The sequence below is a fragment of the Lepisma saccharinum genome, chromosome 1 (assembly GCF_977018435.1).
Source record: "Lepisma saccharinum chromosome 1, izLepSacc3.1, whole genome shotgun sequence".
Taxonomy (NCBI): Eukaryota; Metazoa; Arthropoda; class Insecta; order Zygentoma; family Lepismatidae; genus Lepisma; species Lepisma saccharinum.
The window spans coordinates 41,526,749-41,598,837 of NC_139229.1; the positions used below are offsets into that span (position 1 = coordinate 41,526,749).

A 72,089-nucleotide genomic window follows, 5' to 3' on the forward strand; every position below is an offset into this window, starting at 1 on the left:
GGAAACAACTCTCAAGTCTCAACAATTATAAATTTATGCTTAAATTTCCTATCATTTAAGAGTTTAATTTTCTTGAAAATGAACGTGACGTTGGAAGAAATTAATCTTCTTAAGTATTAGAAACAACGAAAGTCACTTAGTAAAGTGCAATTCTCCTGTAGGAGAATTCTGCTCAATATCAAGGACAGCCATATGAGGCAGTTTGCATCCAGCATCTTGTTTCGAGCAAGCCCTTTCAAAGATTTTAAGGACGAAAAGGTTCTTTCACATTCACACGCTGCATTGGAAACTTGAATTGTTACAGAGAATACAACTAGAGTGTGAACCTTGTGAAATGCCAATTTATATTTTCCTAGGATTTCAAAGAAATCCATTAAGCGGAGTACTTTTGTGCCATCTTCGTAACGCAGAAGAGTTTTGGGCGAAATTTGTGTTTCACATTTCAGGGAAATGTTATCACAGGATAAAAAATCTGAAAAAGAAATATTCTGACCCTGGCATTACTTACTCTTTCTCTACCACTCCAACGTATGTCTGTGCTACACAATTGCAGGCACCTATGGAGTTCGTGGGAAGAAGTTCTTCGACTTTGATATGTACGAGAAAGAGCGAACCTGCCCGCGATGTGTTTTGAATCGAATTTTAAGTGTAATTTGCATTTTAAGGTTCAAGCTCAATAGATTTCCGAATAATATCCCCTCATTTTGAAATTAACTTCAAGAGTATCGAAGAAATTCCCTTTGTTAAGGTTTGCCTCAGGCTCATCATCTCGAAATTCAAGTTCCTGAATAGTAAGAAACCGCGATGAATCCACAACAACTGACATGTAGTGTCGGTTTTTCTGCGATCACCTTTGGTCCCGGGTTCGATACCCAGTGGAGGCACTTTAAACTGTAGGTCCAGTCCCAATTAGCCATACTGTGCATAAAGTGGACTTAAAACACCAAATCAACCAACCCGTCAAATCTTGAATCAACTTTGAATGTATTTTACTAATTAGCTTTGTCACTAACGACCCACGATTAGAATAATCTGCCCGTACTACAGATGATGTTTTGTGGTCCTCAAAATATCCGTGATGTTTTAAAACCATCCACATTCAACGCTTTCTCCCAGTTCTTAAAACTGGTTAAAACTTAGGTTAATCGCGACGATTACAGGAAGTAAATGAATGAGAAATCACCTATGCCCAGATCAGCGCTGGAATCTTGAACGAAAGTCGCACACACACATTCGAATATATACTAAGACAAATTTAGTCAAGTTGGTATTATAAACAGGAAAGTGATATCATGCAGAATACACCACTTTGAAAAGGTGAAAATCGTCATACTCTTATCCTATCTTAATATTCGATATTTAATTATCTTCAGTTGGGGGGCACGGGGGTGGGGGGCGAAGTGTCTGACTTGGGGCGCCCCCTGCCCCCCCCCCCCTTTGGCGTCGTTACTGCTTCCAACCCTCTAATAACTTCACTGCTGATAGCCTCAGTTTCGAAATGGAAGCTTGCGTGTCGGCGAATAATACAAAGGACTTGTTTATCTTACAAGGAGTTCACTGTCCTTCTTTCATTCAGAGTCTGCCGTTTTCCATTTCTCTCAGCTTTTTCTAGCAGCTGAAAAGAATCCTAATTGTCCCTCGTATTATTGTTCCTGCAAAACTTCCTGTCGACAAGCAAAGGAAATTACAGAATTTTTATTGCCCCTCCCTTGCGTCAACCTTCATTCCTAGGTCTGGATTTATGGCACTTACCCGCTACTGCAGGTCAACCTCGCCCCTGAAGCAACGGTGTCCATTGTTCAAAGCGAAACCTCTGTCAGTGGTGAGCGGCGAAAAATAGTCTCGGAATACACCCTGGCCGTAACCAGGCAGGGGGTGCGCTGAGCTCCCGCCCCCCCCCTTTCCTGGCATTGCTGTCAGCTTCCCTCTGAAGTTTGATAAAAAACTACTTTGTGAAATTTGTTTGGAAACGAGTGAAAATGTAGACAGTAGATACTACATGTATTTTGCTTAAAAACTTGGCTAAATTCACAGAATAAAAAGAACAGCTACAACATTCGTTCATCTGATTTACAGAAAGGCTAATCTTGACTGGACCTACAGTTTAAAGTGGGATCCAAATCACTATGTGCCTTCACCGGGTATCATACCCGGGACCCCTTCATTACAAGGCGACGACGCTATCACTGTACCATCGGGGAGTCCCCTCATAGAATAAAGTTTCCTCTTACGACAATTATACAGAACTTAGTTACCTTCCTTCACTTGAAATCTATTCTATTGTATTTCAGCCTCAGTATTTCGATATTACAATCCAAGGAATAGTATTCTCCTTAAATAAAAATAAAAGCATTGGAAATAATATTTAACCGGACGTAAAATAATCGAATCCAACCACCTGTGGAATGACTGAGGGAAACAAAAAGAATTTTCTCAACAAAGACATTTCCGAAATTTCCATAACATTCTAATAATTTCGTAACCCGTGCAAATAATCATGTGTTAAAATCTTGTCATGGTTCCCTGTAAACACTAAAATCACCAAATTAGTTCTTTCCAAATTTGCCGTATTTTCTCCTCCTCATTAGCTCTCAGCTGCTCGGAGTGGGATAATGCAAGATTATTTGTCCCTAATTATCTCCTTCTCTTAGTCTTGCCAATATCTTGGACTCCCTAATAACTTTCCCAACAACTCCTCATCAATTTGTACTGCCATGTTTGCTACAATACTCGAAGGTAGAATTCTGTGTACGGTGTCAAGTGGATACCGTGACAGAGAAACGAAAATCGGAAGCGGAGGTAAAGCAAGGATGTGTTATGTTACCCCTGCTCTTCACTCTCTATATATATTATATAGTGGCGTAAATAGAGAGTGAACAAGCAGACACCCCCAAGGTGGGGACCACAAGGGTACCGGTGCTCCTGTTCGCAGATGATATGGTTCTGATCTCAGAGACAAATGCCGGCCTATAAAGGGTTCTGGACGGGTTGGAAAAATACGTACAGCAGAGAATCCAAACTGCAAGTAAATCTCACAAAAACAAAAAATTATGGTGTTCAAAAACGGATATGTATATGGAAAAGACGAAAGGTGGACTTTCAGAGGGCAAGAATTAGAAAGGGTAAAAAGAATAAAATACTTGGGATTAGTTCTCACTATGGCAGGGACATGGACAAGACATATGCAAACGGTACAAGGAAAGACTTGGGCAATAACAAACGAAATAATGTGGACAGTATGGAGAAATTGGAGAAATACGATATACATTTTGTGGAAAAACTGTATCGTACATTATTAATAGGGTCAATAGGGTACGGGAGGGAGATATGGGGAGCAAAGGGGGGCGATGCACTAAACAGAATCCAATGCACATTTTACAAGAGGGCTTTGCATATCAGCATGTGCACTGCAAACTGCGACGTACTACGGTAACTTGGACTGATCAAGAGCATACGTGGGATATGTTGAGAAGGGTTAAATACTGGGCGACATTAATATCGAGAAAGGAGAACTCTGTAAATGGCAAGCGCTGATGCAACGGGTACAAGGGGAGGAAATGGGAAGATGGGCGAAAGAGATCAGAGGTAAACTATACGAAATTGGACTGGGATGGATCTGGGAGGGGGGACACGTCGACCAGGGGACATTGCAATTAGTGAAACAAAGATTAGAGGATATATATAGGCAGGAAATAATAGCGGAATGTGAAACTAAGAGATCGATCGAACTCCAAAGAAGGGGAGTTCCGGGAATGGCGACAAGTAGCGTACATCAAGAAGGTGAGCATGGTGGCAAGAAAGTGGTTGACATGGATGAGGCTGGGGGGATGGAGACACAAGACAGTAAAAAACGAGGAAGGGAGATATAAATGCGTATTACGCAATGGTAATGATAGGCCAGAACACGCGCGTTCTGCAGGAGGAGAAGCTACATAACATAAGCTTGGAGAGAGTGTTCGAATCAATTGTAGTGCAAAGGAGCATGGAACTATTGGAAAAAGTGGGGGTGTATTTACAAACATTTAGGGGGAAAAGAAGTGCTGTAAAAAGACGGGATAAGGAAGAGGAATAAGTTTTAATTTACCAGAACTGCTATGTTAACATCTATACGGAATGTAACGGCTAGTGTAGTCTGTAGGGAATCATAGTTATGTAATAAGAATAGATGTAGTGCGCACAGCCTATGGCTCGCACACGAGAGGAGCAATAAATACTTATACAATGTTTTTCCTACTTCCTAATAGCATTCACTTCTGTACACCCTTCGATGTAAAAATTAAATAATAATAATAATAAACCCTATCCGTCGGTCCGTTTATCTTTCCAACCTAAAGAGCTGAGACTATTTTTACAAGATAAATCTCGGACTCAGATACTCCACGATGTCTTGGCCCCTCCTTCCATATTCTCTACCTACCCTTTTACTTGATGTTATTCAGAATTGTTTTAGTATCTGGAGTGCCATCGTAACATAATAAAATTATTAATATGGAATAAATTTTTAAAAAAATGGGTAGTATTGCTGTTTCGAAAGAGTATTGAAAATAAGTTTAGGTGTTCAATTCATTCATTCCTCTCTCTAGAATAGTTTTCTTTTGACTTAATACACGCTTATCAACGTTTCTAATTGAAATACTTTATTCCAAGCAAACAAGTATTTGCAACTGATTAAATATTTTGCTTTTATTTTTTCGGGACATTCGAGACGAGACGAGACTTTTCAAAAGCCGTCCCGTCTCGTCTCGTGTCTCGTCTCGTGTCTCGTCTCGAAAACGAGACGAGACAGGCATTCCGTCTCGTCCCGTCTCGAATTTCAAAAGCTTTGTCCCGTCTCGTGTCTCGTCTCGTTTTCGAGACGAGACAAGAGACGAGACGGGACATGTCCCGTCCCGTGAGCAACACTATTTGATACGTTCTAAGCACAATTACTTCACGCGTCGTATTATGTTACTATTAATATTAACTTAATAATACTCAGCGGTGAACGATGAGACTCGGTGAAGTACACAGACTCCTCTCAGGTACAGGGATAGTGTTAGGCAAAGACAATATTCACAGCACAGAGAAATAAAACCACATTACTGCAGTATATATAAACTGAAAGGTTTTATTCTTTATTTATTGCAATTATAATGCAAATAACTTCAGACGAAGGCGAGGATTTCGCTTTGTCGATGAATTGACTCAATTAAAACGCATAAACTCAATGCGTGGCTATCGGCAAGCCTATGATCACATAGACCTAGCTTGCTCCCCGAACTACCACACCAAGAGATATGCAATAATAACTGAGCCAATATTTGCTCTTTAGCCTTTTATTTCCAAATTAATCCTTAGGCTAACTTTATTATTTAAGTAGAATGGCTGCAGTATTGTGCATATCATCAATGCATGGCTATCGGCGTACCTATGATCACATAGGCCTAGCTTGCGCCCCGAACTACCATACCAAGATGTATGCACAACACCGAGGAGTTCTTTTTAAGTTTAAAAGCTTCGTCGATCTTTCGAAACAATCATTGTCACGATGATGTATCTACAGGTTTTTAAAATTACAACTCCCCTCACATTATCTACAAACGAGGAACTTTGATTTCGTTCAAGCTGGGCAACATGTTTCCACTGCAACAATATATTTGAAGGCTTCAATTCTCGAAAATCAACAAGTTTGTTGCTATCATGTCAAAAAACATTGATGGATAAGGGAGGAAAGTGCCTGAATTTAAGGGTTTATTAATTGATGCTGTATATCCCCCCCCCCCCAAAGCAATAACATTTTAAAGCATTGGATCAACTGTATTTTTTGCGGAACTGTATTCAACTGCGTTCCGAATGTACTTGTTCAAAGCATAGAAAGTTATATTCGGACTTGGAATGCTTCTATCCAAGAAGATTTGAAGATGTAAGGAACAGTTTAGCTCCTTATGCTTTGAACAAAATTTGTGAACTGCTCCCAAACACAGACAAGAAAAGACTGAAAAATGAACTTAGTCATTCGCTAGTCTATGACCTCGAATGCGGAGAAAGTCAGTGAACAAGATTACCAGTATGACAGCTAGTGAACATGGAATGGAAATTTCAAAAAACGGATCAGGTAGAAGTTATGACTTAAGGTAAAACGAACTGTGCAAGTAAAAGATCCAACAGCTGAATCGAGTGCGCCTACAGTGTTAATCACGAGTACAATGTGTATACCTTGCAGTGTACTGAATTGTACAAAGTTTGAAACAATCTCCTTACAATTCCGTTTACTCAATGAAGCTGCAAAAGGGCTTTTTTCCAAATTAAAGATAAAACAAGACTACGTAATAGTCTATCCAGTGATAATCTTGAAGCACTCTTCCTCATACAGTTAGAACGAGATATTTTCATTCTTATCGATAATTATGAACAAAATATGTGTTAAAGCACTTCTTTTACTGTATAAAATATCATTACACTTCTGGTTCCTTTTAATAGCAAATTGCTTTCAAAGAAACGGTTTACGTACCTAACAGTAGTGTAACTGAATTTTAGGGTGATACTAGTTTTAAGTAATGGTGCACGTTGCGAATTTTTCAGTACAGTACATTCATGCATCGCGATATATTGTATATATGAATGGCTTATTGCAGAAAGGGACCTGAGTCACATTTTTGAGGAATCTGAGTTAATGGTATTTTTTATTTTCCTAGTTACAGAGGCGCATCTTTTAGTGCAGAAAGGACGTCAGTCACACGAGGCTATAGCCAAGAAAATGCACAGTGAAAAGTGTACTTTAATGCAGAAAGGTACCTGAGTCACTGACTCGGCTCCTTTTCTGCAATAAACTTAGCTACTCTGTAGCGACGGACACTGGTCCCTTTCCACAGAGAAAGAGAAATAACTGTGTGGAAAATAAAATTGGCAACTCTGAAACAAGTTACGAGCGATTTCCGTAAGAATGGTGCGTCTGTAACCGTGGTCTGTAGAGGGTGATGTGTGTTAGTGCAGAGCGGTGGCAACTGTTGTGAGATGTTATGTTGCTTGTATTACAGATATGCAGGACGAGAGTAGTGTTAGCGACGTGAGCGTTGACAGTCCAAGAAAACGTAGGAAAGGAATTCGACATCTGGAAAAAAAAAAGTGCCCAAAAAAATGTTATGAGCAATTCAACGAAGACGAACAACGTGCAATTTTTGACATATTGTATAGAATGCAAAGTAAAGATGATCAGGATATACATTTGCAGAGAATGATCCATGTTGAAAATGTTAAGACACATCGTCCACGCAAAGAAGATGCTGCGTTACACGAAAAGTCGTTAAAGTACCACGTACTACTGGCAAGTAGCAAAATACAAGTTTGTTGTGAGGCGTTTTGCAGACTTAATGATGTGTCAAGAGAAAAGAATAAGGCGTTTGCGGAAGTTACTGTTAGAGGGCAAAATACCTCATGATATGCGCGGACAGAGCAAAAGTGGGAATATGATTAAGGCTGAGGATATACAGGCAGTGCATGGACATATCGCGTCTTTTCCAACTAAACGTGGAGATTATGCAGACATCAAATACCTACATGAAAACCTGTCAATTCAAAAGACGTATGAACATAAACAAAAATACCCTACGTCCAGAATAAAATACAGTTTCGACTACAAGTATTTTAAGGAAAATTTTGCGTTTCGTTTCGTGAGGCCACAGGTAGACACGTGTGGTGTCTGAAGAACAGACTAACAAAATGAAGAGGATATTTCTCGTCTTATTTCTCAAAGTTTCCACTTTTATTGCAGAAAGGTACCGGAGTCACAACTTTTTCATCTCCACTGTCTCTAGTAGCATACTGCAGGCGGGTGCATTGAGAGTTGCAAAATTAACTATTCATTATGCTGAATATTTGAGCCAACAACGGTACATTTCTTTCTTACACTATCAATATTATACGATTTTTCTTGTTTTTCTCGGAATTGTGCAAAAGTGACTCAGGTCCCTTTCTGCAATAAGCCATTCATATATAAATTGAGGCATAAAAAATTTTGCTGAATTTTAACTTTATTTTAATCATAATTTTAAGATTTATTGATTGATTCATTTGCTCTATATTATTTCGCTTTTGTGTCACTTTTGGCTAATTTGCAAAAATGGAGATGAGCGATGATATGATAAAGCTGATGAATGGGCACTCACAAACACCATGCCCAGGCAGCGACTCGAACCCGGAACCCCTGTCGTCGAAGCACGAAGTTCATAATTTTAGGTATTTTGCATTTTATTAGGTGAAACGGCGTTGTCTGTGTTTTAACAAACAATCTCTTGAATTTCTTATGTCTACTTCTAATATACCCTATATAAAAAGGGGTGTGTGTTAATTCAGCCTTTACTGTAATGATAAGCCATTTCAATCAACGATTTCTCGCGGGCGTTCTCGTAAGGAAAATTGCTACCTCCCTCTTGACAGTCCCAGTCCGGCCCTGAGAAGTGTTCAGGGTCTAAAACATATGCTAATTGTTCTAATAAGTTAGTAAAACATTAAAATGCTGACCAAGGCAAACTTTTATAGTATAAAATATATACATAAAAACGTAACGTTTACACCTTCTAAGAGAGTCTTCTTCAGACGAATATTCACAATAAATTGATGAATCATCTTATATATACAACAGCACAAAAGAACACGAAGGCACCAGTCCTTATCTTCGGACATTTCCTGTCAGGAATTCCTGAGTGTGGAATCTCCTGAAAGGTAATTGACACTACCTGACAGGTGATTGACAGGTATCTGGGGAGACTCTGTGCCTTATCAATTCCTCCACTTTTGGACCTAGACAGATTCCTTATCTCCTGGACACCTTCCCTCCTCTCTTCTTTCTTCGCTATTCTTCCTTCTTCTTTCCTCCTTCCTTTCTCTCATCCTTTCCACTCTTTCTAACACTTCTTTCAATTCTTTGTTGATTTTCAGCCCCCCATTCCAGTTCATTGTTTCTTCTTCTCCTTTTTCTCTATTTCCTTGGCCTCTTTCCACTTTCTCACTATTCGTCTCTTCTCCCTCCCTATCCTCCTAGCCTTCTCCCATTCTATGTCGTGTCCTGTTTCTTTTGTGTGCTTGAATATAGCATTTTACTCCCTCTTTAGTCTTACGTCGTACTTATTTTGCTTCAACCTGTCAGAGACTGAAAGGCAGGAAATGTATTTGTGTTTCATCAAAATATTATAAATGTGTAATAGAAATCGGATGCATAACATGTCGGACAACAACGCAGGTGACCAATGTTTGATTCCCGATGCAGGTTATTGAAGTAATATACAAATATTCCCAACTATGACCTTGCTCGCAGTGGTTCTGGGCCTCACCCAACCCATGGCAATGTCGCAGGAGAAGCAAACACCAAAGTGACCTTATTCTGGCCCTTTCCAAACAACAGTAAATTGAAAATAATTAAGACAAAGTACTATTTATCAATACCATACATATTTTATATCTCGTAATAGAGCTATAATTATTTATACCTTTGTAATCACTTGATCAAATTTTTCCTCCCGCCCCACGGTTTGGAATCCACTCGTCGCCAGTGATCTGAAATAAATTCAAAAGTTGTTGAAATGAAGGTTACATAATCAACCTGAATGCCATGTCTAATTAGATGCTACAAATCGTAAGCACATTGGTAGTATTTTTAGAATATTTGGAAATGTTCGTATGACAAAATTTGGAAGGCCTCAGAAAAGCTAAAAAATATGGGAATTCCTTACTTACTATCGGATTAAAAGTTACAGATACTCGAGTTTGGACTCCAATTAATAATTAAATAGTACACCTACAAAAAAGCGAGTTACATGAAAATTTAGCTCATTCAATTCTGCGGTAATGTACAGTCAGAGAAAGTAGTTTGTGGGACACGTGAACTACGAGATCGTAACATCTTAAAGCTTATTGTCTATGCAATCCAAATAACAAAATTGTCGCTTAGGTTTGCATGGTGAACCTGGCTTCTCGGGAACGATTGAGTATTGACAGCAGTGTAAGTCATACCCCCAGGCCTAGCCATAACAAACAACAGCTGGGTGCCATGAAACCTCCAGAAAAAAAATCATAAATTGGTTTCTTAACAACAACTACGCATAAGGAAATGCTCTCTTTACTGATATTAGAGTCATGTCCTGTCATCCATTTCATAACTTCATTAATCATCCTCTTCGCCCTAGTTGACGCAAGTGCTAGAAAAGCAATATAAAATTAGCAAAATTAATAAATTAATAAATGATATTTTCAGCGATTTCACGCAGCGACTCAGTTGCATGTAGAAAGAGTTTCTTTATTTGGTAATCAAGGGCCCCCTCGTTCTGCTTCATTGCCATTTTCCCTCCACTTTCCCTGTCGCGATTAACCTGATGTTGATTAATGCAACATTAATTAAAACAACAAACGAACGAAACAATCCACAAAGTGCACCAAAGCGGCGCACATTATGAATAGGTAAACTATGTGATATTACGCTAATTTAGAATTTAGTAAAAAAATGGGAATTTTTGGGGGGGCAGTTAAGTGACTCCATGATTCATGCATATCTATTATGTAATCGCGATATCATCAAATTGTATGAAGCGTGTCTACACCTACGTAAAGTGCCAGTCCCCGTGATGGAATATGTAGCGCAAAGCAGGGATTTAAGATCAAATTTGAATTGTTATTGTTTTTATTAGTAATTGCCTCAGTTTTCTTCCTCTGTAGTTAAATTATTCATGACGACGATTTATGATTACATTAAACACATGAATGAACATACACAATGCATATATTTTGGTCTGGACTCGAATTCGGAACCTTATTCGGCAAGAAATGCGAATTCTCCATATATAATATACAATTATAAATCACAACTACCTAAAAATAAATATTATATTGCATTTTCCATGCATATGTTTTTGACGGTTAATGTGTGAAATGCCACCTGTTTATTTAGATTGTTCTTTGTGTTTAGGAAAAAATCTTGTGGAATGATTAGGGCTATAACAATTCCCACCGTGACGGACTGGTCAGCACAGTGCCCTACGGTGTCTGCTGTCTTGGGTTCGAATCCCTCCGTGGGTAGGGATGTTCTTTGTAAGTGCACCTTTATCAATTTCAACATATCACTCATCCTCTTCGTCGCGATTAGCAAAGGGTGACGGAAAAATGACGCTAAAGATTCTCTAGATCCGGAAAAGTCTGGATATATGTATAAAAATGCTTACTTTGAGAAGTTTTATCGATACTATAAATGTCGGTAATTTGTTCGAAGTAATACGTTTCATTTCAGAAATTATATAAAGAGCCCTTCTTGGAGAAATAAAACACAAATTCTGTTTTTTCCCCAGTGTATAGCAATATTTTACATTTCAATAACCAAGAACTTCCCGACTTTGTTTACTAAATTGTGAACATTTTCCGTTTCAACTGCATGTATTGTTTTTCATCCTAACCCCGTCTCGATGAAAAACGTTCCGTATTGCATACACAAGTTAAAATCGCATACAGCCGTGCTATTAATTAGCAGTTGGGGAATTTTGAACTCAACAGTTCACTTGAACATTAATTTTTGAGCTGAAGATGTGTCATGTCCTAATAATTTACTGCAAATGCGTTCATGTCCAACATTTTGAGACAATATGTCCTACTTTTCGCTGAAGAGTGATGTGATAGCCCTATGTATAATGAAAACTGTTTTTACTAAATTTCTAGTATAATTTATTCCAACATTTCCTTCAACTTCTATTTCCTTGTTATTACCTCCAATGCTTACGCGACTTTACCTTGGTGCTCGACCTTTGGGTTCAGAAATGTTTACAACACCCCCAACTCCCGCGTGTAAATAGCAGGCAATAACACACTGGAGAAAGACCATAATGTATACAACTTTTTTATTACATCTTTTACGAAAATATAAGAATGTTAGCTTGATATAACTCTGAATTGGAACAATACATACAGCAAACGAAAAAAAATACCTGTTTTATATGCACACTGGAACAAGCGCAGGCCTGCTGTGAGTCACTCTTGCCAGTGAAGGTCACTGAACGAAAGGGTGAATCACGTGGGTGCTTGCTACAAACACGCGTCTTATCTCTGCTCATATCAAGGAACCACGGAAATCTTTGTTACTTTTCTTTCGCCAGACTAATGGTGAAAATTTACAGTAACGTAAGGAGTATTATCGTATTCTATTGAAATTAGATTTCGTGACATTTAAAAGATATGATAACAATATGTAAATCTCTTTTGTGACTTACACTGAACTTATGTTGAGGTTTCATTGATTGATTGACATGTGAAAGCAAAAGTTTAGAGCTCCTTCTTCCTTATGATTTCTAAACAACCGAAGAGTGTGGTGATCGTGAAACTACTTATTGTTTGCAACAACAGTACAGTCATTACAGATACACATAGCAGAAGACGTATTTATCAGATATAGAAATGGTCTCTAATCAAAGAACCTATTACATCACATGAAGTGATTCTTAAGACAATTCTACCACGTATCCAACGTAACCAATATTCAGATTGATTCCAAGCTTGTGTTTGGGTTATTTTGCCTTGCAATTTTTACCTCTTGTGATAATCGCGACGATGAAAATGATGGGTAATGATAGGAATTCAATGCTACATCTAAGCCTCAACAGGATTCGAACCTCGATCCTCTGGCTTTGTAGAGAGTTAAGGTGATTTTTTTTATTTTCATTTGGTGGGTTTAAGTCCACTTTATGCACAGTAAGGCTAATCGGGACTACATCTACAGTTTAAAGTGGGATCCGAACCACAATGTGCCTCTACCGTGTAACGAACCCGGGAATCTTTGATTACAAAGCGACGCCGCTACTACTTCGCCGTCGGAAAGGCTAAGAGAGCCGTTGTTCTTATAACGAAATATAACATGTATGAATTGTGTCAATATAAATTGGAGCTAAATTGGAGCCTATTCACATCCCTATGGAACTTGGAAGAAAGTCCACGTAGAGATTGGAAAGTTCTGTTCCGACAAAATCGAGATGTATAGTAAATTAAAAAGCAAGTTGCTACCTTGTGCTTTGCACCAAGGCATGAATGCATGTGGGGTGTGTGGAGTTAGGGCCTCACACTTTCTTGATCACGGCCGAAGGTGGGGATGACGTAATCAGCACCACGCCCCTGGCCACCTTCACGCCCCCGAGTTTCCTCCAGGTACCCACTTTATACGACGCTGGGTGGGCGCCGAAGTTGCTTGAACAGGTGGACAAAATTCCTATTCTCCCCCGTCGGTGATCGAACCCAGATCTCTCGCCAGATCAAACGCCATAACAACCGAGCTACCGCGGCACATATAGTATAGTAGCCTATGTAATTAAGGCAAGCATTATTTTAGCGTTTCGTTCAACGTTTTTAGGCGAATCATTTTCGGACATGTAACGTGTAGCTCTTGTCGGTTCTTCGACCTGGCTTGAGAAAAGGCGATTTTCTGACAAACAACATTGCACCTGACAAGTCACGTGACGTTCCTAAATTTCCTGTGTATGTTGGCTATTGCATGAAAGACGAGTTGCTCTTGAGACCGAATAGAAACACCCGGTCACCTAAACGTGCAATGTGTGTTGCCTACTCTTCCGGCATTATTTACTTTCACTAAGTCTTATGGGGGGGAAGAACTCTTTTCCACCACTGTACGCTAAGCAAATTTTTCTTCGAGTATGCCTTCAATTTTTTATCTTCGTGAGAACACAAAGGGGTGGGATTTTTGGAGTTTTTCAAACGAAATTCTCTTTGAAATATTATAAATAAAAAACGGGATTTCCGATTGTGATGTTAGGTTTTAAACACAATTCGTAATTTTTAGATTTTTAAAATCTGTCAAAGAGCCGTTCCGATCGATTGTGCGAAACAACTTTCTAAAAGTATTGGGTAGTCCTACAAATACTTTACTGGACTTGTTTTGAAGCATCTGTTTATAAAATCCATTATCATTGTCAATTCATGTTGTAGAACTGCTTTTTTATGGATTTTTATTCAGCGGAGTAAAGATGTACATGGAAAATGACAACACTGCAAGCACTGAATAGCAGTAACAGCCCGCAGTTTCCACGGTTCAACGGACATCGCTATGTGCGGTTTTGCCACGTTCCAGGTACAGCTCAGTTGCATAAAAACTGTATAAAATCGGTTTCGAAGTGTGAATTGACAATGACAATGGATTTTTAAAACAGATGCAAAGAGCTTCAAAACAATACCAATATTGTATGTGTAGGACTACCCAAACATAAGAAAGAGATGTTTCGCAAAATTGATCAGAATGTGTTCTTTGAAAATTTTAAAAATCAGAAAATTTGGAATTATGTTTAAAACCTTGAATAAGCTGAAATTTGATGTAACTCGTTTTTTTGTAGGTCTAATGGTTAATTTTTAATTGGAGTCCAAATTCGGTGTTCCTTTAATTTTTAATCCGACAGTAGACAGCAAATGCATATTTCGCCACCACACGGCATCATGTGACTTGTGGATATATTAACGGAATGAAACAATAATTATCGAATTTCTTAAACATAAAGTTCACTGGACGATTGACTGATTTGTGTTTTAAGTCCACTTTATGCACAGTAAGGCTAACCGGGACTGGACCTACAGTTAAGTGGAATCCGAACTACTATGTGGCTCCAAATTCTCTGAATGAGAACCATTTCCTCATTTTAACGAACCTCACTACTGTCCATTAAATCATACCTACAAGTTATAATTGCAACGAAGTATGTGTTCAAAATTTAGATTTTCGTAATGATTTTAATCAATTCATAGGAATCGAATCTATGAAACATTAGTTTCCTCATGCCGATAAAATTGGATAATAATTATTTTATACTGGATTCAACAAATAAAAATTTCAGAATACTTGTAGTATTTACAAGATAATGTTACTCACGAGTATATTTAAATATCATGAAATGGGGTTTGCAACACTGAACGGCAGGAGCAGATTGCGAGGTGAGAAGGTGATCATTTATTCAAATTGCCTTCAGCCAAGAGTCCAATTCCTCCCAATCAGAACCCCAAATACTTTCTCGCCTTCCTTCCGCCGTCATTTTGAAAGTCAAGCGTCAGCAGAGTCATCTCTGGGCCGATTCCTCAGGCAGAAAACGGAAACCCCTTAATCACCAAGGGCCTTTTTCTGACCTCTTTGCGCATTAACGCGTAACGTGTGAGAGGACGCATGTAGCGCATTCACTTTGAAAGAGATTTTTAAAGCAAACACTTGCAGTATGCCTATGTACAGGATGGTCACAAACTTTCTGTGCACTTTTTATCACAAACACCCCCCCCCCCCCAAACACACACATATATATATACAGGGAGTACATAAAGTTCGGTAACATGGTTACCAACGAGAAATGGAACTCCAAGGAAAACCTGCAACATACGAATTTACTCGTTCAATTAATGTACCGTGTCACTTTGTAATGTTAATAGCTTCTTTACAATACATTTTTGAAAGTGTTACAGGACTTTATGCACGCCCTGTGTGTGTGTGTGTGTGTGTGTGTGTGTGTGTGTGTGTGTGTGTATGTAGGGTGTTTCAGAGCGACCCAGACACTACCTTTTTTCTCGAGAATGGGAGATCGTATCAAGTTGAAACAAAAAAATGCACCACTAAGTTGGGTCCAAAGAATCCGTAGAAAGTATTTGCAACAGCCCGAAAGCCACCCTTTGTGGTTTTAGTTGGGGGCACATGCCCCGTTCGTGCGATTTTAAAATGGGAAGGGTATGTTTGGAATGCAGATTCGGAAAGGCGGGAAAAAATACGATTGTCATATGATTTGTCTGTACCACCTACAATTTTCCGTGTAGAAAATTTGTTTTGCAAGAAAAGGAAGGTGAGCCAAATCGAGTATACCGAGCTTAATAATTAAGATAAGTGCAGCACCATAACAGTTTCGGAAAGTGCAGGACACAAGCTTTCCAACGATATGCCACATGATGACTGCGGGACTAAAAAAGGATGAAATTGCGTGACTCAAAAAAGGGGGTCTAAAGTTGGGGAAGAACAAGAAAATTTCAAATGGCAAGAGGGGGGGGGGGGGGTTGAGTAATATCTCGTTTTAAAGGTCACAGAAAACGTGAAAAGGATGCGAACATGATTTTGTAATCCACTGACAGGTTTCAAAATGGCGACGAAAACAATTCCGACACCTGAAGCTGGATTACGTACGTAAATAGCAAAACACAAACACTGAACAGAGTACATGAGATCCTGTACAAAGAATGCCAGCGGAACAGCTGTTTATTCTTGGCAAGGTTTCTTTAGTGCATGCCTCTGTGAGTGTACAACATGCAGTGAGAAGAACTTCAGGTCCATTGTGCACGAGTAGGAATAAGCATAAACCCACGTGTTGGGTAGGCTGCAGTACACAACACAGCATGCTCGCCCAGTCGACAAATTACGCCAATTGCCGGTGCGTCCAGTTCCATTTGACTGCACGTACGCTGTTCCCACTGCCCGGTTCAACAAAGGCAATCGGAAAGTATCACGGGTCGAGGTGTGACGAGGTCTCCTGCATAGGAGTCGGTTCCAGCGTGCTTCCACTGATAACGCGAATACGCCCCTCCAATCTTAGTCTCATTTACCGTTGTCTGTTACAAGTGGTCGCATCGTCGAAGGCATTGTGTGGTTGGTACCTCAGGACGTTCTACAGTGCATTCCTCGCGGGTAGTGTGCATTCCTGTACTTAATTCGCAGTGGCAAATTGTTGAATGTGAACTAATAATGCCTTTCACAAACGAAGAAGCATTTGGTATGCTCACGGTGTTGGGTGAGTGCGATGAGAAACAAGCAGCTTGTAGAGCGAGGTGCGCGCAGAACCTCCTCCCGTTGCGTCGTAACTCTCAACGCCACCGCTGTTGTCTTGTTGGTCTGCGGCGTATTCCCAGCTCCACACTTCCCTTGCCAGCATGTAAGCCGTTCGCCGTAAGAACAGACAAGACCTTCTTCAATCCCTTTCCCAAACTTCAACTGCTTAGCTTTACCGAATTTTTATTTCTTATGAATTATTAAACTGATAAAATTTATTAGTCTAGAAATTTTCCCTTTCTATGGAAATAATAATTAAATTCCTTTTAAAATGTACACACAAATTTTATTTTATTATTTTTAATATATATTAGAGTGGATTCACACTCTAAGCACATGTAAATGAATACTTTAGAGCCCAAAACGTTCATCGCTTAACCCTAGCTTGCCTGTGCCTTACGAGAAACTTACTTACCTGAGGGGGTGGGGAGCTCATAGGCCCACATTTTTTTATCACTAAAATTCAAGAAATCATTTTGTTACTGAAGTATTGCTTACGTTGTTCATTGTATATCTGTAGTTATTTATTAATAATAATAATTACAAAAATTACCATCATTAATAAAGAAAAATAACCAATAATTGCATGATTGTTGCGCAGAGATCTTACCATTCACTAAAACTCACGAGAGATATAATATTTTTTATTAATGCTCTTTTTTATAGAGTAGCAGTTGTTTATTAATTACCGCCATTACCAGCCAATTGTACACTGTCAATGGAATGAGTGTGTTGAATGACACGCATTTAAAGATAGCAACTGACAGGCCCATCAAGTGCGTTTTGCCTCCTATTTAAATTACATTTTATGTTCTTATGAACAAATAGCATACAGAAATATTGGGAACACCTTAGGGGAAAAAGTAATTTATCTTCAATTTTGTATGAACATTTTCACACTTGAAAAATTGGAAAAATAGACGTATTTGGCATAATAGCTCCCCTCCCCCCTTGGGTAAGCTAGGGCTTATAGGATTGAAGGACTGAAGTAAAATAGGAATGATTCATGGAGCATGAGGCATGATATGGATAAATTAAACGTGCAAGTATTACCATACCTAATGATTTTTTCTTATTGAAGCATTTTCTGTTCCATTGCAAAACAGGAAGACGCATACTAAAGGTGTGCGTCACTTAATTTTCCTTAATAAAAAATAAATATATGTTTTTGTTTTCAAGGCAGGAAGTAAATTTAAGGATTGCACTTATCATAGAATTGAATGTTTATAGACAGTTTCTGAAAATTATTGAATTAAGGTATTTGAATTTATCGGAATGTTTTTAGTGAAATATTTTTTTGGAATAAATTAAGGAAAATAGCTTTTTTTTACACAGACTTAAAAGAAAGTTCTACACCAGGTACGTAATTTACTAGTAAATTAGGCGTAATTTACGTTAAATACCTGATTGACGTGAGAAATGCTTAGATACATAGAAATTAACCAGTTGTTTGTTGTATGCCTTTGGTCCGACACATTATTGAAATTTTCATGGTCGTGCAATCGCGGATAATTGATTTCTTTTAAGAAAAAAAATGTCAAACAGCAAACATTTGTGCGTACCATAGTTAACTAACAGACATCAAGGAACACACGCGGAACCTTTTTGGTTTGGTGTGAGTTTTATCACATTTTGCATCTACAGAGCATTCCCTGACATTCGCTATGAGACTCGGCGGCAATCGGCCCGGCATCAGCGCTTGTCTTTCCCGGTGAACGGGGTCCGCGACAGTCGCTAGGGCCGGCTATTAAAATTACAGTTTTCATATTGTGTACTAACCTTGACTACAGAAGGTGTTGAAAATGATGTCCCTCTGCTACAACACATTCCTGGAATCTCCGAAGGAAATTGGCATTTACACGTGCAATTTCGTCTACTGTAATTCTCCAGATTTCTCGTAATTTAAGGATTTTAGCGGCTCTAAATGCTGTGGTTTTTGAAACACCCGTTTCTTGTGAGAGGCGGCGGATAGATTTCCGAGGAGACTGTTCTAATCTTTGTCCTATCTCATCGAGTTTTTCGTCAGTAAGTACACGTGGGTTTTTCTTTTCACTTTTATTCAGAACTGACGCTGTTACTCTAAACTTTTTTACGAGGTTTAATATAGTGGTCCTATGTGGTACGGGAACACCAGGAAATTTCGTTGCAAAACGTCGTCGCACTTCTCCACAATTCTTCTTTCCGAAGTAACACTCGACAAGATAAATCCTTTGTTGTAATGTAAACTTTTGTGGTGCCATATTAAGCCACCATCTTCAATCTTCAACACACGGACACGACACAACAACTTCCGAGGGAGGATTATACTGGCGTCAGTCTGCAACGTTAACAGAAAGGGAAAGAGAGCGAAGGCAGGGAGAGCGAAAGAAACAGACTGTAGTGTGTGTCTGTTCACCGTTCACCGGGAAAGACAAACGCTGATGCCGGACCGCTTGCCGCCGAGTCTCGTAGCGAATGTCAGGGAATGCTCTGTAGAAAGCGAAACACATGGTAAAAGTCGAACATTGTGCAAGAGTCATTTCGTTAACATACTGGCGGGAGAGAGAAAGAGAGAGAGATATATTGAGAACGAGGGATGGGAGAGAGAATGGAGATACATTAACTTCTTTATAATTGATTAATGAAAGTATGTTTAGAATTCGCAAGAGTTGCTTATGGCGTGATTCATATTCGCCTTCATCTAAAGAGTATGATGATAATAAATACGTAGCAATAACGCAGGGAAAACCGTTGGCGCTTCGTTTAGATTTGGAGTACACCGTGAACAAGATAAGAGTACCCCCGGCAAACTCTCTAACTAAAGTGCACAGTCGTTTGTTTTCATCTCTCGCTTTTCCTTCTTCACATCGATACAAGGGCATTCTTGTTTTGGTCAAGCTGTTCTTATTCCATTTCTTTCGCATGAGGAAAACCAAGTTGTTATCATGGAAATTCAAGAAGGTTATCTAATCTGTTGATAATGCATTGTGAAATTAGCAAACAAATAATGCACTGGCGATTGAGTTCTCTTTCGAAGCAAAATGGGCGATGTGGGTGGTAGCTCATGTGGGAAGTGCAACACAATTGACTCGCATCGTAAGTAGTCCTGTATATTTACATTGAATATATAGATAACGATGTTGTTAATGCAGTAGGACTAATATCTAAATGATATGTATGAAGTATATAGTACATTATATTGATTTATTTGGGGATGCGGCTATCCTGTACGCGAAATTGAAGGTTCAAATCCCCGTTTAATGTTCAATGATAATCAGTATCAGCATTTTCGAAAGGAAAATACACACAAATTAATATCCAAAACAAGCAGAGTTTGAGTTATATATTTTAGGACAAATCATCCTTTGAAAATAACGTTTTCAAACAGTTTCGAAAGTGTTTTTGAAAATAATGTATTGTAGGAACGAAATCTACATGTTCAAAATTCAGAGTACCCTTATGTAGTGTGCGACCATGTCCCTCGCTATCCCATAAATTACCAGAGCTATAGGGGCGACATGTGTAAAGATCGAGCTACCAAAAGTACTTCAATATTTACATCGTCTAGTGTGGGTGAATATTGGATATTTTCTCTCAAAGTAAAAACTTGAATATTTATAGAGGAAATTGTAGGGAGAAAAATTTAATGTAATTTTTCTTAATTTATGTCAATTTCCTCCCATCTGTAGGATAATCATGACGATGGGGATGAATGATGACGAAATGAAACTTCAACCATTGATATACTGCATGTAGAAGGTAAAAAAAAAGGTAAAGTGCTCCCCTGTGCATAGCACCACGCCATGAAGGCGTATAGGGGGTGTGGGGGTAACGCCTCACGGGACATTGATTTCATTTAATTTTTGCTCTTTAGCGTCGTTTATCTGCTACTTTTGGTTTATCGCGATGATGAGAATATGATAAAAATGATGGAGGCACACTATGCCAACGTCGGAATTCGAACGCGCGACACCTGACGTCGTAGATCGCTGTGATAACTACTCCGTCATGGAGCTCGCCTGTATGGAGAAGGGACGAGGAAGCCTCAAGCGCGAAGATTAAATGTCGCATAATGAGCTTAAAAAAACATTGGAAAACCCAATGTCTGGTCCCCCGTGCTCTACAGGTGCTATCCACCGAAAGGAAGTATTTTCGCACAGAGGCCATAGTTTTAGTAGGACAACTTCCGGTTCGTATGCTCACAAAATGTTGCTAAACGGAGTGTGGCTGTAGGGTGTAAAATGCCATCGGGACTAAATAATCTTTCACAGATATCCCTTCATTAATTTCCTCGAGTTGTAGGGCGCTGAAATTATTGTGTTCAAGCTGCCAGGCATGAAAATTGGAAGCCGACAAACAGCAGTAGAGTCTCCAGTAATCGCTGCTGGTGAGTGGAATCTCGAAAAGTCGGTACTGGTACAGGTAAAAGATTGTCATCCCGATCAAATGATTTCCTATTTCGGGAACCCGAACAATTGAGAAATTTCGAACTGTTCAGAACTGGTTATTCTCCATGTTTTCTGCGCTATAAGTTTCTGAAAATTGGGGATTTGTATTCCAGTAATGCAAATAAACAATCACTTTTTTTGGGGGGAGTTAGTGTTTAGAATTCAGGATTTATAGTGTGTCAGAAATGTTTGATATTTCCCGTACCGAACATTTCCAGATTTAGTAGAAAAATGACTAATTTCTATGTCTCGAACGTCTTGATTTTAAAAATTTTCAGTCCTGATCTGAACCATTATTGTAGACATCCAAAGATTTATATGCCGTAAACGGGCCTCTCCGATGGCGTAGTGATAACGTCGTAGCCTTGTAATCAAGGTGTCCCGGGTTCAATACCCGGTGGAGGCACATAGTGGTTCGGATTCCACTATAAACCGTAGGTCCAGTCCAGATTAGCCTTACTGTGAATAAAGTGGACTTAAAACACCAACTCAATCAATCAATCAATTATATGCCGTAAACGCCTGTCTTGTGTACTTTCTATTAAATGTGTAGAAATATGACAGCGCGCAGTAAATCGCAGCGCGATGTCATTCTGGAATAATCCCGCATTTCTTTTTGGTTGCTTATCGAATGGATCTGGAAAAAAAACTACTTTGTCAAGACAACTCTTCCTTTCGTCTTTGTTAAGTTTCATGTGATACATTTTATGTGACAAACAAAATGAGAAAAGCAAAATAAGTATGCACTTGATTTGCCCACCTATGGTAACATGTAGACCGAACCGAAAGTTGCTGTGTTAAAGTCCCACAATCGATTGTGCCATTCGATTTGCTCTTGTTTACTCGTGTAGCCCCTATGCAATTAACATCATTGTCAGTTTGCAAAGAATTCAGTTCAAAAAATATTACTTTTTCGCTTCGTTCTCAAAACTGTCCATTTGGTACGGAGTCACATCCAAGCGTATTGTATACTTAAGGTCCATTGAATAACAAACCCTTGTTGTGCACGATTTGTTCATGATGCAGTGACCACAAGTGTAGAGTAATAACTAATATTATGTACGGGGGCGTTTTGGAAACCAGAAATAGTAAAGATCGAATAGGTGTTTGGTTTTTTGTTGAAGTGATTGTGAGGGTACACAGTTTGTTTCTAAAGTGTGAAACCACAATTTCTAAAAAATACAGAACATGAATAGAACCGTATGCAGTATCTAAAGGACGAAGTACTGCATCAACGACACACGTTACGTGCCCTGTCCGCTGTCTTAGATCCGCCATCTTGGAGTCATCATACTTTTTACAGTGGGAATAGGAGCAAGTGTCACATCAGAATCATGTGAATTTTCTGAAAAAATGTAATAGTGAAATCCATTTTCAGATACCTTGAATCTTTTTCAAGTTATTGCATGTTAGGTATAGAGAACGCCGTTGTTAATTGCATGGCATTCATCAAAGTTCGTCCCTTGTAATGCAGTGCAACGAGATGACTTTGTCCAATGACGCTCTCTTGGATTGTGTTGGACGAAGTACAAAGGAAATTCCAGATGACCTCAACCGCAGACACCCTGAGACACCAATTACTCATACTGCAGTGTTGAAATTCAGGGTGTGAAATTACTGAAGTCTGGCGAGGGAGGGGAAAGGAATTAATTCACACACGAACTATTTACATATATACGTACATATATGTATATGTACATGTATATGTGTGAATTATTTATTATACATTATTATTATTATTATTATATTGTATGATGTACATATATATTGTTATGCCATATACAATATATTACTAAATATTATGAAAATATGTACTATTAAACATATGTAAGGAAATGCATTTGTTACATATATACATACATATATAGGCTATACTGGTATTTATAAAGTAACAAAGTAATTCCTACCAACGGGTAAAAAATGTCAATAGCCCAAAATTACAAAAATAGTTGAAATTGTATTATTATATGTACGTTTTTGTTATTTTTTATTTATATTAATATAACTCAACTAGAGTTCATAATTATATATATCTGTATTATTGTATTACTTTTATTGTTCATATATTTTTATTGCTGTGGATCTGTTATGGTCTTTTGAAAGAGAAGAAGATTGAGAGTTAGATAGAGATAGAGGGGTCTGAAGTAGTGGGGGAGAGAGAGACAAGGAAAGCCTCAAGGCAGAATTTATTTTATTTTAAAACATAAAATATGATTTTATGTGTATATATATCTTCCTGTTTTGTACCTTATTTCATTTGTATTTGGTACAGAGTCTGAGGAAGACCTTGCTAGAAGGTTGAAATGTAACGCTTAGTTTATGTTTTAAAATAAAATAAATTCTGCCTTCGTCAGCAATTTGAGTTTTTCATATCATGGAAACAAATGATGTTATAAAAGGTGTAACCGGATACAGGCACAAACACATGCGATATTCAATCAAACCTTACCGGATTTGTTTTACCTCGGAACAGCGAGTAGGAGGTAAAATGGCGAAAGTACAACTCACACGTAGACAGGCAAAATACTATTCAAGTCACAAGAAACAACAGTTAGTTTTATAGAATAATGATGTATTAATGTACTAAACATATATATAAATAACAGCCAACTTACACAGAAGATCGCACATTCCAGATAACTATTTATCATGAAAGTCCGCGACACTAAAAACTTCACGCAACAGTTTCTGATCCGTCTTCCATTGGCACAGCTAGTGTTGCCAGATCCTAATCCAAGTTCTTTTCTCTCTTTACAACTACGATATTACTAAAACAAAAAGTAGTATAACCTATCTGGTTATATAACCCCCCTTTTTAAAGAAAGAATTCGTTTTATCCATAAAGAAATTCTTACATGATACACTTGAACGAGAATAAATTTTCACAAATATTTCCCATATACTAACATTGATATTGATACATTGATAAACAGAGCTTTACGTTAAATGCACCTTAACACACAATAGATTTGATACACCCATTACAGATCCAAGTTATACCTTCTTAATACATCACGAGGAATAGATGCTAAATGTTCTCTCTTTCTGGAATCATCACTATTCCATTGTTTAATATTTGATACATTTTGACTTGCATAATTTTACATGTTCGTATTTATAATACCATTAGCCTGTGCGTATACTAACGCTTCTAGTTTCCACTTCAGTTCTTCACCAAACTCTAAGAACAAAGATAGGAACTTCACTAGACTGAATGGATTGTTTGCCAACAAGTGCATATCTCTAAACTTATAGGTAGTTTCCAGTGCATGCAAAAAATCTAATTCTAAGGTTACAGGTACGTTGAGATCTCACAACTAAAACTAAATGTGTGTATCACTCCCCATGTTTTCTGTTTTCTTTTACCTGCGCAATCAGCTACTTTTATTTTTAGAACAGGTGATAAACGAGACTTAAATGCACCCTTTGAAATAAACTTCAATACTTCGTGGCAAATAATACAATTTTCTGAGCCATTACCCAAGAGACACTTTATAGGGTTTCGAGGCAAATCCCTTCCATGTAACCTAAATTTTGCAAGTGTTCCAAGAAAACAATCATACCTTGATCGTTCCAATGAATTTTGTCGGTTCTTTTAAAACGACCATAACCCATTTCCTCCTCAAAAAGAGATGCATCTATTTACCTACGACTCACTAAGAAGAGCTTATCAATATGAACAAGTTGAATCAAATCACCATTATCTAACGAAGATATGAACAAATTAAATTGTTCCCATTTTTCCCATAGTGCATCATTTCCATTTTCCAATAGCCTTGGGATAGGTGGAAGTGTGCACAACAATATGCGTTCAACCTGACTTTCAAGAAGGTCTACTATTCTTTTATAACCTTCTTTCATGTGAGATAAGTCTTTTCCTTGCAACATATCATTGACCCCCAATGAATACTAATATATGGGATGGTAACTTTGTATTTCCCTTTACTTTTTGGAGTAAGTGATTTATTTGCTGACCCCCTTGACATAAACCAATGGATGTAGAACGCGAAAATGTGTTGTCGCGCGAATATCGCATTTTATTTTGTGCTAACCTGACAAAAAATGAATCACCAAGCAATTGATATTTTTCAAGCATCGGGCGCCCCTTTTGTAAGCTATCGTTCTTCGATGTGGGAAAACCACGGTCGTTCCCCGCCCCCACTTGCTAAGGACGACTATCTAGTTTTCCTGCTTCTTCCGAGCAAAACGAGACTTACGCCTAGGAAACTTAACAGATGACTTCGACTTATTCCCACTATTCTGAGTGCTTGAACCTGAATCAGAACTATCGCTTTTGCCACTGCGCACATGATCTTTACCAGCAGTAACATTGGAGACATTTATAATTCTGCCAGATCGCAACTTCATGCCTGAACTAAAGTTTGATTGATTTTCTTTATAATTACGTGAATCATTATGTATTCCAATATTACCTGCCTCGTATCTAGCTATGGACTCAGCCATAGCAGCAAAGATACAAAAGGCTGAAGAAGCAAGTGATCCCTTAATTTAGGAGGCAACTGATTTACTATTTGAATGTGTTTCTGGAAGTCCCCCATATTAGGCTGCACAATACTGAGAAGCTTCTGTTGTGACCAAAATAACTTCACAATATCTCCATGAGTGTCCCTATTATACTTGCTATTAATCACACGAGCCATGCAACTTCCCAACCATGATTCATTCTGGAAAAATGACAAAAAAATTTCACTGAAATCAGCATAGCATGCAAAATTCAGTTTATGTTGTCTGAACCAATCCTTGCTGACACCAGTAAGCATGTGGGGAATGCATAACAAGTAATCTTCACGAGGAACCCCAATTAATGAGAGATATTCTTCACAATCTGTTAACCACTCACTAGGAACCACATTATTGTCAGTTGAATCGAACCTTTGAAATGCTTCTAGATCACTAAATCTAATCTTACTTCTACGAAAACATTGTTTACTAATGCTACTTTTGAGGCTGCCATCTGAATCACAACTATCACAACTTGCATCACACCCATGAAGACAATGATCATTCCTACCAGCATTTACTACATGACTATTGGCAGTATGAAGCAAGTTTGAACTTTCATGTCTATCTTTGTTACAAGTTGTTGATACTAATTGGCAACCATGACATTGTTCACATGCCCTTTTCTGTTTTTTAGCATGTGATCTCAATACCGATCTATTTTTATTACTACAACTATCAGCATCCACATGGCTGAGCTTGCTTTGTATGTTATCAGGCTCACGCTCTATCACTGGCGATTCACTGCTTGGATCCATTTTCACATGCTGGCTATGAAACTTTACAGCTTGGATACTAGCAACATTGCTTGAAACAAAATTCGGACTAGAATAACTATTTGACACAAAACGTGTCAACGTGCGAATCGCCACTGTGAGCACGACCACTGAAAAGCATGTTATTTGCATTGTTTATGTCGGAATGACATTGACAATCACCAATGGAGAGGTTAGGATTAACCACACATGGTGTACTCATGCCGGTGTGGTTACTATTGTGCAATATGCATGACAAGTACCATATGCCTCAGCCATTCTTGCATCATTAAAACAACCATTCAAAGATTGAGGCAAAGGATTTCTACTAGAATTACCACACCTTGCACTCATTCTAAAACTATCAGCATGCGAGGCGGATAACTGAGTGTTATATCGCAGGTTATTGCCTGATTTTGCCTGCGAATAAATTAACTCACTGGTTGTGCTAATGCTAGCGCTGTGCACATTGCCACAAGCTCGTTGCATAAAAAACGAATGCTCTTTTCCTGACGCAGAAACTTGTGGTAATAATAAAGTATCACTTACATAACCTGTTGCATTTACACTCACTTCACCAACACAGGAAATATTGTTGTCGGCTTGCGTACTACGATCGATCATCGTGGTTAAAGCTTGCTGCAAATCCATTGTTTACATTTCCTCCGGGACGAGAAACTGCGGGATGATCCTTCGCTGCGCGTTCCATTGTCACTCGTTCCTTCGTTCATGCTGAGGGGGCTGCAACTTCAAGGTCAACATACGGAACTGCTGCAACATGGATTCCTCCAGCTTGGTCACGTGACAAGCAACTTGATGAAATATTTGCGTCTTCACTTCGGACAATAACTGTGAACATTCATTTCGTATAGTATCCATTTGTTGTTTCATGTCGCTGCTTAGAAGTGATGGTAACACTTTACTATACCCGAGACGGATTTCTTCAAATTTTTAGGAGAAAGTACTTACGCAAATAATTTTCTGTAGCGTTGTTGATGTTCGGGAATATAGTTTTGATCCATTTAATGCGAATGCATGTGGTTTTCTACGAAAATCTATTTCCGACGCGCTATTGCTGCTGCTGCCATTTGCTTTCTGCACGAAAGCACAAATATATGCTAAATTAAACAAAAGGAGTGCTAATGGAACCTAACCTAACAGGCCTAACCTAACCTAGTAGGCATACCTCGTCCCCGTGATGGTTCGTGGGGCTATCGTGAATTTTTGGGCTAACGTCAATGGTTTTTGGGGCTACCCGTGGATGGTTTGTTAGAAATTAGTAACAAGAAATAGACATTATTTTTGTTAGAAATTCATTATTTCGCCTAAAGAAATGTTCCGCAATGCAGAATAGTACGTTAGCAATGTAAAAAATTGCGAAATAAATCATTGATAGGTGTCTCCGGTATAGTAAAGTGATAATTCCACTTTACATTCGCTAATCCTATCTTCCTGAATGTTAACTTTGTCTTCTATCGCTTCAATCCGCGAGGCGAGAACAACAGTCATGAACGTCTTGTCGTTCACTGACATCTGTTGGCTGTTAAGCGCACTAACATTTTCGTGTGACATTTTGCCTCCACTTTTGCCCTTATTTCACCAATCACTTAGCACTGCTAACGCCTCATCTACACGAACGAATGTGTAAATGAGTCCTCGTAATCTTGTAACCGGATACAGGCACAAACACGTGCGATATTCAATCAAATCTTACCGGATTTGTTTTACCTCGGAACAGCGAGTAGGAGGTAAATGGCGAAAGTACAACTCACACGTGGACAGGCAAAATACTATTCAAGTCACAAGAAACAACAGTTAGTTTTATAGAATAATGATGTATTAATGTACTAAACACATATATAAATAACAGCCAACTTACACAGAAGATCGCACATTTTTCCAGATAACTATTTATCATGAAAGTCCGTGACACTAAAAACTTCACGCAACCGTTTCTGATCCGTCTTCCATTCAAGGAATATAGAGATTAGGTAAAGCCATCCGAAGATTGCCGACCTTGCACGAACGCGTGACGTCACCGGAGAAGCAGTGAGCTCGGCTGAAGCAGACGGCCCCTTGCATTTATATGGGAGATTCAAAGAGCGAAAGTATATTATTACTTTTAGGAGGGGGAAAATAATAATTGTCACCCTCCAAGATAGTATTGAGGCATCCTTTTAATGATTAGTAACATAATTGAAAACGCGTTACTTTTAAAAGGGGGCAAAGTACATGTGAAAAAATGTATTTTGAAAATCCATATTCCTGAAACTTTCTGACCGATGCGCTACAAAGAAAGTTGCGTGTTCTCCTTTAGAATTTCGTCATTTTACAAATCGTAATATAATTTTAACAAAAACGTGGCATGCTAAAGAAGAATTAAAGAGTTTAAAAAAATAATTGATTAATAGACTTAGTTTATTTTACTTCGCTTATCTGTCACATATGGCTAATCGCAAAGATGAGGATACGTGATGATATGATGAAATTGAAGAAAGGAAAGTAGACCCATGCCTGGGGGCACTTGGCATCGTAAAGCGTTGTGCTAACCACTTCGCCACGGAGGTCAGCATTACAAGGAAATAAACAGAAATTGGCATCTATGTTTTAATATGCGAGACGTTGTGATGAAAATTATTAATATATCTGAAATATCGGGAGTTGACCTTGCAGTCTATAAATGTACTCTAAGGGTTACGCAAAACCTTTACTCAAAATTGCTAGTGTAAATTTATAAGCTATTAAAATTTAAAACTTATTCCTGTTCGAAAAGAGAAACTGCCAAGTCAAATTAATATTTCGTAGAAATACATATATTTGTCTTTCATGAGGCCAAGAGAGTATTTGGAGGGGACGGTGGCTTGGGAAAGCTATAGCCCCGGATCTCGATCTGCAAAGGGGCTTCCAGTGGGAAAACATTCCTATGAAATAGTCCAGAAGAAGGGGCGAAATGATTTTTTTTTTAATGGCTCAAGAATACAAAGATATAAGTGGATATTTGACAAGCTTAGTCTAAAACTTACAACTGAAGTCGTACGTGTGTGTGTGTGGGGGGGGGGGCTGCTACGTGAGGTAACACAGTGGAATATGATTCACAATACTAAAATTAAAATAAATATGTGGGAACAATAGAAATCAAAATATGTTGTAGCTAGTGACAGCGCAATAGTAAAGATGGAGGGGTAAATCATATTTTCCCGGGGCAATCATTTTTATTATTCCGTTACATACGACACAAAATTGCATATTTTGGCTAAAAAAGCATTCATTTATTTATTTTGTCGTTTTACTGGGGGCAGATAAGAGAGAGAGAGAGAGAGAAATTGTCGAACGAGAATTGAGGGGCGTTCCTGCCCCCCCCCCCCCCGGTAGTGTGGTCACTGCCTATGGCTATGCTGGAGAAGAATGCACCAATTAATACGCTATTAAATAAAACAGATACTTTTAAAACTTTTAATCAAATTATTTGTGAACTATGATTTAAATTTAGAGAGAGCACATACCTGTTTAATTTAATTTGGATGAGTTAACTTCTGAAGCCTGACATTTCCGAGCCTTCTTCCGGTGTAACTACACTGCCCTTTGCGCCGTAGCTGCTGCGTTCAGGTGGCGGAACGAGCACAATACTAATTAAAACAAATATGTGACAAATATATATATATATATAAAAAAACAACGTGAAGAAGAACGTGGAGACTGCAGTGATATTTTACGGGAAGCAGCAGGCACGTATCCAGGAAATCCTTTCGGGGCGGCGGCTGAACACTACTTTTTAAAGGGGTATCACAATTGTATGTTTAAGGCCAGTGGTGGCAATTGGGTTCCAAAATATGTGTGGGGGGGTAGACAAGGAGACAAGCATTAAGAGGCCATAGTGTGATAGTGTGGAGGCAAAATAATGGGGAGCAACTATCTCCTAAATCGTCGCCACTGTTTAAGGCTGTCATTTTAATCAGAACGTGAAATCGGGACATTTTCTACCACTCAACTCCTCTGTTTCCATGCATTAATATTGTGTGCCGGAACCATCTCAGTATGTATGTTTGTCCATTTCTTCTCATCAGGCATCAAAACATCTATGTACCAGAAGAGTTTTTACGAAGGTGTTACACATGCACGGAATTCACAATCCACTCGACAACACAAGATTCAAACTGTGTGCTGGAACTGGAATCAGACAGTTCACGAATATTTCTCTCTCATTCGAGCCTGAACACCACTAATGTGTCTTGTCCTCCCATGTTTGCAGCTCTTATAAAAGCCGAAACCCACCAAATTGTTCACATTCATGCCTAAGCACTCGCAAGTGTCCAAAATTGTCTGTTGAGTGTGTGTCGAACCCAGTAGCCTTAAACAAAAGTATTTTTTTATGCCATGAAATTCTCGGGCTGCATACACAAAATTTGGTCCTGGCACAACCAAATCATCACTCAAAACTTTGATTTTCAGTTGATCTGTGCAGCTTATTTCTTTTTTAATAAATCGCTCCAATGCCCAGCCCGATACTGCCGAAATATTCACTTTAGAGAGAGAGACCTTTGATCTCTTCGTCCTTTGACCCGAACTACTCGTAGCACTACTCGAAGTTCCGCTGTCGTCAATGTCTTTAGCTTTGGGCCCGAACTGGAACTAGTGGTAGACTTCGTTACTTTACGGTATTTAGTCCATTTCATTTTCGAATCACTAGATCTTATAAAGCAACCAATGGACACTGACTGATCACTAATCGACTGTATGAATTGTCACACTTACATCTGAAGTCTGCACCTATTCTGTTGTACAGATCAACCGGGAAATTGAAGCCGCGTATTAATATCCTCATTACATTCTAGAACGTTTCGGAGATAAAATGATTCGTAAATATTGCCAGTAGTTCGACTCCTTCTCTTTTTCAAGAACGTTCCCTCTCGCGCTTTCCAGAGATTAAAAAATTAACAATGAATCCGAATCGCCCTACCTGCGGCGCTACCTTTGTTGTGCACCTTCCAAATGCTGACAAGTCTCTTCTACATAGTGTTGAAGTTCGCAACAACAACACCGAAAGCGTAAGAAAAGTTTACGTGCAATATTATCAACAACAGGGTTATAGAACATTCCCCGTCTTGCCTTGATAAGTATTTCTCTCCTAAAATTATCGTCCCATTATTCAAGAAGACAAAAACCTAATTTTATCTAGTGTAAAATGAAAACTTTCCTGGTGGGGGGAGTCCACGAGTTACGATCCCCACCTTGGATACACGCTATAAACAATAACAAGGTCCGTAGAACATTCTCCGTCTTGCCTCGATAATTATTTATCTCCTTAAATTATCGTCACATTATTCAAGAAGTCAAAAACCTAATTTTATCAGTGTAAACTGAAAAATTTCATTGGGGAGCGGGGGGGGCCTCGAACCACCTGATCCCTACCTTGGATACGCGCTATTAACAATAACAGGCTTATAGAACATTCTCCGTCTTGCCTAGATAATTATCTCTCTCAAATTATCACCATATTATTCAAGAAGCCAAAAACCTAATTTTATCTAGCGTAAACTGAAAATTTTCTGAAGGGGGGCTTGAGCCCCCTTATTCCCACCTTGGATACGAGCTGTTATCAATAAAAGGGTTATAGAATATTCTCCGTCTTTCCTCGATAATTATTTCTCACCTTAAATTAACGTCACATTATTTTATTTGACACGACAAGAAACAAAAAATCTCATTTTATCTAGTGTAAACCGACAACTTTCGGGGGGGCTTGAGCTCCCTAACCCCCCCCCCCTTGGATACGTGCCTGAGAAGCAGTCACGTTTATTACACCCTTACATTTACATACAATATTATAAAGTTCTGCTTTTAGATCTCGCACAATGCCTTTTTCACAAAAATGGGCAATCTCGCATTTTTTTATATCAATCAAGCTGTGATATTTTAGATTTCTTCCGTTAGTTTTCTGATAATAGTTTTCACAGCTTTCCATAGCATTTAGGCATGATTTCAGTTGACAAGAACAAAATAATCTTATTTCAAAACATAGAGCAAAAATAAATCCAACTCGCTTAAGTTAAAACTTCCTTACATTGGAAGCCTGGAGAGAACAAAACAGGGGTTCCTTCGTAACACGATTTCTTGAAAACCATTTTACACATTTGAATCAACTTTGTGATAAATTGATTAGAAAGGATGAATCTTAACAGTAAAAGTTTTAACTTTTCCCTTGCTACTACATTTTAGAAGATATTCGTTGCCAAATTTCTCAATATTTGCATAAGGAACCAGCCTTTTCCGTGCCGAGTGTTTCGATGATGACGTCATGCATCCACGGACAACTGCGCATACGATCTGCGCCGCCGAACGAGCACCCCCTGTCTTCCATTGGCACAGCTAGTGTTGCCAGATCCTAATCCAAGTTCTTTTCTCTCTTTACAACTACGATATTACTAAAACAAAAAGTAGTATAACCTATCTGGTTATAAAGGAGAGCCTGCAAAACTAAGTGGCAGACTTATCCTTCATTCTTGTGTGTGTTTTCGATATTATTCTCATTAAAGTATGTAATAGACATCAAAAATATTTGCTTTTGTTGTTGTTGTTATAACAAAAACTCTAATACCTCCTGGAAATTTTAGCTGTGCAAAAAGAAAAAAAAAAGAAAAACATCGACGTTTAACACAAGAAGGTGACCTCAATCAAAGCTCCATTTTTTTGCGTCCTGTCACAACACTTATGACATCGATATAAACTGCAAATACTACATCATATGAGTGCGGATGATCCAGCTCGCATCTTTAGTTTTACGAGAGGATCCTGCAGTAACTTGAAAGTGACCAACCTTTGCAACCACGATTCTGTTCAGTGATGAAGCCAACTTCTTTCTGAATCACTGGTCTACAAAAAAAATATTTGTGAATGTTACAAGAACAAAAGAAGCTGTTTCTAGAAGTTGATGAGCCCCTGAATGCAGATCTAATTTCAGAATTTCTCCATCGGGCTCAGATTTCCTGTAAAAATGTTTTTTTGTATTTTCCTACCTCAGCCTATGTTCTATGTGTATTGGTCGAAAGGACTCGCTTTCACAAAAGTGCTACAAACGTAAAAGGTAATAAATCTGTGTCAGTATACAAAGGAATGAAGCAAATGAGTAACATGAAAGTGTATAAACATATCTAAAAATGTTTCCTTCCTGATTTCCTACGAAACTTTGCCTCGGGAACATCTCTTCGTAAGGTCCAGCAGTAGTCGGACAGCATTGTGGCACACCATTTGCCTTGATACCGGTTTTCCATTAGAACAATGTCTTGGTGAAACCGTTCACCGTGTTCGTCACTAACGGCACCAAGATTAGTTGTGAAGAAGTCCAGATGATCATTCAAGAAATGTAATTTGAGAGACATGTTGCATCCCATACGTTGGTATGATCTAATTAGTCCATGTACAATATTGCGATACTTCTCTGCTTTATCTTTTTACATACACTTGTAAAAGACAACCATGCCATTTTTTCAACATCTGTTAAATGTTGAATGAAATTCCCGTCATTCATCAATTCCCTTATTTGAGGCCCTACAAATATTCCTTTTTTAATTTTGGCATCGCTGATTCTTGGGAATTTCTGTTGCAAGTACATGAATCCTTGTGAAGTTCTGTCCATAGCTTTCACAAAGTTTTTAATTAGTCCCAATTTTATGTGCAGAGGAGGGAGATACACATTTTTGGGGTCAACAAGAGGAGTGTTTGCCACATTCTTCTTTCCAGGCACTAATTCTCTGCGAAGAGGCCATTTTTTTTACACAATAGTGATGCCTTGTGTACCCAAGCTGCATACCAAGCAGAATTGCAATTACCTTCAGATATCCGCATATGTCACTATTGTATTTCTCATATTGGATATTTGTCAGAAGCTGTTTCAAGTTCTCATACGTCTCCTTCATGTTAACAGCATAAGCAATTGGTACTGATGGAAATTTGTTTCCATTATAGAGAAGTACAGCTTTCATACTAACTTTGCTGGAATCGATGATAAGACGCCAATCGTGTGAACTGTATTCATGGCTAAGACAATCCATAAGGGATGAGATGTCATTACAAAAAAACCATGTCTCCTTCGTGGGAGAAATATTCTGAGAAAATTCTATGGCGGTCATGAAAAAAACAGACTTTCGTATGGCAAGCGAGGAGATTCCAACCATTCAGTTGCGATGCTAAAAGTTCAGACTGTTGCTTAGACAAATATAAATCCCGCGCAAGATCGTTCAGATCACCTTGGGACAATAAGTGTGGCTCCATTGATGAACCGGACGCTTTAAATGTTGGGTCAGCAGTTTCTTCACCTCTTGCACTTTCTTCCCCATGTTGGTCACGACATTCATCTTCACTCACAGTCACATTCTCAGGAGGCTTTGGTACCGGCAATTCTTCACTGTGACATACAGGTCTCATGGCTGATAGTAAATTTGGGTACTGCACAATGTTCCTTGTTTTCGACGTGATTCCAGCTATTTTGGTCAGGCAGAAATAACAGTCTGTTTTGTGATCTGATGGTTCCCTCCAAACCATGGGAACAGCAAACGACATGTGACGTGATCCTTTTAACACAGGTCAAACAGCATATGTGGGAGGCCCATGTTTTGTCTTGGTCCCCAACTTTACACCCAAAATAAAGTTCGTAGCACTTCTTTATAAGAGGGGTAATTCGTCGCTTTTGTGACTTAAATGTCATCTCTCCACATATATAACAAAGTGAATTGGGTCTATTTACGCAGGTACGAGGCATTTTCTTATGCACTAACACTACACACGACTTCTGAAACTTCAAATCACAACCTAATCAAAGGCAGTCACTTCCCACTAAGTCAGAACTCACAATGCGAGACGCACATGACAACAAACAACACTGCGATTCTACGTGTTCGGACATGACTCATCGACAGTGTTGCCATGCCTCTCTCTTATTCACAATTTGGTTTGTTGCAATTGGAGAAAGGTCCCAGGCCTTAGGAACGTGTTGGTCATTCTATTGTCATATAATGACTGTTATTCAACAATATCTGTAGAGTAAATATAGGTTAAACCACAGATATAGGCAGAATTTTCATGAATTGCATTAGGTACAGGTTAGTGTGTAACAAGAAAACTGAGCCCGACAGGAAAAAACTGATTTCATTTTTGAATTCAGCACCATCGACTTACCTTAGAACACCATTCACATTCCTTGTAACAAATTTCATGTTGACCAGTGATATAGGCCAATCGCCATAATACGCGGTATTGGATTGACATCAATCCACATTGAATTAAACCATATAGGATGCACGGTGTACCGAAAGTAATGAGCTGGTGAGAATACACGGAGTTCTTGTCTGTGGTGCTTTAACTGATGTAAGTTATCTTCGTTGACAGAGTTCATCCTCACACGCGTCTTGAATCAAGCGGGTGACTTCCCCGACTAATTCCAGCAGAATTGGGCACCCACTCATTACTCTACACTACTGGGCCAGCAATTCCTAGTCATTGGATTGGGCTGTGGGAGTCAGTTCTTAATTTCGTTAGGCTTACATTATGGAGTTATGTAAAAAGTCATGTTAATCCAAATTCGGTATGCAGGAACACATTATTCTTGTATGTAACATCAATACACTGAGACGACTGAGTATGTGCTCAAGCTGGCTCATATGGACTGGTAATGACGTTTGTGGATGTGTGTAGCTGAACAAGGACGTCATTGATTCATTGATTTCCTTGATTTTACTTTGCTTTTTGTGTCACTTTTGGCTAATTTGCGAAGATGTGGATGAGTGATGACATGATGAAAGTGATGAATGAACACTCACAAATTTCCATCCCAAGGCAGGGATTCGAACCCGGGACGCCTGGCGTCGTAGTACGATGTGCTAACCACAACGCCACGGGGGTCGGCAACAAAGACGTCATGTTGAACAGGTTCTGTGAAGCTCTTGCCTAATGTAACATGCCATATGCAGAATTTTTATATTTATTTTTGAGTTTGAATTAAAAATTTGGGCGCGTCAACACTTAGGCTATTTTGAACCCGACACACTATACGGGGCTCAGCTCCTTATCATAACAAAAATAAAACACGTTTCTTAGGATTAAAATATTCTTACCTTGGTTAAAAGCTGAGGCTGTAAAAAGGCACTCAGCACATATAAAGACAAAACACAGGACAACACACACACACTCACACACAGTCCTACGAAGATTATACTGGCCCTAGGTCCAGACGCCAGAGCCTCGTTAGTCTGCCAAATGCAGTCCAGGGTCATGTCATATGCAATAACTTGAAAACGACTCACAATATCTTAAAATGGATTCCACCATAAGATTTTTCAGAATGTTTCTCATGACTTTGACATGCCAATTGCCTGAATTGCCTTTTGAAACATTTTTTTTAATACGTTGAATGGAAGATGGGTGGTCGAGAATGGCAGTAGGGATGTGTAACGTTGGACAGGAATGCATTCATGTCCTCCAATATCTACCGGAATTATATGGGTGGTGAGTTTTAGTGACTTTCGGTCTCCGTGGCCTAGTGGTCAGCGTTACGACGCCAGAGATTAACACGCTGATTGCCAGAATAGAAAGAAATCCCTGGGGCCACGATGTTTTATTAATAAAAACGTTGAAAGCAATATGTTGATTGGCGATTAGATAAAAAATTGTTAATCTAAATTATTTTAATTAATTTATATGCGTGGTTTATATATGCATTATGCAACTCAAGCTGCACGCCACGTGAGTTATATTTGACTCAGAGAATATTTATTGTTCTTTCAAGCATTGTTATCGTTTTTTTAGCGTTGTTATTGTTTTTCTGAGCATTGATTATTTTGTTATTTGTAACATGAATCTGCCGTGTACTCTTGCATCGATATCGTTTGAGGAGCTAGCCAGCAGCAATTCAAGGCCAAACGCACAATGGAAAAAACTTGAAAACAGTTCAAGGATGAAATTTTTTTTGTTTACTTGTCAGATTATACTGAAATTTGAAGGAAAAAATAAATATAAAATAAGTTAATGTGCATCTATTCATTTGATGTACGCTATTTAAATTGTTTATATTAATTGTAACAATAACATCACTAAATAAGATTATTACGAACACACTGCAGAATATTGTCCACGGCGACACTCTTCACGTAACATGTATATTGTAGCGTGAGTTGGCTGTGGACCACGAGGCTCCCAAGGTAAAGAGACTTGTGAGTTAAATACGCTTCACGAGGCCCCGGGCGTAGAAGTAGCTTGAATTAAATAGAACTCACATGGCAGTTAACGTGTTAAATATTCGCATCCCGATCCACTCATTTCATAAGTTTATCATTAACCCTTATCTACCCAAGAGGTAGATATGGAAAGAAATAATTACAAAATAATTTCTCTTGATGTTCTATTACATTTAAAGGAGATGAATAATTCTTGCAATGCTGTTTTATTACAAATACTTTGTGTTTCCGATTCTCTGCATGATGTGTTAATTGTACGTACTGAGCATACTGCATAGTAACGCATTGTAAATTACGCAGTAGAACAGAGAAAAAAAATGTCAAATGTATATCAAACTTTCTGCCGCAGAACAATTTTGTCTTGTTAGATTGTTGCAGCTACGACACAAAAGAAGTTTCGTTGTACTTAACACAATTATGTAACTTTTACAATGAATTTCTAACGGGCTTGGTGGTTTGCTGTTTCTGTGCGAATATTAAAAACGCATGTTATAGAAGAATAACAACATTTGCCCCAAACAAAAGACGAGTGATGTGCAGCTGTTTACTTATGGATTGCATGCTAGCTTCTAGATAAATGATGCCATGAGGAAGTTGGCGATAACCTCAAGGAAGCCTTATTGTATTTGCTGAACGTATTATCAATATCTCACACAAGATATTTAATCAGTGTCAAAACGGTTGGTACTATTAAAAATAATGCGAAGGGAATTGATTTTTTATTGCGTCCTGAGACTTATCAGATGAATGATAATATATATTTACCTACCGACATTAACAAAAGTATCGCTCTTACCTACAACGCAAAAAGATAAATTGTCTTTGAATCATCATCCACAAAGTTATCTTGCTGATAATGCACTCATTCTAAAAATCAATTACAATAATAAGGAAAACTTTGGGGGGAAATCTGATAATAATCTTTAATAACGGATTCAATTATAAGCAAAGTGTTTTTGTTTTTTTTAATTGAACATGTAATACTTCTGCTTTTACACTGTCTCGAAGTATTCGAAGTGATGATAAATGCGTATCTACGTGGACGGGATTTGGGATTCCTTTACCATTCACCACGTGTTTCTAACTCAGCGTTTTTATAGGAAGGGAACATGTTTGCAGTTATTTCAAGCACAGGAACTACAAACTGTAGTATCCGTATTGAGTGTTAAATGGGGGAGGAGGTAAAGAACGGAGTTTTCAATACACCTAAATGTATTGGAAGTATGTGAATTATGGGGAACCAGACTGTAGTAGAGAACAAAACTATATCGTTTTGTATTTAGAGGGTACATAATTGCAGTATACCAGTATCGCTTTAAATATTTGTGGTAGATTAAAGTTTATTTTAATCATCCTCATATTTACAGCTTTCTTAATTCGCAGTTCTTCAACTCATATGACGGATGTATTTATTGCCTCCACATGACGTCATTTTACTGTATGAATTTCCAATACAGGAAGTGTAAGAGCATTCCTGAATAAACACTTTAAAATGCATACCGGGATAAAATCATCAACCCCTTACCTCAAAAAGAGATGAAAATTCACGTCTGAGTTTGTGTATGGATTAGACATGTATATTTTAAAATTAAAAACCGAAGGAAATGCATAGTCTAATAGGGAACATATTTAATGTTTTTTTTCTCTAAGTGATATGCAAGTACACAGTAGCGTACGCAGGATTTCATCAAGGGGGGTGTTATTTAGAAAACTTTCTGCAAATTCACATTACCATTGTTTTATTATACTTTAATTATTAATAATAATAAATAAATTAATAATTATTATAATTAATTAATTAGTTTAATTACTACTAATAATTACTACTAATGCGGCTGCTATTTATGAAAGAAATAGAACAAAATTACATTTCTTTTGTTTCTTTGTTACAAAATAATTGTCTAGTCAACGGTTGTATATGATAAGTGAGACATTTTAAGTGTGAAGAAAATCCATAAAAACAAGCAAATATATTAAATTTATTGAAATAATGAAAATATGAAACTCATTCAAGGAGCCGCGCTGGTCTAGTCTGACAACTTCTTGGGATATCCGGGTTCGATTTCCGGAATTGGTTGGAATTTATCCAGCCTTGTCTCCGCACCCAGCCTCATAGCAATGGGTACCTGAGAGCAACCCTGGGGGATGAAGGCTGCCGGAGCATGGTGCTGATCACATCACCTGCAAAATAGTTCGAGATCGAGAATCTTTGGGGCCCACCACACCACTACGTGTGCCTTCATGGCAAGGTGCTATATGCACGGGGGAATTTACATTACCTTTACCTATGGAACTCGCCCAGGATGATGATGATGATGATGATGAAGCGCGAGAATACATGTTGCCAAATTCCACTGAGTCTATGTTTTCGTTGAAAAGTAAGTTTATAGACATTCCAACACATTTATCACTTCTAGGTGATTCACAAAGCCCTTCAACATTATTTAATGATGTGGATGTAGACTCAGCATCACTTGAGAGTTCACAAGGGGATGTGAAATCAGTACCGGGAAGAACGTTTGCAATAAGGTCGGCACACTGCGACGAAGCAAGGAATTTTCACAATTCTCGCGAGAGTCACTGCGCGACTTTTTGCAAAAAAAAATTGCAAAATTGAACTTTGCGGCCGCTTAGATTGTGTTTGGAATGTTGTGTTTTTCTTCATGCTGCATGGGAATAATAATTCAAATTATTATTATTATTATTATTATTACTGTCGCAGATCTTTGACTGTGATAAATTAGCCATGTTTAATTTTTTCTACAGCATTTTCCATAATATTTCAAAAGCTCAAGGGGGGGGTTTAAACCCGGTAACCCCCCCTTGCGTACGCCACTGCAAGTACATGTTCTTTAGTAATTCGAGAGTACTGAATTCAATGCAATTCGCATTTCTAAGATACAGTACACCAATACTTTTGCGTATCCTATGAAACTCCATTACAACTCCCTGAGCGACAGCGGCCCCATAAGCATAACCGAGATGTTGAAATATATATTAATATGAAAAAGCTACATTAAATATAATTCGGATTTCAATGAAAAATGATAATTCCTGTATTTTTCTTACGTTAGCAATACAAATTTACTACTGGCAAAGTGGGAATATGAAATTTGAAACCATTCCTTTGATGAAATTTTAATGTTTGAAACCTCAAAATGATGACTCTCTATCTATGCAATTATTATTGTCATAATGTTATTTGTTTGTTTTCATTGCTTGTATATGAATGGCATGCCACTCGATATTATAAAATAATCCCTGGGGCCAGGATGTTTTATTACAAGAATATAATAAAAACGTTGAAAGCAATATGTTTCTTGATTCGATGAAAAATTGTTATTTTTAATTATTTTATAGGTGTGAGTCATTTGCAACTCACACGGCGCTGGAATCAATTAATTATTACGTTGCACGCCACGTGATTTATATTTGATTCACAGCGTATTTATTATTTTTTTAAGCGTTATTATTTTCTTCTGAGTATTGTTATTGTTTTTTTCTTAGCATTGTTATTGTTTTTTAGTATTTTGTTATTTGTAACATTACTCTGTCTTATACTATTGTCTCGATATCATTTGAGGAGCTGGCCAGCAATAATTCAAGGCCAAATGCACAATTGGAAAAACTTGAAAACTGTTCATGAGTGAAAATGTATTTTTGTTTACTTGTTGTTGTTGTTGAGTTGGTGTTTACTTGTCAGATTTAAGTGAAATTTAAAGGCAAAAATAAATATAAAGAAGTTTATGTACATCTATTTATCCACGCTTTTTACATTGTTTGCATTAATTGTAACAATAACAATATCACTAAAAAATATTTTCACGAACTATCTGCAGCTTCCTTTCGACGGGGCCATTCTTGATGTAACATGTATGTTGTTGTATGTTATAGAATGGTAGCGTGAGTTGCCACGAGGCTCCCAAGGTAAAGAGACGTGTGAGTTAAATACGCTTCACGAGGCCCTGGACGTAGAACTAGCGTGAGTTAAATACAACTAATGTGGCAGCTACCTTTAAATATTATTTGATGAAATCTATGAACACCTTCACGTCACAAAACAAAAATATCTGGTTTAGTCTTAATTAAATCACCATTTTATTGTCAAGCAATGAGAACAACAAATTATTCCGTATGATCAAGCGTATGAGATTAAATAAGGTTGTAGAAAAGATAGACGTGTAATTAGACTATAATTAGTGCTGCCATCTAGCCTCGGGTATGAAAATGTACAATGCAAGTCGAACTATCTTTGAACACTTGAAACGTATCACATCACTTTTGTTATCTTTAAAGAAGAAACGTTATTTTTTAATAATCTGCACTGGAGTAGCTCATCCAAACGATTCAACAAGTTCACTCCTTCATGGTAAAACTTGAGCAAATACTTTTCTTGACTATCGTCAGTCTGTCGTCGCACAACTGATGAAAACAAGTGATCATTTCTTACTTCGTATACTTGTGAACTGTACAGCACACAACGGGGACTGACCTAATCCGCAAGTTCCGGGGTAACCAATGTTTATGTTTAGATTTTTGACACGGTGTATATGAACCTAGGGACTGAAATATAAATTTTTTACAGGGTGTCTCAAAAGTAATAGCGCAAACTGACAGAGGTGAAAGTACACGGCTTCATTGTTTGTAAACGTCGTCCTAGTTGCTAAAATGCTAATAATGTGTGCGAATATGTGGGTACAAGCCGTTACTGACTTCAGAGTTTGTAAACGTCGTCCTAGTTGGTAAAATACCAATAATACAGTATGAAAAATCAGGAGATCTCATTGCCCATTCTACTTACTTTAACAAGGAATACAGCACTACTTTACTAGTACGTAAGTTCGACGTTACAATTACTGTACACTCGTACCTGTTAAAGGAGGTGTTCAAAGTGTCTTCCTTTCATCTGAATGCAATAATTCTACATTGAGTTTCGAATTCTTTCGAACACATTTACGATTATCTCAAAAACGGTTCGTTTGCAGACCCATGTTTACTGAGCCTTTTTTGCTTTAATTATCGTGTACTTTCACCTGTGTCAGTTTGTGCTATTACTTATGAGACGCCCTGTATATGACCCCTCCTTTTTGAAATTCCAGCGTTACTACTATTCTGCTTTCGAGACATCCAGGGAGAGATGTGGAAAGAGAGAGGTTGGATGAATGGAAGGAAGTAATCAAGGGCTGGATTAATGAAGGAAATGGGGGGTTCAACATACCTTCGATACAGACTTTAACAGTGTGTGTCCCAATCTTTCGTTGATCACTCTGTGGTCTTGGGCTGCGTACGCTAGGGCTGACATGCCATTTTTTTTTTCAAAATAATGACTCAGCAAAGAAAGTTTTACTTCTAGTTACCTGTAATCTGTATGTGTTCTCTTCTGCTAAATATTTCGCAGTTGTAGTTTATTAATATGGGTGAGATATGCGGGAGCAATAGATATTGGTTCATGACAGAATACTCAACAAGCCCACCATTGTTCAACACACTAAAATGAAATTTAACCAATTTCTCTGCTCTAGTCGACAGAATAAATGTAACGAGAACTGTATTTAAATTTTGAAAAATAAAATAGTAAAAGACCGTAATTATCAAATGGTGAGTACACTTGAGAAACATATGCAACTGAATCGCCACCAAAGTGGTGTAACACCCTATTAGGTGCTACATAACACTTATTAGAGTGTTAAAAGTCTCTGTACTTGTTGTGGCTTGACAACAAATAATGGAACAAAATATAAAGTATTAATGGTAAACAGCTGCAATTCAACATTAAGCCTAGCATACTGAAGCGTGGGAGGGGAATGTCAGGGCCACCATCTTTATGTTTTCGATATTTCAACTGTGATTTTTTTGTAATAAAATGAAAATAAATCACATTGTTCCCTAGGGTGTTCTCAATATTCTGTATTAGTTTCTTTCATAAAAGCAAAAATGTAATGTAAATAGAAGTGAAAATGCACTTGGAGGGCTTTTCAGGCGCCATCTTTGAATGCGTGTTATTCGAGACACTCATGCCAGTGAAAATGTACAATTCGTTGGTAATGATGGTATTTTTGTAATTATTATAATTAATAAAGAACTGCCCCTATTTAAACAAAGATCCATTCACAAAAATAATTATTATGGTTTTCGTGAGTTTTAGAGATTGGTAAATTATGTGTGTGACACTCATGCAATAATTAGTTATTTTTTATTAATGATTGTAATATTTGTAATTATTATAATTTATAAATAACTAAACTTATATAAACAAGAAAGCAAGGGGCGATTGAATATCAAAATGGTTTTTTGAACTTTAGTGATTTAAAGAAGTGTGGGCCTGTGAGTCCCCACCCCCTTCTCAGGTAAGTACGGCAAGGGTAAGCCAGGGTTAACACCAAAATGACTGTCCCGTTGCCATCAATTTTCGTGGCAATTCAGATGCAATATTTTTAGAATTTAGATCATATATTAGATGTTTGGATATTTATTTCGTCCACTCTATATTAATCCAAATAAAAGCGAAATTTAGAAATCAATTTTCACTTACCCTATTTTGCAGGTGAGAGAGTGGAATCTTCTAGTTCTGACGACGCAACAGACGTTGGGTTTCATCGACTTCCATCTCACGAAGAAACGAATGAAGGAGGAAGGTCAAGATATAATTCGCATAAGTCAACTGACGGTGAGGAAGAATTTGCAGAAGAAAAGACGGACTGCGATATTATGAAAATCACCCCGAAAAATATATTTGCCAAGATAGAGAAAGGTGTTCGTGATTGTAAGAACCTGGAGAAAACTTTCAAACAAAAATATGAAGAAATAGGAAAGATGACCGATGACGTTTGTTCTCCCGTAATGGAGAAAGCGAAGATATTGTTTGATAAGATAGTTAGTGAAACAAACAAATAATATGCGCAAATAATGAAAGCAGTGTTTGTTTTCGGCTGTGAGAACTAACGTGTTGTAACGTTTGAAATATTCCCTGATACGTATCAAAGTTGTTAAAATATGCACTAACAGTCGTCAGGAATTTTGGTAATGGAGTGGGTATGAACGTTGAGGCATTCAGTAAGTGTAATCAAGAAGATCTACATTATAGAAGTTCCAATCAAGTAAACAGTGAATTTCCCAATATCGTGACAGTACTTAGTAACCATGTGGTAGATGTTACTAAATTCAGTATACCAGGTGTAAAATATATCTAAGCAAGGGAACAGTAGATGCAGCTAAGTTGGAAACACTCCCACGAAGAGACCATAAGACTTGAATCAAGTTGTAAATAGCCCTCAGTAAGTGGGCAGTGTATCTAACTATGTTGTCAATAATTCCCAATAATTGAACGGAAAGTACAGGGTTTTTCATAATGTTCTTCGCGGTTTGGATAATTCATTACAAGAAGAGTATTGAAATTAACGCAACAAAACTAGAACTACTCGAAAGAGGAACTAAAATATGTTATGTTTACCAAAATGTTCGATACATACTCGTATCACGGTACCATATTGACGTCGACATAACATTCCAGTTCACGCCCCACCCTTTCCAACATGGGCCTGTTGGTAGTGTTTACCGCTGCATTGAAGCAGCCTTTTAACTCGTACGTATCACGTGGCAGCGGTGAGACGAACGCATTGTCTTTTACGTAACTCCACAAAAAGAAGTCACAAAGTGTGAGGTCCGGTGATCTTAGGGGTGGCAGCATGAGGTGTCACACGTCCGATCCAATAGCCCGGTAGTTCTGTGTCCAGGTAATGACGGTGATCATGATGGAAGTGGGATGAACTGTCATCCTGCTCATAGACGAAATGCGGGTCATCACGCAATTCGGGCATATGCCACAATTATACATATTCAGATATTTAAATCCTGTTACTGCTCTTTTCGCGAAACAGAATTCGTCCATGGGAGATTAAACAGGGGACAGAGCATGTTCAATCTTTATGAATCACGCACATGTTCCACAAAGTAACGTGCGTTTTCACTTCCCAATATGCGCATGTTTTGGCAGTTTAGTTGGTCAGCTAAGCTTAGATTCATCACTAAAAATTATCGTGTCAACCAAGTCATCATCGACAGCCATCTTTTCAAGAACTCACAATAAAAAGTCATACCTACGCCTGTGATCGTCATCGGACAGCTGTTGCAGTAGTTTAGTTCGATATGGTCTGAAGCATAAATGTTTACGAAGAACCTTCACACGTCCAGTTCTGTAGCTTCACGTGCGACTGATTTCTTTGGGCTTAGCAGAAAACTTGTGCGAACGTGTTCTCCGTCTTCTTCTGAGGTAGTAGACGGGCGACCAGTTGATTTACGCTTACCCAAGCAACGTGATACACTAAACTGTGTGTACTACGCACGGATTGAATTGTCACTAGGTGGGCCCTTTCTAAATTTCAAACGAAATGCACATTCCACAGCGATTGGGGACTTCGTTGCATGGAATTCCAACACACAGAACGATTTCTAGACAGGTGTAGGTGGCATTTGCACGAATGAACTAAACTAGCAGCAGCCATGTGAACTACGGCGTGGCGGCATCATAGATGAAACTGTTTGAGTAGCTGTTTCGACTGGTTCTAGCTTGTTTGCGGTAAGTGTAATACTCCTTGTGTAATGAATTATCCTCCTAAATCCTAAGAACATGCTCAAAATGTATGCAACATTAATAATTAAAAGATTACTTGTTTCATTAAAACACAACATCACAGTTGATTGTTTGTTCTGAAGATGATGCAGTGTTAGAAATTCGTTGAAATTTTTTCGTGAGTCAGTTGTAGACTTAGAAAATTCTGCATCTAGCTATTGCATTGTTTCTATGTATGTATATTTATATGGGTATGTAACTTTTTATGTATGTAACCTGTTATGCAGTAAACTATCTGGTGTTTTACGTTTGGTGTTTCTCTGAGCTGATTTTCTTTTTAATTGCTAAATTCTTAAATTCGAGTAGGTGGTTCACATAAAGTTTGAATCAGACCCTAAGGGTAATAATATATTGCTACTAATCTCAAGAAAGAGTGTGCGTGTAAGGGGTGGCCTTCTGTCAAGGAGTGACCTTCTGTTAAGGCACTCAAATACCTCAACCTCATTTCTACACACTGGTAACTGTTTTAGCAGGCTAACGAGGCTCTGGTGTCTAGCCCTATGGCCAGTATAATCCTCTGTGTGCGTGTTGTTCTGTATTTTGTCCTTAAGTGTGTTGAGTGCCCCTTTACAGCATCAGCCTTTAACTCAGGTAAGAATATTTTAGTCCTCAGACATGTCTTTATTTCAGTTATGGCAAGGGTCTGGGGCTCGTACAATGTGACGGGTGCAAAATGGTTTAAGTGCTGACGCACACACGATTTTAATTTCAATCAATCAATCAAGAAAGGGACAAAACTCAAAATATCCTTTACTTAGTTTACTTTGTGTCATGGGAATTCTTTGGGGGGGGGGATAAAGTTTTATAGTTTAGCTACCAATTCTATATACCTTCACACAAATGTGGGGAGATCGTTTCGTTTGATTCGCTTGTTATTGATTTTTTGTTATGGTTATTAGTTTTCCTTCCTACTTGTGGGTGATCGCGGCAATTGGGTTGAAATGAAACACCACCTCTTAAGTCTTTAGAATCGGTTTGATAGGGGAGGGCGTGCTGTTCGCATTAATGTAAGGTTAGTCAAGCAGACAAACTATAAGGTTAGTCAAGCAGTCAAACAATAAGGTTAGTGAAGCAGACAAACTATAAGGTTAGTCAAGCAGACAAACTATAAGGTTAGTCAAGCAGACAAACTATAAGGTTAGTCAAGCAGTCAAACTATAAGGTTAGTCAAGCAGTCAAACTATAAGGTTAGTCAAGCAGTCAAACTATAAGGTTAGTCAAGCAGACAAACTATAAGGTTAGTCAAGCAGACGAACTATAAGGTTAGTCAAGCAGTCAAACTATAAGGTTAGTCAAGCAGTCAAACTATAAGGTTAGTCAAGCAGACAAACTATAAGGTTAGTCAAGCAGACAAACTATAAGGTTAGTCAATCAGACAAACTATAAGGTTAGTCAAGCAGACAAACTATAAGGTTAGTCAAGCAGACAAACTATAAGGTTAGTCAAGCAGTCAAACTATAAGGTTAGTGAAGCAGACAAACTATAAGGTTAGTCAAGCAGACAAACTATAAGGTTAGTCAAGCAGACAAACTATTAAGAATAAGGCTGATTTAGTACACTAACAATGTCAGTGAGCCTGAGCAGTTTTGCACGTTTTATGTTAGCAAACATGAAAGTGATCCGTGCTTTTTCTTTTTTAGTCTTTTAATTTCAATTGCAATGAAAGGATTCGAATTTCATGAGCCTTTCAATTGTTGGCATCTCGGCCAGTGATAAACTGACCGGTGTTTCTTTGTGGTAGTTCCGAGTCGGCTCGGAATTTGCGACATGCGGACTTCAGTTTTAGTGTTGGATGATTTCAGGCACGATTTGTTTCGCTTGTATTGCATGTGTTCCTGTGCTATTACTGACTTAATAATTGTAACACACCGTCAGCTTTCGTTTTCTAAAGCTTACGTATTTCGAAAATTTAATTTTAAAAAAATGAAATCAATTTATCGACAAACAAAAATCAATTGCTGCATATTTATCCAAACTATATTTAGTGTGCGTGCGCGCGTGTGTCTGTGTGTGTGTGTGGGGGGGGTTATGATGAATAATTCTTTTGGGGGAATTTTGATGAACGATTTTTGGGGGGATGAGCCCTCGACCTTAAGGGGATGGGCAAACCTGTCTGGTGCCTTTCCTTAATAGAATTTGCCAAAAAAATGCAAACCAGGAAGGAAAGAGAAATAATGAATAAAATTAACAAAAGAAAGAGGAGAGAAAAGTAGGAGGAGAAGGAGAGGAAACAGAAGGAAGCAGAGAGAAGTAGAGAAAAGTTACGGGCTTTCAAATATCTGTTCGCATATATTTGGACCCTATAATATACAATATACTCTTAGTTTTTTTTTCCTGCCACTCACATTTACGGTAAAATTTCTGGAGACACTCCCTCTCGATGCAGAACTGTTATAGTATCCAAAAGCAGACTCTCCATCTAAGGTTCTCCACGCTCTACTACGTAAGCTCATTTCAGACTTTTCCTTTTTACATTTTTTTCCCGTCCATGGTTTCTACCAGTACACGTTTCACAAAAATTTACCTTCATCGAATGAACATTTGAACTTTCACTAATATGTAGGTTATACAATCAGGCACCTCGATGGACGCAGAAAACGTTTGCAATATTCTCCCACTTGAAATCTGGCAAGGTTTCCAAACTTTCGTGAGCTAACGGCATTCTCATCTTGAGAGAAGAAACTCTCGAATCTTGGTAACTTTGTCAGATCTCTACTGATCGATAGCCCGAGGCAATCGTTTCATCATTCGTCGGGTGGAAAGCTTCAAGACTTACTTTATGTATACAGCTGTGTTGCAGTTTAGTACTTGCGCTGCTTACACTTCCCCTGCGGATTCAACCGGATCTAATTACTCATCCGAAGATCCTAAAAATAATGGAGGGCAGGGCAGGGAGCATCCATTTATTGCTGGCGTCGAAGTGCTTATGGTAATTTGGAACCTAATTTATAGTAGGGGTGTCGATTTGTTCACTTTGCCAATTGAAGCTGTCACGTGCTGTACCGATGACTATAATGGGGAAGGCTCCGAAAGGACTCAGGTATGTTTCGAGGTAACGGCAAAAATCATGCACTGTTACATAGTATTTACTCATGTACTGTTACATATTTACTCATGTAAAACCTGTAATATCATCGTTTCAACATGGCTTTGTACCACGTATATCAATGTTGACCAATCTCTCCGATATTACCAATTTTATAAGTTCAACCTTGGACGAAGGAGGTCAAGTTGACGCAATATATACAGACTTCTGCAAAGCATTCGACTTGGTTAACCACGATATCTTATTAAGTAAATTAGCATGCTTCAATATTTCTGAACCACTGCACCAATTGTTCGCTTCCTATTTGCAGAACCGTAAGCAGTACGTGACGTATAAAAGCCACACATCTTCAGAGATAAGAGTCACCTCTGGAGTACCTCAGGGGTCTAACCTTGGGCCACTTCTTTTCACATTACTTATTAACGATTTGCCTAATTCATTTGAAAATTCACACAAATTGTTTTTCGCAGATGACCTGAAATTCTACAGGAAAATAAGCAAACAAGATGATAGTGTTCAACTTCAAAATGATATTACAAATTTAGAAACGTGGACAATAAACAATGATTTAACACTAAATATCAATAAATGCCATTTTGTATCATATACTCGAAAGAAAAACCCAGTTGAATTTCAGTATCAAATATACAACCATACTCTAGCAAGAAATTTTTTTATCAAGGATTTAGGGGTTATTTTTAATTCAAATCTTACTTTTAATAAAGACGTAGAACAAATAATTAGTGAAGCGTTCAAGAGCCTTGGGTTCATTCTTAGAATGGGGAGGGATTTCAAGAGTATAGACACACAAAAAGTTTTGTATTATTCGTATGTAAGACCAAAACTCGAATATGCATCTGTTATATGGAATACAGACACAGTAATGAAATGATATGTGATCAAGTGTGTGTGTGTGTGTGTATATATATATATATAGGAAATAATTTTAAATGTATTTTATGTAGGTGTGTGTATATATATATATATATATATATATATATATATATATATATTACAGAAATATATGTAATTGTATTCACTATGTATCCTTCACATGGGCTCTGTGATTAGGTATGTACCTGTTGAGTTCGATAAATAAATAAAAAATATCCCTTCGGAATCGCTTAGACACAAGCCAGGGACAGGCGCTGGCGTATACCAGACGTTAAACTAATGGCACAGGAGAAGCAATACCCGTAGAAGACACCCACACAAAAGCAAGGGACGGACGGCGGCCCGTGGTATCGCAAAGCTATGGATTAAAGGACGTCGTGGTAGTTGCCAAGATAAGATACCGGAACGGGCAGGGTCCGTTATGGACAATGAAGGGACCACAATGGAGCAGGCGGCTCCTTCGGAAGTGCTCAGGCAGATGCGAGGGATGGATGTTGACCAGTACCAGGCAAGCAAGCTATTGCCAAGAACGCCGAGGCACAAATAAAGGTCTGAGAACAACCAGGCTTTAGGCAGCGGTCTAAGGACAACACGCAGCAACTATTGTGGAGACACAGCAGGTACGTTACCTGCTGCTCTTCTATTCCTTACCTTCTGGCTGCTCGGCTTTATGCCCCTGTTTTATGTCTGGGCGCCAGGTTATTCACAGTTTACATCCAGCAGTCAACCGAAGTTCACGTTTATATTTTTATCCAAATCTGTCTTTATTCACAAATTCCATAGGTAATTTTTACTTGAGTCGAGACTTGGTATTGAGATAGATCATCAATTGAGGAATGTGGGAAGATAGAGCGAGGCCTATCTGCGAAATAAGGAGAAACAGTCTCATGGTATCTGCCGGTTTTGGATCTTCTATGGGTGGGGGTATAGATGAGTCGAAGAGACATCACCGTTCTTTACGAAGGCTATCGCTTTAATGTGTATGGTCAAGGAATATAGAGATTAGGTAAAGCCATCCCAAGATTGCCGATCTTGCACGAACGCGTGACGTCGCCGGAGAAGCAGTGAGCTCGGCTGAAGCAGACGGCCCCTAGCATTTATATGGGAGATTCAGAAAGCGAAAGTATATTATTACTTTTAGGAGGGGAAAAATAATAATTGTCATCCTCCAAGATGGTATTGAGGCATCCTTTTAATGATTAGTAACATAATTGAAAACGCGCTACTTTTAAAAGGGGGCAAAGTACATGTGAAAAAATGTATTTTGAAAATCCATATTCCTGAAACTTTCTGACCGATGCGCTACAAAGAAATTTGCGTGTTCTCCTTTAGAATTTCTTGTGACTTGGGGCACTGTTATGAAGCAGACGCCAGCTGCCATCACCCCGATACTCGGGCCTCACACGTGTTTTTCCTTGCATCAAACGTTTCAGAACCTCAAGAAAAAATGCAGCAGTAACACTCTGTCTGTAATTTCAGGCTTTAGTAATGATTGTCCTCACTTTCTCAAACCCATTTTGATGTTCTCATCGTCCCTGCTACACGTGGATGCTTGTAGTGTTCAATTGGCCCCCTTCTTCACTGAAACGCCCGAGCCATTCAAATACACGCGTACAGGATAAACAATTGTCCCCATAAACTTGCTACAACATGTGAAATGTTTCCGCAGCAGTTTTACGCAAGAGCGCACAAAACGTGATGTTTGCTCTTTGTTCCATGTTGAAATCACGACGAACTTTCACGACACGTGTCCACATTCAACAACGCCACAAGCGGCAATGTTGCTCAAGATCAACGAGCTCTGCGTAGATTGTTCATGAAATACCCGTTACTTGTTCGCACCACAGAACGCTTGGACAGTGACGCCACCTAACGAGAAAAAAAATAGTCTCTATTTCAAATTGCCGCACTGTTTATGTGACATCTAAGTTATTTCCTTGAAAACAACCCTTTGCCTGGATTATAGAGTTCTCGAAATTTAGTGAAATTTGGTCTTGAATTTGAGCCACCAGTAGTGCTCACTCTCTTGAAGTAATAACGTTACATATCACAGTGTGAATAGTCGTACTTCATAAGGTCTCATTCATTTTCAGCTCCAAATTTTACTCGGGAAAATTAAAAAAAATACAAAAAAATTGACACAAAATGTAATGAGACGAAAGTTAGAAGTTATTGAAAGTTTTGAATAATATTAGGTTATTATCACTTAATTATTTAGTGTCTAGAAAGCGAAATGGTTCGGTAGCAAGGAATCCATTCTATACTGGAAGAGCAGCTCAAACATATATGTGTAAGCTTCCAAGCGTAATGGGATATCGATGCATACACTAAAATATTATTAATCTTTGCCCCAGTATATCCTATTCTCATCTAATTCTACAGAGTGTCCAAGAAGTCCCAGTACCCCTACTTGTATGCATCCTGTTGCGACCGTCTTGAAAAATGGCCGGTGTTCGATTGCTTGGAAATGACTTCGTTTTCGTGGTTGGCGTCCCTCCTCTGCAGGATGCAATGTTTGCTCGAACTCTAATTATGATCCAATTTACTCCAAAGTGAGTAAATGATATTTTGAGTTTTGTTCCTTTCTTGATTGATTGATTGAAATTAAAATTGTGGGTGCGTCAGCACTTGAATTAAGACAAATGAATTAAGATATAATTAAATCACTCGAAATTCTTGATTAGAAGGCCCATCGTACATTAATTTCCCTACCACAAACTATAACTTTTCAGACTGGTTACGTGGGATGAGTTTCCAAAATAATTAAGATGCATTAGCCAGCACAAACATTTTTATTATGTGTTCAAAATAAGTGAATGCAAAGAGAGTTCTAATTTACATTAAACTAGAAAAAAGTGTTCCCCTGTGCATAGCACCACGCCATGAAGGCGTATAGGGGGTGTGGGGGTAACGCCTCACACTTTCTTGATCCGGTCGTGAGTGGGGGTGATGTGATCAGCATCACGCCCCTGACCGCCTTTACCCCCCAGGGTTTCCCCCAGGTACCCATGTTATTCGACGCTGGGTGGGCGCCGGGGCCGCTTTCACCGTTAGAAAAGTTCCCGGATTTGAACCGGCCGGGGATCGAACCCGGGACCTTGAGCATGGTAGTCAGACGCGTTACCGACTGAGCCACCGCGGCCACTAGAATATTATTTATTAAATTTATTTATTTTTATTTATATATCTTGTAAAACTCGTGTTTGGTAGGAGCACAATTTCTGTTTTCATTGACAACATTTATTTATCGTGTTTCTGTCAAAATCTAAAATTATTGTGATTACCACCACTATGAACAAAAAAATAATATTCTGTTTAGAACTACTGTATTATTATCACATAACGTTACGTTGATGTATTTTTAGTTATTTAATGCCACTTTTCTATCTCTCTAGCTTAATCGCAACGATGAAGATGAATTATGAATCCATCAACACCTAACTAGATTTCCCACGTAGGGACCCATTAGCTAACTACAAACTCGCGAGTTTTTTAGCGTTAATAATTATATGATAATGACCAAATATAATTTACAATACTTTCAGGGACTTAAATTTTGGTCTCATTAAATTTTGAGCCAATGTTTCTTATAAACACACAGCCGATAAAAATGCATTTTGCTAAATGTCTGAGTTCTAGTGATGATTAAAGGGGTAAAAGTAAACGCGTCGTCACCTTTGAATTATGTGCACGAAAAACAGTGCATAAGAAAACAAATTTATACATACACACACATTTAAAATAATTGGATTATTGTTTTCTTTATTCCCTCTGAAACTAACTCCTAGATTATTAATCAGTCTTTTTTTTTCACCAGTGAAAGCATGGGCGTCGCCAGTCATTTTTATAGGGGATGTCAGGCAAATGATAAAACTTGAATAGTAGAAATTAATAAAAACAACAATTATTATAATGCTCATCATTATTATAAAAATAATAAAAGTAAAAAAGTAAAGTGTTCCCCTGTGCTATGCACCACGCCAAGAAGGCGTATAGGGGGTGTGGAGTTAGGGCCCCAAACTTTCTTGAACACGGCCGAAGGTGGGGGTGATGCGATCAGCACCACGCCGCTGGCGCCTTTACCCCCTAGATTTTCCTCCAGGTACCCAGTTTTTACACTCAACGGCGAAAGAAACAGGAGGCGAATTGTCCACCACCATTTTCATTCGGTCTAAATTACAGAATGGAATGACAATTAATTCAAATAATGATGTGAATAAGCAGAGAACAATCCCTGCTTCGAACCAACATAGTTTCATTTCTTTAAAACAACACAGGGTGTAGAATAAAAAAGGTATGAATATAGCGGTGGACAATTTGCCTACCATTATCTTTGCCGTTGACTGTACGACACCGGGTGGGAGCAGGAGTCGCATGAAGAGGTGGAAAGAAATCCCGGTTCTCCCCAGCCGGGGATCGAACTCGGATCTACCGCGGCCATCAATATGAAATAATAGCTATTACAAATTTATAAAAATAAACAAAATGCATTATTATCATTAGACATAATGATAAAAAAGTAATACCCAGCGGAATTACGTTTCATTATTATTTTGACATTTCGGACAGTTAATGCATAGTTATTCTATTTTGTTACTAACATTTAGCACATCTCGTTAAATAAAAACCTTAAAGAGTTCGAAAAAAATTAACCGTAATATTTATGTGGTGTGACCTCTGGCATAAACCATAATTTTGTGGATTTTGAAAACTGTGTAAATGGCAAAGTCCCGATCCCTCCCTTCCTCTCGACTTCCGTGAATCAAAGGTGGTCGGTAGTCTATTTAGACTTTGAATGATCGACTAATTTAGCTCCCAAGGTCTTTTACTGCGACAAACGCGAAATTTTAATTGTTATTTTGCTTAATTTGAAATGACAACACAATGAAAGAAACCAACATTTAATATGAGAGTTAATTTTCCACGCTATACACATATTGCTGGAAACGAAAGGAACCTATGTAGAGTTAGGAGAGGCTAACAAACAATCATTAGCAAGTCAAATCTCTCCACAAAATATGTTATATTTTACACACATACAGTGGAATTCAGATTCGGGAAGCAGATACAATTAATCAGACGTGTGTGTAAGAAAACACAATGGAGGTTTTGCATCAGAATCATATTAAAATTTGCGAGACAGATGGATGTAGTACAGTACGTTTCAAAAGTCTCCGAACTCCGATTTCAATATTTTTAAATGAAAATAGTGAAAGACCATTAAATTCAAATACTTTTATGGTGTGACTTATAACTTTATTCGAATTCGTGCATACATATAACCACACAATATTTACAGAAGATGCCGGAAATTTCCTCCATTTTCTCGAATAACACAAATTCACGCGACGACATATGTTGGACCCTACATTTTTCAACACGTTCCTTGGGATTTTCCTCACGGCTCTGATTATGTTGTTCTGCAGATCTGGCAGCGTCCTTGGGTGGTTGTGGTACACTGTCTTCTTTAGATATCCCTATTGTCTCGTTCGAAATGTGGCTGGGCATACCGTATTGTTGGAACCAACAATGAGGTTCCTCTTCTTCAAGCATTGCCACGAAATTATTGATAATGTCTGCGTACACAGCTGGATTCACAGTTGTTTAAATAATGGTCACACAATTCGCCACCTTGAAATTTCACACCACACCCCACACCACTTCATGTAATGCGTGCGGATTTTCTGAACCTCAGATGAGAGTTTTCTGACTGTTAACATACTCGTCCAAATGAAACCAGGCTACATAACATCACAAAATAAACTTCCAAGATAACAACTCTATTCTTGCGCGAGACTCATCAGTGGTTGCTCCTTTAATATTTATTAAATAGTTATAACACCATTAAGCCTTGTTTCCATGATATGAAAAACTCAATAAGCTGACAAAGGCAGAAATTTATTTTATTTTAAAACATAAACTAAACGTAACGTTTCAACCTTCTAGCAAGGTCTTCTTCAGACTCTGTACCAAGTACAAATGAAACAAGGCACAAAACAGGAAGATATATATACAGGGTGACTGGTAATTAGATGTATTCCCTGAAAGGGGTTAAAGTAGAGACAATTTGCAATAAATTTGACCATATGATACCCCGTCCGAAAATTAGTAGTTTTCGAATTTCTATTGTTTCTTTAAAAAATGACAATTTTCCACATAAAAAGATGAATTGCTCATTGTATGGAACTTATTTCAGCATTTTCTGCTGGCTAACAAAAAAGTGGTTCGTTGAAAAGAAAGTTTTTTCCCAAATAACAATCACATGTAAGTACCGGGTGGGTCTAAACTTACAAGTGATCATAAAAAAATGCACTCTTAGTTTATTTGACAACGTATTAATAACAAAAATGGTATGACACGAAGCGTATAAATTACTTTAATTACTTCCTTGTGTCATCTGCTATCCAACAAGGTACACATGTTGCTAACATTTACATTTGTGTACAAGAAAAAATACTTCATAGATCTTCATGTGAATGGAATCAATGAACAAAAGAATTAAAGAACATTACACGTCTTGCTCAAAGTGGGCAACTCCGTTACGAATGCAGGCACGCAGGTTTTTACGGACATTTGGTCTCGTAACTAGTGATGTGATGGTGTCTTTGACGTGTTTACCAGCTGTTAAGATCCTCTCCCTAAGTTCTTCTTGCGAATTTACCGGTGTCTTGTAAACTAAGTCTTTCATGTGGCTCTAAATGTAAAAGTCGCAAGGAGTCAAATCGATCGGGGATCGAGCTGGGCAGTCATCATGCTGATAAATCATGTCACGTCTTGTAGCTAGAGCCACATCCTCCAACAACATTGCCATCCCGTTCCTCAAAAAATGTTCATAAGTGATGCCATTTATTTATGATTTGGGGCATGAAAAATGGCTCGATCAAATGATTGTTGATGACGCCCATCCATACTTCTGCCTGAGCGTGCGACAGTGTCTGGATGAAAATTACCCAAAGAAATGGATTGGCCGAGGCGGCCCGATTCCCTGGCCGACTCGATCCCCCGATTTGTCGCTTTGCGACTTGTAGATTTGAAGCCACATGAAAGACTTAGTTTACAAGACACCGGAAATTCGCAAGAAGAGCTCAAATAGAGGATCTTAACAGCTGGTAAACACGTCAAAGACACCATCACATCACTAGTTACGAGACCAAATGTCCGTAAAAACCTGCGTGCCTGCATTCGTAATGGAGTTGCCCACTTTGAGCAAGACGTGTAATGTTCTTTAATTCTTTTGTTCATTGATTCCATTCACATGAAGATCTATGAAGTATTTTTTCTTGTACACAAATGTGAATGTTAGCAACATGTGTACCTTGTTGGATAGCAGATGACACAAGGAAGTAATTAAAGTAATTTATACGCTTCGTGTCATACCATTTTTGTTATTAATACGTTGTCAAATAAACTAAGAGTGCATTTTTTTATGATCACTTGTAAGTTTAGACCCACCCGGTACTTACATGTGATTGTTATTTGGGAAAAAACTTTCTTTTCAACGAACCACTTTTTTGTTAGCCAGCAGAAAATGCTGAAATAAGTTCCATACAATGAGCAATTCATCTTTTTATGTGGAAAATTGTCATTTTTTAAAGAAACAATAGAAATTCGAAAACTACTAATTTTCGGACGGGGTATCATATGGTCAAATTTATTGCAAATTGTCTCTACTTTAACCCCTTTCAGGGAATACATCTAATTAACCGTCACCCTGTATATACACAAAAATCACTCCTCTCCAGACACAAAATTATTGGAAAGGAAGTAGAGAATAAAAGAGGAGAAGACACAATGAACTGGAATGGGGGGCTCAAGATAAACAAAGAATGGAAGAAGGTGTTAGAAAGAGTGGAAAGGACAAGAGAGAAAGAGGAGAGAAGAAGGAAGAGGAATAAAGAAAGAAAGGAGAAAGAGGGTAAGTTAAAGAGTCCAACGACTTTCCTGATGATAGGAAATGTTCATCCAAATCGCCTGTCAGGTGAAAGTACATTTGGCAAGGAAAGGCCACCTGTTGGAATGTTCCAGAAAAAAACAACTTTCTAACAATCTTGTGTCTGGAGAAGAGTGATTTTTGTGTATATATATCTTCCTGTTTTGCACCTTGTTTCATTTGTACTTGGTACAGTGTCCTAAGAAGACCTTGCTAGTAGGTTGAAACGTTACGTTTAGTTTATGTTTTAAAATAAAATCAATTTTTGCCTTGGTCAGCATATTGAGTTTTCATTAAAATGTTGAGTATTCAAAACAAAATTCTGTAGATAGAGTACTTAAATAATAATCTTCACTAATGTTCATGAATATGTGAATAATTTCTTGTAAGACCAGTTCACAAACCATTTAAGTAAAGTTTTGTTATTGATAAATTTTAAATATAGGTATATGATACAATATTCTATATTTTACGCTCCATAATGAAACACGACACAATACTTGATTCTGACCGTTATGTTTATTCTATAGAACGCTAGCCGACCTCCGCTGCGGAGTGGTTAGCACAGATGGACGCCTAGTTCGAATCCCGGCCTGGGAAATGGGATCCTGTGTGTGTGTCCCTTCATCAATTTCATGATATCATCGCTCATTCTCATCACTGCGATTAGCCCCAAGTGGCAGAAAAACGAAGTAAAATAAACTAAATCAATCAATCTTAGAATGATAGCTAGATAAGGGACATTTATTTTAAAATGGACTAAAACCCAAAAAATTTCAGTGACGAACAAAAGTTGTAATGATGTTCCAAATCCCCAAAACCTCCCTCTTTTGAAATGTCACGGCTGCTAAAGAGTGGAATGGAACTTTTGCAAATTCGACTCGGAATTTTGTCTCCAATATCGGACCGAGTTGTTTAAACTAGGAACTCTCCCGAAATCGGGTTCCCTTGTGTGACAAAACTTTCTCTCTGCCTTTCTCCAACTTTCCTCTTTACCACTTTCGACCGGATGAGGGCTCCGGCTTCGATTCCCTCCTCCGTCCCTTTGCTCTGCGAGGATCAAAAAGTGCCGCTGGTCCTTTGAGAGGCTGCGGTTTTAACAGGTGAAGTGGGAGACTTGTATCTCGTCTCGAAGACGAATTGGGGCGTAGAGAGACGAGACAGAGGCAGAGAGAGAGAGAGAGAGAGAGAGAGAGATAGCGTCGGAAACTCGCTCGAGCCGCGAGTCTCAGCGGCGCATGTGCCGAGCGTCGTCGTGCGCCGTCGACTAGTTTCGTGAGACTGAAGTACTGTTCGTTAATATCTGCCGACTACCTGCCGTTTGCGGACGTGAAATGAATACCAAGCAACGATCGACGCCGTGACGGGCTTTCCGTGTGACCAGGCGTTGGGAAAAGTTTCGCGCTCCTTCAGTTTGTTGCGAATTAGCACGTATAATGTCGTAAACACGCAAAACATTACATTATTCTTTTCTTGCGGACACTTGCGTGAGTACAGTGTGCAGTTTTCGAACTATACAGTCACGCGTCAAAAGTTTTCAAAAGTATCTTAACTGCAATAAAGTGTAGATTCTTTAAATTGTTCACTTGCCGGACGCTTCAATACAACTCTCCGATCAATCTTTCGCGCTACAAAACAATTCTCATTCTCTACAACTTGGGCAAGAAAAAGTTTCAGAACATCATCGAGGACAGGAGGGAGGGATATCTACCCTAAACTATCGATAAAACATTGTTAAAGAAGAACGCAAAAATGTTGTCAGAACAAACATGATAGAAATGACGAACAAATTGTGAAGTTAATTATTTTTAATATTCTTTTCCGGTGGTACATATGTCGTGACGTTATCATGTAAAACTCAAGTGACGTGTTCATTACGAAGAATTTTAGTTCATTTTCATACGTTTTCGAAAGAGTTTTGTTTCATCAAGAAAGAAAATTGCAGAGACAATCCTAATCGGGACAGAAGAGAAGGTAAGAAAGCACTTATTCACTTAATTAAATAATGTTTGTGTGTGTGTGTTTAGTAGTTAAACATGTGTATAAATCTAATTTAAATTATTCGGTATGAGACATTTTAACTACCTTTTTATTCCGGAACCACAAACTTCAAAACAAATCCAAAAATACTTCAATTCAGTTTCACACAAATATAAACACATATTAGAATCCTGTATTGTCAGCATTAATGGAAGTTTGGTTTAATGCAGTTTATAACATAAATGCATATTGGGGAACAATTCAGACACAAAAGTGTTAATTAATAATTACATCTCTTTTAGTGTGTTTTGATAGATTGATTTTGATATTATGGTCCTATATCAGCATATATGCGATTTTTGTCCATTACGCTATAAAGGGATAAGCCCATTAACTAAAATAAATTTGAGCACAGGCTCCTTAAGGAGAAAATAAACAGGCCTGTTAAAAAGTTCCACACTTAATTTTTAAAAATAATTAATTACTCTTAATTCATTACTTAAAAAGAACTAGAACTGTACTGTCTCCTAGGACTAAAATATCCTTACCTACTAAAAGCTGAGGCTGTAAAGGGCACTCAGCTCATACAAGGAGAAAAACAGGACAACATGACTCCACAGAGGATTATCCTTATCGTGGATCCAGACGCCAGAGCCTCGTTGGCCTGCAAGAAGCAATTACCGGCGTCTACTAAAAGTAGGATTGGCTTTTTGGTGCTTACAACTCACAAATGTGTGTGTCTCCAATCTCTGTACTGTATGTATTAAAACGTCCTAACGTTATGTAATAATAATACAGTAGTTCTTAACAGAATATTAATTTTCATGTCATGGTGGTGGTAATCACAATGATTTTAGTTTCTTGACATTTCAGTGGAGGAGCAGAAACACGATAATTAAATTTGTCAATGAAAACAGAAATTGTGCTCCTACCACACACGAGGTGTAAATATCGTCTAGAGATGTACCTAATTTTACAAGATATATAAATAAATAATATTCTAGTTTAATGTAAATTAGAACTCTCTTTGCATTCACTTATTTTTTACACATAATAAAAATGTTTGTGCTGGCTAATGCATCTTAATTAATTTGGAAACTCATCCCACGTAACCAGTCTGAAAAGTTATAGTTTGTGGTAGGGAAATTAATGTACGATGGGCCTTTTAATCAGGAATTTCAAGTGATTTAATTATATCCTAATTTATTTGTCTTAACACCGACTCATGTACTGCACTAATATAATAAATGGTATAATGGTATTTTGTATAATTAGCTGTTCTTCATGCTCTGTATTATGAGTTATATTGAACGAGGGTGTCATAACGATTTATTTCCGGTTGATTTTAAGTGGGTCAAATGAGAAAATTCCAAAATCTGTAATTTGAAAATTATTTGCCCCACACTTGTGTTGATAAGGGAAGGGGCCGAATTTCCAGATTTCTTCTACAGAAGTTACTCTGTGCGCTTTGGAAGGATACAATAAATTACGATTCTAATCAGGTATAGGAGGAGCTATTATCGCAGGAGGTCAAACAGAAATGGAATTTACGCACTTTCAGTTATAGCCGCAATAATAGTAAAACTCTACTGCTTCATGGGGGAAAAGTAGAAACGAATCATGTACTATAAATGAACAAATATCTTACAAAATTAATCAATCTACGTTAAGACATACAAAGTAAATTTCAAATTAACAATGAATCGCAAAATCGTTAGGAGAGATTATCGTTCTCGATAGCGTGATGGATAAAATTAACTTCCAAACTTTCGAATTTGCTAATGCGCAAGTAGATCAACGAAAGCGATTACTGGAAGTACTGTTCAACGAGTACTTTGTGACCTTCTGTACGTCTAATTAGTAGGCAAACTAGAACATAGTTTAACATAGAACTGGGTCGTTTGTTAGAACATTATGCTCCAAGTATTGTTTCACCTTCAATTACAAATTTACAAGAGTTTCTAACCATTAATAATCTTTGATGTGTTTGAGCTAATAATATGGTTCACATGAATGCAAGAGGTGTGGGTATTTTACTGTCAGTCCCAAGCACCAGAATCCTACATAGTTGTTCATACACAATAAATTTATATCAGGCGCTTGGATATGTGGTTCCTCGGGCCAGTGTCGAGCTGTTCAACCCTAGGCCCAAGCTTCGTAAAATGTTTGTTTTTTAAAAGTAACAAATAAAATAGGTTTTCGTTAGTTTTTCACGATGTTTTAATAAAGAACGAAAACATGTTTTAAACAAAAAACGTTTAAATCATAATGCCAAGAAGACGTATTTTCCAAGAATAATTGTACTGCGTTTCTAGTTATAAAATAAACACTTGACTAACATCTTAAAATATGGCATTTCTTAAATCTCGCATGTAGACTTTTCTTTAAGGTTCAAGAAATCCACGGTTGTCAGACCCCACTAATCTGCTTCCTGAAATACAAAATTTTATTGTGAATGCAGCAAAATACATTGGCATTAACAACAACGTACTTTAAGTGTGAACAAAACTGTTTCATCCATATACTATTCAATTACAAAGTGTTTTAAACACCTGTAAAAGTAACCATGTGTTTCAAACGTGCCCAACAAGTACTCATCACAATGTGCTTCTTTGTTAAATATATTTTCGTCCACTAAACACCTTTCAGTAAATTAAATGACATATATTTAATGAAAACACGGAGTAATTAATCACACAAATAACCACAGATTATCAAATATCAAGTATCAAAATGTGTTTTTCAACAAGTCTAAAAATTATGCTAAACACTGTGATTGTAATGTTTAAAACATTTTAAAAAAATCAAGGATCAGTAAAAAAGAGGTAAAGTGCTCCCCTGTGCTTAGCACCGCGCCATGAAGGCGTATAGGGGTGTGGGTGTAACGCACAATGATCAGTTGTTTTTTCAAATTTTAAAACGAGTTGTTTTGAAAACATTTGTTTTTGACATGCCAACCCTGCTAGACCTGACTGAAGTATGTATAGAATATGGAAATGCTTAATAACTTCGAGCAAACAAAAGGCAATATTTCAACCGCAATCTTCAAAAACCTAGAAATCAAATTTTGAGTGCTTCGTTTAAAACTTTATTAAAATTCTGAATTAAATTTTTTGACCTGAAAGAGAACAAATGTATTATTACGGTCTCGGCTGAAATATAAACTTTCTAATTCATTTATTAAAATCTTGACCTAAATATTTAGCAGTAAATTCTAGAGTAGAAACTACTGCTAAATGGTTCCAATTGCAGCAAGAGAAAGAAAAATGTCGAGTTTAAAATTTAATACAAGGAGTAGCAGCGAACTTCCCTAAGTGGGTGGGGAGCCGATGCATAAAATGAGCCGCGTTCTTTTGGATTCAGGTCTGTAACAAATCGAACATATAATCGTAATAAGCCATTATTTTATATCTGGAATAATATCACCTGTCACACGGAGCATTGGGAGACTGACCCTGTTGTCACCACGTAGATCAAGCTTTAGAGAGACCATCTCCAAACCATAGCTCTGGTTTAAGACAACTTTCATCATTTTTTTATAAATCTATCTTATCTATATTTACAAAGAACACTGAAGAAAGGTATTTGTTATGCACAGCATACCGTCAAGGTAGAAGTTTTTACTTGCCTCATGCAGAATTCAAATATAATGCTTCATACCATGCTTGATTGATTGAATTGCTGTTTTAAGATTGATTGATTGACTGAGTGAATTGCTTTTCTAAGTCCACTTTACGCACAGCCTACGGCTAATCGGGACTGGACCTACAGTTTAAAGTAGGATCCGAAAAACTATGGCGGCGACGCTACCACTGCGCCATCGGGAGGCCCTCATACCGTGCTTGAGAACGGAATTACGTTATTATCACATGTATATAAAATAAACACAATTATTATTCATTATTTGCAGTATTATGACATTGAAGCTCCCCATTTTCTTCTTGCGATTTTTGAAACAATATAAACACCTTTTTTATGCCCTGCATAAATTGTCAAATAAGGAAAATTTCACACATACATTTTTATTTAGACGTTATAGAAATTAAACATTTTCGAAATTATAGATACCTATAAATATTATAAATATGTAATGAAGTAAGTGAAGCATGGTGTCAATATTCCTATGTTAACATACGTATTTGTTTGTTACGCCGAGTGGCTTAAGAAACTCTTACTCGTTGCATAGAAATTGGATCCGATAAAACACGGATTTTTCTTAATATCTCATACTCTTATTTGCGCTATTATTATTATTACAAGCTTTCACCAGAATATTTCAGGAAACGACAACAGGTGTAACTAGAAAAGACTAAACTTTATTGGAACTTCGATTGTCTACCATATCAATGAGGGAAGAACCGATTTCTTGTTTTTTAGATCGTTTTTTAAATTTTGTTTTCCCATGTTTCTGTGTGTATTTTTCTTATATTCCGTTCCCTTTTCTACCACGTTGGCTAATGGGTTTTGAGAATGAGATGCTAGTGATGCATCCATGTAGAGATCGGAGTTCTAATCCGTAACTTAGCTACCGAGCTTGTGTTACCAAAATTATATTCCATCTAACAATACCTACAAGGTATATCTAGGCTTTTTCTTTAAAATAAATAAAAAAAATCAAATTTACAGCAGTGTTTTAATAGCAGACATTCCAGGCATGTTACACTATTAAAAATCTTCAATGTTTAGAACCTTTACACATGCCAAATATAAAAATATACTTACAACATTTTCATTAATTGATGTGACTTAAATGAAAGGAACAGTATAAACTAAATATCCTAAGTACTTACATTCCTACACTACATGTTTATTCTAATCAGAGTTTTGTGAGTTCCTCAACAAATTAAAGCGTCTCGGTTACCGTAACTTTTCATACAATGAGGACTAACTGTTCACACACCATGTTCTCTGTTACACACCTGTTTTCCGAGTGTAAGTTTAAAACAACATAACGAAGCATGCTTCTCCCTGGCAAATAAATTCTTCAGTTCTGAATTTATCAGGCTAACCAAAGTAAAACACTGCAAATACAGTCACAGTCTGTCACCACCCAAGTATTAGATTTGGACTATACCACTAGTCCTCTACAATTATATATTCTATGTTCTGACAATTTGACTACCCTTACTTATTAAAATATTTAGAATCTGAGGCCTTTGTAGGAAGTACGAAAAGTTTATAGTTTAGTTAATAGTTTATTGAGGAAACAACGACTAGAAATTTTAGTCATATATAACATTAGTAACTTTAACAATAGAAATTTTCCAACAACAAATTTTGCGTAACATATCATATATATGTCCGATTGACATTAATCATTCAACTTACAAATATAACCACACTTCATTTAAGCCACAACAAATGTACCGGAATCAGATTGTGTTTCTAATTACGTATTAGGGTTGGTTCAATGTTCTGTAGTATTCTTACGTGAATAATATCTTATTAATCAGCAATTTTGAATAGGGAAGTTCTAAATCTAATTGAATACAAATGAACATGATTAGTGGATATCGGTCAACTCTGAAAGGACCAGAGTACGAGCAAACAAGCCAGGTGTATCTGCTACCGTCGCGGCGGCGACGTTGATGCGAGCAACAAGGTCCTCAGCTGATGTGACAGGTGTGTCGTATATGAGGGTTTTCATTTCTCCCCAGAAGAAAAAATCGAGAGGGTTGAGATCTGGCGACCTCGGTGGCCAAGGAACAGGCTCATCCCTACCAATGAACCTATTGCTAAACACGTCATGCAGGAAATGTCGTACATTACGATCGAAATGAGCTGGTGCCCCATCGTGTTGGTACCACATTTCTTGCCGCAGTGCCAAAGGTACGGTCTCCAACAGTTCAGGCAGAACCTCACTAAGAAATGCATGATACGTGCGACCATTCAGGCGAACAGGGAGAATGTATGGTCCAATTAAATGATCATGTACTATCCCGCACCACACATTTACTGAAAACCTGTGCTGGTGATGGGCCACAAAGAGTGCATGTGGGTTGTCAAAGTCCCAGACATGACTGTTTCTACTAATGAAGACATCCATCCTGGTGCAAATGGCTTCATCTGTCCACAATACCTTTGCCCCGAATTGAGGGTTTGTGTCCAGCTGATGCAACAACCATTGGCAAAACTCCATACGAGGGCGAAAGTCACGAGGTAACAGTTCTTGTACTTTCTGCAGTTTAAAAAGGACCTCCAGTCCCGATTAGCCGTAGGCTGTGCGTAAAGTGGACTTAAAAAAGCAATTCACTCAGTCAATCAATCAATCTTAAAACAGCAATTCAAACACTTGCCAAACATTCACATGAGACGTGTTTCGTGCCCGAGCGAGCACGCGCGTACTGGAGCCAGGATGTTCTGCGACCGCTGTTAACACATCTTCTGCAAACTGATGTGTGCGTACACTTCGGGGTCTTCCAACTTCTTGCCGCGGTGGTAACACTGATCCTGTTTCACGCAGTCGACTGAAAGAAGGCGTGAGACGGTAAACGTCTATGTGGAAAGCGTTCTCCATAAAGACGCCTTGCCTCACGGCTATTACCACCTGCCTCCCCATACATGAGATGCATGTCTGCTAGCTGCTGGGTCGTAAACGCAGCCATCTGTGTAATAGGGAGCTGGAACTGCAAAGTATCGTTTTTGTTTAACACTGGCACACGGCACAAATTGGCCGTATCAGCGTACAAAAACCACAGACCAATTGTTGCGATACTTGACTTGCCCACTCCACCACGTCAACTTCTTTCAATGCGACATAGTAGTACTCTTCAATTCGGATGACAACCTACAGCGAACTGCTGATCATATCCCAGCACCTGCAACACGACTGGGAAGACTGCCGGAGAGAACCAACCATTCGAGCTCCTGTCGCGGGTACAGCAGTCATGAAGGTCAAACGTAGACTACGAGAGCCAGACTTGCCCTCTCAGCGCTTCCAAAACTGGTCTCTTTTACGTCACAGTGATCGCGTGCGAACACTCTTGGTATTGCTCCCCACCCCCTTTGTGTGGTAAAAGTGACATCTTCAGTTGGTGCACAGTGACATGCACTGTCTGTGCGTAAGACATGACTGGAGGACTCCATTGCGCATGCATGCAGTGAACTTTTCGTAGTGACTTCCGGACTGAGCACATACCATTCCTTGATGATTCCCTTGGAACCGCCTCTCTATCTGCGACAGTATTCGTCCCAGTTAGGTGTGACGTTCACTTTGTCACCTTTTGCGAGGCTCCTATCTCGGAAACGAAGTCTTAGTCGTAAAAATGGAACTCACACTATTTTGCTTGTTTTCGTGGAAGGAATCGTCTCCCAAGCGTTGTAAACGACCTTTAAAAACACCCTGTATATATTCCAAGACAAACAATTTAACAATTGCTTCTTCATCTTGGTGTGTTGTACAAACTGTGAATAAGAAACTCGACATTTCGCGATTTTCAGACAGGCTTTGTTGCGCTGCTAGTTAAACACGGAGTAAGTGCCGCAAGATAACATTCAGACAAAACACAAATTGTTGAACTTCTTATGTTTCAGCATGCAATGACACAAAATTTTAAAAAAAATGACCTAAAAATGAAGCAAAATTTTAAAAAAATGACCGAAAAATAAAAAATGGTAAAAAATGACCAAAAATGACCCAAACAAATTACATTTCTTCTTAAGCAAGGACGAAATAGAAATTCTTGCAAAATCTCAAAAAAGTTGTTAACTCTCTTTCGGTAGGGTTTTATGGGTTATTATTAAAATATTTCATACTTCGACGACAGGGGGATGACCCCCATGGGCCTAACCCTGCTTATAGGCATTGTCCTTCCCAGTCGTTGAGTATACTTCAAATACAGAGCCACTGCCGGATCTTTGACCCGCAAAACCCTGCAGTGCGGGGGTAGGGGGGTGAACAAACATTTAAGGGGGCCCTTGCCATGTCCTCTACATACTCAAATATGTGTATGTAAAGCAACAGACATAGTAATTTGTCCGGCACTGCAGAGCAGAAAAGAAGAAAAAGACCACCTAAATATCTTAAGGTGAAAGGATTTCTGTTTCATTTTAAGATGGCTAAGTTTTCGAATAATAACTTCAGCGTAATGCTCAATACCACAAAATAAACATTAATTACTTTCTAACCGCGACATTTTCTTCTCTAGGATTGTCCGTGGGACTACCATTGTACAGTACGTACATACGAGCTAAGAGTTTAAATGGGTCTTACCTAGAAGTCCAATACGGTAGAGCAAGGGACGGAAAACTCATTGAGAGAACGAAATTACTATATATTTCAGGGGCCATCAAACCTAATTTGTTTATTTAGCCACCACTGCATGCCAAACACAACGCATGACGAACTGATAGCAAAAGCAGAGCAATTACAGAAATATTACCTGTAAATAAACACGAAAATTGTTTCCAAACATATTGCGAGAGTGAAGAAACTGTTCTAATTTGTGCAATTATTGACTGATAACCGCTGTAACACAGTTCTTATATTGTATTTTGAAGTAAAAATATAACATTTTTCAAATATGTTCGGATTTGCCCTTCCCTTTGACCTTTTCTGTATGCAATTTTCTACCAAGATCACAAGCAATTCTAGCCACAACTTTTCCTTACCGATCTTGTCCGAATATTCTTTCAAACGTCTCTTTCCAACTTCCATTATAAATTCTTCTGCATCAGACGTCATTGTACACTCACAGGCAATAGAAACGAGACATCCAGATCCTGAAATACTGGCTTTCCTGCAAGGAGTTATGCGTGTTGCCTAACTTTACGGGGGTGGTAGAAGTTGACATTGATAATTTGCTATTAAAACCAATTTATCGCTATAGACTTAAGCAACATAACGTATTGACTAAAGTAAGTATTTCAGATTCTAGCTGTCCCATTTTATTGCCGGTGTCTGTACATTCGTCCATGACAGCAATCTTTCCGATACACTGGTACTTCTTTGCCCGACAGCTAATCAACAGCGATTCTGAGATAAAGAATCACCAGTGAACGCCAACACGTTGCAACTTTGTGTTTAATTTCTACGGGCAACAATTCCGTCACCTTGAAAATGGAGCATGCGGTAACTTTTTCGTCGCCGTGATTTAAAAGTTGCCAATGCGCACATTCCAATATCAACGCTTACGTTCTATTCCGGTGATTAAGATGTTGCTTGTGTCCACACTCTGAAAAATAAGTTTAGTGAATAACTTGAAAAGTGCTCGTGATGATATGTACTTCATTCATTATCGTATCCTTGTTTCTGATAGGCGTATAGTTACTGTAGTAAAGGTCCAAATACGGTACTTAAGTTCAAAAATTTAATTCGAAGAATATTAACATTTCCATGTGTATTATCCACAGTGTAAAAAGATAAAAATTGTTGTTAAAGGTATATTCTATGTAAATTCCCTTTGCTATTGTCGTTGGTTCAAAATTTCTAGTTGTATGGGGGCGCAGTTTGTTTGCAGGAATTTTAAATCTGAGATATACAAGGTGGTGCAAGAACAACGTATGTTTTTGGAATAAGTGTAACGTCGTTTCTCAAGATACGAACGTTTTATTAACATCAAAACCATCGGTCTGCTACTTCTTTCTGTGGGGGTTACCTCAAGTTGAGAGTCTACGCTCGCAAACCTCGTACAGTCGACGAGATGAAAGTTGCCATTCGTGAAGAAATTACAGCTATGCCAAACGAAATGTTGGCAAGGGTAATGTGGAACTTTGAGAAGAGGTTCCGGATGTGTGTGCAGCAACAAGGATGCCATCTTGCCGACATCATCTTCCATACATAAATCATCACTGTATACCTATCCAAACTGCATTTCTTACCGATGGTTTTGGTGTTAATAAAACATTTGTATCAATGACGTTACACTTATTCCGAAAACATGCGTTCTTTTTGCGAACTTGTATACAGGGTCGTCGAAGCCATGCGTTTTCAGTCTGTGGTGTTATTCAGGGACATCTAAACTAACTCGCCATTAATTTTCAGCTTTGCATTATTTTATGGAAAGTGAAAACCCAAATGTGATAAATTTGAAAGTATAATTGTCATCGTTTTTTCAGATTCGTTCTGCCCCTTAAACGCTCGAATCACCATATTGCCATCGATTTTAAAATGTTTAATATTATATTAAAGTTATTTTAATTTCCTTTTAAAAATAAAGTTCTGATTATTATTTTTGCTAAGGTTTCGATAGTTCTGTAAAACAATACATTTTAAACTAATGTTATTTATTTTTAAATTTTCTTTTAAAGTGCTTTGTATTATTTACATACATTTCTGAAATTCCACATTGAAAATTGAAACTTTATGAACGCTTGCAATTTGCCCTAGTAGTGGTTGATAAAACTCACATGAAAAAGAACGTTTATACAAATTCAATATGGCGTCGTATTTACAATATGTTGGCCTCAAAAATTGCTTCACTCTGTACTGAGGAAGTTTTATTCCTCTATTTCCAGAAATGAATAATTACGCACTAGTATTACCATTTGCACACTCAAAAGACACGTGTCTGCATTTTTTGTGTTTGTTGTAGCGTTCGTAATATTCCTCTTTCCCTTCCGTCTGATTGTAGTCACATAATTGTAACCCATAATAAATAGTAGAAAGTCGCCGTGATTCGGAGTTTGCTGCCTCGTTTACAACAATATATCATCACTGACGGTATCCACATTGAAGAAAGAAAACATTTCCATGAGCGTACATTTGTGAACTTAGATATTCATGAATAGGGAAAAGTTACACTGAAATTTAAAAGATTTTAAAAGGTACGCTGTACCACAACCGAACTTCAAATCTTTCCTGAATGTCTGACAACATAAGTATTAACTCGAAATGAATGATTTTCTTTTTTATTTACTACTGAACTAACTCAATGTCTGGAAGAAGCGTGCATTACAAATATTGACTTACTGGATAGCCCCGTTTGACTATTCATGAACAGTACTTTTCGCAACCATCCTAGACGAATGTTCAGTCCCTCTAGTGGAAAGTGATTTATTCAATGTGGGTGAGGTCAGTGATGATATATTGTTCTAAATGAGAAAGCAAACTGCACAGCAGAGCGATTTTCTGTTGTTTTATGAGCCGCAATGTTGTAACTACCTGTTCGCAAATGGCCTGACTTATCACACAAGACTCAAACAACTTCCCCGCCCTTCGTCTTCTGACGTCAGTTGAAATGCTTTCATTGTTAGGATAAAAAGCTTCGTTTCTAGGTTAGGCTTGTTGGATTTATTTCTCTTAGCAGAAATAATACCTTTCTGGTAAAAGTCCCAAAAGTTTGCAGTGTATTTATGCTAAAAGACCTAAACATAAAAAGCCTAATAATAACGAGGTCATTCCACGCTGAATTCGAGTAAGTTGTTTGAGTCTTGTGTGATAAGTGAGGCTCGTTGGTAAAAGCTACATCGATAATTTGCCCAGTGTATCAAGCGGCTTCATTCTGAGACCAACAGACAGAAGAACAAATGAAATATTAGTATAAAACGGTTCAAGAAACGGATGTATTTTAACCGGTAATTGGATGTGTTAGAAATATTTCAGGGTGCATATAAAATGTGATAAGCTTTAAAATACAGGGTGTACATAAAATAATAGTAGTTTCTACATTTTTTTAAATTTGCCTTAGTGACGGGGTATGAAAAAAAATGTTACATTGGATGAAAAATGAACTGTCCAAGTTTGTGCAACTTACATTACAAGTGTTCAATGTGCGATCCCTTGGTGACACTGCATACATCAATCGGAAGTCCATATCCTGCCACACTCGTATCAGCATGTCTGTTGTGATGGACTGAATGTCTAAGAGAATCCAGATTCTCAGTTTAGGCAAATGTTCGGTAACGGTGTCATGTAAACACTGTCTTTCACAAATCTTCAAAG

At 38.0% G+C, this 72,089-nt stretch overlaps 1 long non-coding RNA gene across 1 annotated transcript; it reads left to right on the top strand.

Annotated features, from left to right (window-relative positions):
• Positions 1-19,822: 19,822 nt before the first annotated feature.
• On the top strand, positions 19,823-46,409 carry LOC145990491 (uncharacterized). The gene is made up of 2 exons (XR_014441983.1): positions 19,823-19,876; positions 44,274-46,409. It is a non-coding gene; the product is annotated as an uncharacterized LOC145990491 (long non-coding RNA).
• The last annotated feature ends 25,680 nt before the right edge of the window (positions 46,410-72,089 follow it).